Consider the following 72089-nt stretch of genomic DNA (forward strand, 5'->3'; position numbering starts at 1 on the left):
GTTAACCGTGGCGATATTCACACTGTTAGGAAGGGGGCCCCCGCCGGGAAAGACGGGGGAGGTCGCAATGGGAGGCATTGCAACGGGTGTTGGGACGAGACGTGGGGGCGAATCTACTCAAAGGAGAAGTAGATCCGCTGACCCACATGGTTAATGCGGGTTTTGGTGCGGAGGATGGTTTTTGACGCAGACTCGACGAGTTCTGCGACTTTGGAGCGTTGATGTGGGAAAAGGTGGTAAAGCATTTTGGTGACAAAGGTGATTGTCTGTCGCACAGAAATGCACTGAGGTTCGGGGTCTGCGAACTCAGGTGGGGGCAGCAAATTGAGGGTTGGGGCAACGGGAGTGTCGCAGGTGACGACTGCGTCTTTGCTTTTTGGACATTTTTGTGACCATGCGGGATGGTCTCCTTTGCAGAGGAGACAGGTTATTGTGTCGGAAGGACACTTGTTGGAGGGATGGCTTTCGGGGAATTTGGGGCAGGCCAACTTGTTGTGGCAGGAGGAGGCGGCGTGCCCAAGCTGGAAGCGCTTGGTGCACTGGAGAGGAGCGGGTTTTTGAGGGGCTTTCGAAGGCTCGCACTGATAGCGCTTACCAAAAAGGATGATTCCTTTCTTGAGGAGGAAGTCGACTGTGGAGGTGGAGGTTGTTAAAACCCGGAGGAGGTTGCAAAAGTTGCCCGTCTGTCTGGAACGGATGCGCCAGACATTCGAGCATTGAAGATGGAGGTCGCGGATGGCGTTTAGGACTTCATCGTTGTCGACGTCGTCTTGGATGTCTTTGATGACAATGGACATTTGGGGAGTTTTGGGGGCATTTGGGGGAACGGGTTGCGCTGAAGGCTTATGGTGCACTTGCACGATCGAAATGGTCGGGCAGGCGGTGGCAGTGCAAAGATGTGCTTGGAAGTTAGTAGGATGGGCTTTGGTGGTAACTAGAAGAGCTGTGCAGTTCCAGTTAACCACGAGTTTGGAAATGTCCTTGAGAAGCAAGGACGTAGTGAGAAGACCGTAGAATGATTTTTGAGAAGAGAAAGCCTGGGGGATGTTGCGGATTGTGTACCGTAAGGGGTACACATTTTGGGAGGTTGTCATTTTCACTGAGTTGTTAGAGGAAAATGAAAATGTTCTCTCACGAGGAGGAGAGCGAGGTGGAGTTGGGGTTTTGTTTTCAGTCAAAACAGACTTACCGGATGTCACAGTTGAATGCTCTGATGAGCTCGCACCACTGGCACTTGCACCGCTGGCACTTGCACCACTGGCACTAACACTCGAATTTGCACTCTTCACGGCGCGAGGGCGAAGGTTGTGAGTACTCATCGACGGAGCGCGATGTTGAGTACTCAGAGAACACTTCAAGAATGTATGACATGAGATGTGTGATCGACTAATTAGTTGTGTGGTTTACAGCGGACTGGTGGTTCGAGGGTGTCGAACCGCCCATGTCGTAAATTCTGGGCGAATCCAGGGCGAACGTAGGGAAGAGGGGAAATAAGTTCGAAGATCAAGATGCTCGTTTTTTTGCCATCTTGAATAACGTGCAGTGAGGTGTATTTAATATGACCATTCTTGATTGCTTTCATTAGATGGGGATAGTCATAAAAATGAACAACTTCTTTTCTATCGATTAAATATCCATGGTATCTATTTTTTCTCTGTTGCCGTAAACACTTGGCTTGAGTCTCTCTAAGAAGACACTTTATGGTTGCCATATTTGTTGCTTCCTGATCAGTGATCACAAACCGCAGCAGCCGTATGCAATTCAGTGTTCCGAACGTTTTGTACCATTTCTTTAATTATCCTCACCAAATCAGCATACGATGCACTATGGTTACTTCCATTTTTTGTATATACCTACGTTTTTTGTTTTGTCTACCAAAGTCAACAAACCCTCGAACACGATCTCTATGCTGATTATATTCTAAACCGGTGTCAAACGCAATTTCGTCAAACATTCATTGCTTGCTTTTTTGACACCACGGCGGACAAACGTTCAAAAATGTGAATATTTGTTTAACACGTTCAGTGCGGACATCAGCCAGGGCTGATGCATCTATATTTCGCCACGGCCGGACATCAGCCCGGGCTGATCGCGATTCGTTGCAAAAAGGGGCTATAACTCCATTTTTGTACAATTGAGTTAACTACAAAAAGTGCTGTTTTTCAGCGTATTTTACAATCACATTTTTTTCCTAATATTTATAATAATTTCCTTAAAAATCGGAAAAGCTCCAAAGTTGATTCCATTATCATTTTTGGGTCAACAACAATGGTTTATTGCAACTTCCTTCTTACTTTGTATACTATTTTTGTTGCCTTGTTTGATAAAAGGTATAGCATTTAGCATATGAACTTCCAAATAAATTCAAAAAATATTTGAATTTAACTGAAGGACATTTTTATAAAATATTTTTTTTTTAATTTTTGTAAGCTTTCTTAAAAAGTTGGCTCCTTCGTCCAGCGTATTTTTTAATTATATCGGATGCTCATCACGGACATGTCATCTCTAATTATCCTAAACTTTCAAAACCTCATTTTTAATGTTTTTTTGACCAAAATATAAAAAAATATTAGGCCGTTGATAATGATTAGTACAATACGACCGCACTGAACGTGTTAATAAAAGAAAAACCAAACCATTCTTCAAACGCCGTAAAGTTTTAGTGGATGATAAACTGAACAATCTTTGAAGAAGCCTAGAGCTTTTCCGACTCTGCTTCATTAATGACAAAGCCAAAATTTTATCATCAAGTGTAAATCTTGTGCCTTTAGACTTTAGTGGCTGATTTTTTGGATGCTTTATGAAAAAATGGAAAGTGATCTTAGCTAAATTTTTAAATGTACTTCACATTTATCGATTATTTTGTAACATTCTTATTTTTTTGACAAGCGACTTTTACTTTTAGGAGTCCGGGGGTGAGTTTCGCGGGTTGGTTTCGTATTTTTTGAGTCAACGAGACGATGACTTGGAGTCATAAGAACGGAGTGACGTGTGTGCAGCCACTTTGTTGAAATTATTCAGATCTGTATAACGTTTTTTGTATGTATTGTGCAATTAGTAGGTTTTTTTTCGATATTTATAATATAGAGAATTTTAGTTAATAGTTACGACATGAATTTTTTTCTCAAAGCCAACTGCGAATGGAAATGTAATGAATCACACAATACTAAACCACATTGATTGGTTTTTATTGGAATTTAAGAAGGTAGCACACCAAACACGGTTTTCATAAATCTATTAGTTTATTATGTAACATAAACTACTCTAAGGCACTTTAAAGATTTTTGTTAACACACGTTGGTTGTCACCATCTTCGTGCGTTGCTGTTGTTGTTCCACTCTCCAGCCACTTCCTATGGCAGCAGCGTAGCCAGAAAAGGCGCGCAGTTCAAAATGCTAAGCGATGGTTCCAACAGTTTTTCTATATGTATATCCTGTTCTTTTAATGGTAATCATTTCATCTTTGTATTTCGTGCTAAGCATTAGCACATCTCTTCGATCTTTCTATTTTTGTACAATAATTCCTAAATTGCATTCCGCTGCTACACTTTCTCCAGTTTTCAATTTTGTGTTTATAATATTCTTGAGATTAAATTTTCTGTTTGAACGTAATGTTCCAATCAAATGAGTCTGCCGTTCTAGCAACATATGTGCCAAACTTACGGATGTACAGTTTCCGCAGCCAAATAGTGATTTTATGACTTAATTGGAGTACTCACTACACAAAAGGACTAAACCACCGCATTAGCTGATTCTTAAATCTTGTTATTTATGACCGCCCTCGGTAAAATTGACCACCGGTTCATCCCCGTCTCACGGTAGTTTAAAGATTTGAAGAAACAATTGCGTGCAGCCTTGCTACCGAAACGCACGTCAACAATGGTTGAGTGGAAAAACAATACATTTTCAGCTTGCATTTTAAATTTTCAAACAATTTGGCTATTCTGCCTGGTTGCCTTTTAGAAAGCAATGGACCATTCTAGACAGGATAAAAATAACAAGTTCTATTAAAGACAACCTGGTAAATCAAAGTTTTCCAGAAATCTTCATAATGATGACAATTATCACGAAGAAATTAAAGAGAAAGGGGAAGAAAATTAACCTTCAAATAAGCCATGATCTAAAATGTGTACGTGTTTTCTTAACATTGCCCCTTCTCACTACCACCTTCAGGTAGTGACAAACCGGTGGTGAATTTTGCCGAGGCCGGTCATAAATAACAAGATTTAAGAATAAGCTAATGCGGTGGTTTAGACCTTTTGTGAAGTGAGTGCCCCAATTAAGTCATAAAATCACTATTTGGCTGCGGAAAGTATACGAGTATAATAGTTATCTGTACATAAAGTACGCCCTTTGTCTAGCAGATTACCCATAAAATTCATGACAACATTTGTTGAGACACTGGTTTCTTGGCTTTGTTTCTTACCACAATAAATTTTCAAATCATATGTATGGCCTCCTTCCAAACATAATTTGAATAGTTTTATACCAAAGTTATGACGTTTGTTGGCCATATATTGTTTAAATTTGAGCCGGCCTCTAAATAGAACTAACGTTTCATCTATGTAAAGAAACTCACCAGGAACCATGGGATCTTAAAACGATTGCTTCAGTAAGCCCAAAAGGGGTGTTAATTTTTGTAATCTATCGTCTGAAATTACTGTAACATGTCATTGCTAAAATGTAGAGTTCTCAACAGCAACTGAAAGCAGTTTCTGGACATAACATTCTTTATGGAATTTTCGTAAATTTCGTTGTTTGACCAGTCCACATAATTATGCCTAAGAACTTTTTTCCATTTCAATGTTGTTGGTGTCATGCCATGTTGTTAGACAAGACTTGGAAAAAATGTTTTTTTAATCAACTGATGAGCGTATCTATTTGTTTCTTCCACCATCAGATTATATACAGGGTGTTCCAAAAATGGCGGACTCACTACACAAAAGGACTAAACCACCGCATTAGCTGATTCTTAAATCTTGTTATTTATGACCGCCCTCGGTAAAATTGACCACCGGTTCATCCCCGTCTCACGGTAGTTTAAAGATTTGAAGAAACAATTGCGTGCAGCCTTGCTACCGAAACGCACGTCAACAATGGTTGAGTGGAAAAACAATACATTTTCAGCTTGCATTTTAAATTTTCAAACAATTTGGCTATTCTGCCTGGTTGCCTTTTAGAAAGCAATGGACCATTCTAGACAGGATAAAAATAACAAGTTCTATTAAAGACAACCTGGTAAATCAAAGTTTTCCAGAAATCTTCATAATGATGACAATTATCACGAAGAAATTAAAGAGAAAGGGGAAGAAAATTAACCTTCAAATAAGCCATGATCTAAAATGTGTACGTGTTTTCTTAACATTGCCCCTTCTCACTACCACCTTCAGGTAGTGACAAACCGGTGGTGAATTTTGCCGAGGCCGGTCATAAATAACAAGATTTAAGAATAAGCTAATGCGGTGGTTTAGACCTTTTGTGAAGTGAGTGCCCCAATTAAGTCATAAAATCACTATTTGGCTGCGAAAAGTATACGATTATAATAGTTATCTGTACATAAAGTACGCCCTTTGTCTAGCAGATTACCCATAAAATTCATGACAACATTTGTTGAGACACTGGTTTCTTGGCTTTGTTTCTTACCACAATAAATTTTCAAATCATATGTATGGCCTCCTTCCAAACATAATTTGAATAGTTTTATACCAAAGTTATGACGTTTGTTGGCCATATATTGTTTAAATTTGAGCCGGCCTCTAAATAGAACTAACGTTTCATCTATGTAAAGAAACTCACCAGGTACCATGGGATCTTAAAACGATTGCTTCAGTAAGCCCAAAAGGGGTGTTAATTTTTGTAATCTATCGTCTGAAATTACTGTAACATGTCATTGCTAAAATGTAGAGTTCTCAACAGCAACTGAAAGCAGTTTCTGGACATAACATTCTTTATGGAATTTTCGTAAATTTCGTTGTTTGACCAGTCCACATAATTATGCCTAAGAACTTTTTTCCATTTCAATGTTGTTGGTGTCATGCCATGTTGTTAGACAAGACTTGGAAAAAATGTTTTTTTAATCAACTGATGAGCGTATCTATTTGTTTCTTCCACCATCAGATTATATACAGGGTGTTCCAAAAATGGCGGACCAACTATTCACTACGTGAATCTTCAGATAATAACTAGTAGCTAAATTAAGTTTTTTCAATTATTGAGTGCTTCGTTGGAAATCTACAGCCACTTAATGGGGCGCTAATTATGGCACAAATTTTTCCTTATAATGAACTCAAGGTTTACAAAATTCTACTAGAGTTCAAGTTTTGGGTGATATTTACATATCTAAATGCCTTAAATGCCTTAAATGTTGATGCAAAACGTTATTTTGCACTTTTAAAATTAAGCTCAAAAGCGCAAAATTAATCTGGCAACATTTCTCTTCAAGAATTCAGTAATTAATTGTTGCCTAGTGCCTGACAATGACCATTTTTTTAGAAAAGTCAAACATTTTTTAGGTGTGACAAACTAGAGAAGTTTATTTCTCTAATGATGTATAACTGGCAAATTCCCTCCAAGAATACTTTTCAACGAGTTTATCAACAGGTACGTGAGACGGGCCGATTGGAACCAAATTTATCAGGATCATAGAGGACCTAGGACTATTCGCACACCAAGAAGAGAACAAATGGTTCTTGATCTGCTTTGTGACTTTTACTGGTCAGGTGTTATCAAAATTAATTGCAAACCATAGTAACCAATTACATGATTTATTAATAATTGTAACTACCAAAGTGTTGCTCTGGTCTCAAAATTATACTCCTAATAATTACCGAAAGAATTGAACACTGTTGCCGTTTTTTGCAATATATAAAGTTATTTTGCTCCCTTACAAAGCTTCAAATAAAAATTTTAAACAGCATTTCCAATTCACAGCGTCTTAGAGTTTGACGTTCTTATCAGTTGGTGCGCTATTTTTTGAACACCCTGTATATGGTCAGGTCAGGTCAGATTAATTATATGGTCATTTATAAACAACTTATAAAATTCATATGGTCCTTTGTCAAACATGTCTTCATGAACTTTATTCCGGAATCCTTCATCAGCTACTCTATAAAGGATTTGTCTTAGATGGTTTCCTCTCACTGGCTCCCAAAATATTTCATCTACAATGTCTCTTCGCACATCTGCTTCTTCGTCGCTAGAGTCAACATTTTCGGACATTTGTTGTATCACTTTTTCAATTGTCTCACTGATGGATGATGAAGCTGATTGAACATCCTGTTCATTTCTTTGTTGGGGTGGAAAATTTGTTGACGTTAAAGGCTCTATTTCGCGTAAAAAGGAAACAACAGATTTTCTGAGAAAGACATTAATCTTGCAGCATGAGGTGGACTTTTGGTGAGGAGGACTAAGAAAAGAGATTTTGAAGCTTCGCTGGTGATGGCCTCCCAAGCATTAACAAAAGACTACAATCGGCTAGTAATACTTGCATCGGAGGCCGCCACCTCTAATCTTTGAATCTCCGTGTCTGGTGGGTTGTTTGAACAACGTCCAATTTATTTTCAGATGACTTGTGAATAAATAGTATATTGTATAACAAGTGTTGAAAATAGTGAATTCACACGAATTTGCAGAATTGAGCCACGAGCCGGCTTAAGCAAGCGAGTGTGAAATCGAATTTTCAACACGTGTTGTTCACGATATTTTTCCGACGACCACAAAAATCGTAGAGTTAATATTTATTTTTTGAATTAAAGTTACCTTTGGTCAAGTTAAAACTTAAATTGTCATTCGACTGAGCACCTAGTCGCGGACAAAATAATTATCCCGTTGCGCCGAAAGTTAGATACCGATAATGACCGATCTGTGTCAACCTGTGTGCAATATAAAAACACACAGCTGTCGGACAATCAGAGATCTCAAATTTTTCATTGCACACGGGTATGCGCTTCGTTAGTCTTCGCGCTAAAATTGTTTGCAATTTTAAATTTTCACTACGAGAAAACTGTATGAAATGTGGCATATTTTATAGTGATCGTCGGAAAAGATTTTTTTAAGATTAGTGGAAATGTTTTATCTGTGGCATATCACAATGGTAACGTTAATGATCCCAATTTTAGTTAATAATGACTTTCATTACTCTAACACATAAATTTAATTCAGTATATGATATTGGTTGCTTTAAGAATTAAACAGTTTTTATCGTTTCCTGTAAATTTATTAAAATGGCACTAACAACGTTTTGGAATGGCAAGCCTCATGTGTATTTGGACGAAGTTTTTTAATAACTCTTGTAATGGATCTCTTTGCTCTTGCTTTCAGACGAGTTTTGGTGATCAGCTTTTTGTTTAAAAATCATGATTGTATTGTTTTTTTCATGTCTTGGACGTCTAAGACTGATGGAAAACATAATCATTGATTAATTTTAAATTTTACTATAAAAATAAAAATAAAATCGAAAAAACAGGTTTTTTCAAAAATCTCGCAAACCGTTTGGGTTAAAGAGCTAAAAATTGAGGTGAATTATTTTTATTCGACACCCAATCGATCCCTTAAGTGTGAGTCAAAAAAGCCACGGGGGCAGATTTCACGGATTGCACATTAATTCGGCTATGGCCTTTGCTCCCTTTTCACATGTTGATAAACATTGATGATAAACTTTTTTCCGTTTTTTTTTTACATAAATTTAATTCAGTTTATGATATTGGTTGCTTTAAGAATTAAACAGTATTTATCGTTTCCTGTCAATTTATTAAAATGGCACTAACTACGTTTTGGAATGGCAAGCTTCATGTGTATTTGGGCGAAGTTTTTCAATAATTCTTGTAATGGATCTCTTTGCTCTTGAGCCTCTTTGTCGCCCAGCATTTTTTAACGAATCCGAAAGAATCCCATAGGTGGTCAGTTCATTCTCGAGGCTGAAGCTTAAGGCTAAAAAATGGCACAGTATGGCGGTTAATTTCATTCAAAGTCGCCACAATAAGGCCATTAAGGAGTTTTATTTTATTTGAGTCTAATCTTAATGTGGCGGAGTAATCTCTGGTAAGGATTTTAGTACTGGCTGATAACGGTAACATCATTCCAATGATACCTATTTTCGGTGTATGACACACCGTTGCAGGCGCCGTTAGGTTGTATGGAGCCAAATACTACAAATGATGCCGATATGGTACCATTCGTGAGTACGTGTCCTACGTACTGGTGGGCTAGTTGATAGCTGCGGTACTGATGAATGTTGTTGCACTCTTCCGGCCGGACGCGTTGGATGTAAGTTAAAATTCCTTGACCCGTGATACTTGAGTGGCTGTGCATGCGACAACGAAACACAATTCGAGTTATTTCGATTAGACATGCACATATTTGAGTTGTACGATTTGCACATTTAGTCTGTCACTACCAAAGGTTGTTTTTTCCTGCACACACGATTTAACATCTTTTAGGGAAATCACAGTCGCGTTAACAGCCGGATCTTTATACTCGTACGCCACGAAGTCCAAGGCAAGCTTAGCGTCAGAGTTAATATTAGGCACAACATGGTGTTGGACAGGGCTATAAAAGATACATAGAACATACATAATTAAATCATGATTGGTCGATGTTTGTACGAAAGTTATAAAATTTAAAAGAATCAAACAAAATATGAAGCAAAAGTCGAGCAACCGTTCTTCGTCAAAACAAATAATAAAAGAAAATAAACTTATTACAACTAGACATAGATACACTTGCGTGCAAATGTATCGGGCCACTTAAAAAATTTAATTTCAAATGATTATGATTCAAAAACGACTTATTAGAATTTAGGAAAAATGGTACCATTTGAAAGATTCTACTTTGTTATATAAGAATTTCTTATTCATACCATCGTGCACTTATTATTTAATAAGTTTTCTGGATTTTTAGTAAAACTTAAACAAAAAGCAAACATGCAGCATTTAAGGACAATTGATTAACCAAAGAATTTTTTATTTTTAATAACAGGTGCTGCCACCATTAGCCCTAATAACCTCTTCCATACGGTTAGGCATGGGTCTGATCAATAAAATAACTTTTTCTTGAGGGAGACGGTTTGACTCTTCTTCGATGGCAACTTTTAAACCATACAGTGACTGTGCCGCAGGATTTCTGGTTCAAAACCCATTTCTTAAATGATCCCATATGTGTTCAGTCCGATTCATACTGGGACTCCGCGCCGGCCACTCCAGAACCAGAATTTCATTCCTATCAAAGTATTGTCTAACGATTACTCCTGTGTGTTATGTTGCATTGTTGTGCATATCCAGAAAACTGTCTCCGACAAATAAGCATAAGGCATTACAGGTTCTTGCAGAATATCCACTATGTATCTCTGGACTGTTAAACCTCTTTTGCGTTTGCCAATTCAAGAAGCAGTCACAAAAACATGATCTGTTTTTCCTTCACTTAAAAACCGCTCTAGATCATGTATGAAGCGCCACCATAACTCATCTGTTCATTTATGCAGCATTGTGCAAATCGCTCCCCAGGTCTTCTGTACACTTTTACTCTTCTGTTATTTTCGTGTAAGCACAGTTTGGTTCCATCTAACAACATAACTTTACTTCATTGCTCAAAAGTCCAGTCTAAATGATCTCTAGCAAATTGCAATCGAGATTTTCGGTGAGCTGCAGTTAATGTTGGACCAGCTGCAACTTTGTGAGATGTCAAATTCTTTTCCTTCAAACTTCACCCCACAGTTCATTCACTAACATCTACTCTTTGAACTTTATCTACCCGTTGTTTTATCTGCACAGCATTTAATCTCCAATCCTTTAATGACGTTGTGCCAAAAAATCGATCATTTCTTGGAGATGTTGCAACAAGTTTTCCAGTTTTTGGCCTACTTGTAAAGGCACTAGTTCCTAAGTACCTCTGCTGTAGTTTTTGAATTGTTGCAAGGCTTAAATTTAAGCGACCAGACACATCTCGCTGATGAGTCCCGTTTCAAGTAAAGCAACTGCTTGGGCTGCTTTTACAGCCGAAGTATACATTTTTTAGAACTTAAATTATTTTTTGCCTGTTTGATATGCCAAACGCGTCAAATAGAAGTTACCACAAAATGGTTTGCTGAGCATTTTCAGCCTAAAAAAAGCATGAAATCGGATTTCTAACACAGAGAAAATTGGACATTTTTACTTTAAAAGCTGGTAATGTGGTTATTAATAAAATTAACTTTGAACTTATTTGTCATCTTAAACAGAACGAAACAAGCTTTCAAATGATGCCCTTTTTGTTCAAAACTGACATATTTGTTTTAGAAAATTTTTCAGTTGAAGTGAAATTTTCAAGATGGCCCGATACATTTGCACGCAAGTGTATATCATATGCAACAAGCAAACAAATAATAAATCTAAATACTAAAGGGGAAAGTTGGCGTCGTTGGTGAATTTTTTCCACGACGTCGTTGGTGAATTTTTACCACCGCCCGAGCCTGGCCTTATCGTATTCTTCAGCTCCAGATAAGAGGGCCAAAGAATCTTCTAAATAGGATATACGCTGTGCTCATTAAATCAAATAATCGCTAAATTTGGAAAAATTAAAAATTGTTATTGGTCAGGTCAGGTCAGCCTATCTGGTATCGATACGGTCTATCCCATGCTTTTGTAAGCTTTTTACCGGCCTTATTCATACTTGAATCTAACAAGTAAACCAAATCTCCTAACTTTAAATTTTAGTCTTTTGAATTTTAATTGAAGTAGTCGTTTTCCGCAGATTGAGTCAAATTTTTCTTTACTTCCGCGACTGCTCGGTTTAAACGAGACATCATTTCTGATGTATAATTGATATCGGCATCGTACTTGACCATATTACAACGGAAAATGTCATCATAATGTAAAACAGGGTCTCTACCGCGGGTTAGGAAATAAAGACTATAGCCCGTAGAGCTATGGATAAGTGCCGATAAGCCATCAGAATGTAAGGAATCCAGTCCGTCATCTCAGTCTTTTTGACTGCGCGAAATAAAATGTGCGCGGGGCGTCCTTTCGATAACCTCGTTTCCTTGAGGTCGATAAGCGGTTGTTTGTAATTTATCAATATGTAACAATCTGCAAACCTCTTTGAATTATTTGGACAAAAAGTTAATACCTCTATCGGTTATTAATTGCTTAGGGATGCAATGCCGCGTAACGATATTTACCACGAACGCTTTAGTAATAGTTTCAGCAGTTTGATCTGGAATAGGTATAGCCTCAGGATACCGCGAAAAGTGATCTTGAAAGGTTAATAAATACTTATTGCCTTTATTTGTCGTTGTTAAAAGACCGACTATGTCCATGCTGCATCGTTCGAAAGGCATAGAAATATCAGGAAAAGTCTAAAGATGTGCCGGCTTTTGATGGGGTGAAGTTTAACGTTGATTGCAGGATGAACATTGTGAACAATATTCGATTACATTGGCTCGCATTTTTGGCCAGTAAACGCGGCTTTGAAAATACATATACAGGTACGGACACAAAATCTTAGACGTCATTTTTCTGACGTTTCAATTTGAATGTAGTCTGTGCATTACTGTCATTGACATTACTGACGTTTAAAACATCAAAATATTGACAAGTTGTCAGTTCAGAATTGTCATGACTGCAGTATTTCAAGCCGATAAAATTAGAATAGTCTCTTTAGTATAGTTCAGCCAACTTGGTCTGAGCTACCATAAAAGCATAAAAATTTGCGGGCTACCGCAACGGGACAGCTTCAAAAGATTCTCAAGTGCACATGAGGGTTTATTTGCTCAAGTTTGCACCTCGCGATAAAGGGCCCCACAAACCTCGTTCTTGCACGACGTGTTTGAACGACGGTTTCGACGGTTGGAACGAAACGGTCGGAAAAACCGAGGTCTGTGGGTAAAACTGTCGGTTCAACACGACGGTTTTGCCCACAACCGTCGAAACCGTCGTTCAAACACGTCGTGCAAGAGCGAGGTTTGTGGGGCTCTTAAGAACAGCATCCCTAAGCAGGCCAGATGTCTCGTCATAAATGACAAAATACCGCAAACTGTCCGGTTGCGGTTGCCGTCTAATTTTTATGATTTTATGGTGGCTCAAACCAACTTGGCTGAACTATATAGAGTGGTTTCATCTACACTCAGGTCCTTACAATATTGAAAACACCGAAAATTCTAACCATTTTGAAATAAAAAAATTAAAACTATCAAAATTGACAATGCAAAAAAGTAAGGTTACAAATTCTAAGTGGGGTTTTACACCATGTGACAATTATATGACATTGATGTCTAAGATTTTTTGTTCCCGGCTGTATATGTCTTTGCTTGTTCTGGATGACTAACAGTTGGTAAATCATGAAAATCGCTGAATGCTCGTTTTACAAATGTTTTAGAAATCACTAGTTGTTCTCTATCGCTCTTAGGTTCAATTCTGTATAACAGTTGGTCGTTATCTAAAAAGTGTTCTTGGTTTTCTACGGGATCAACATTAGCCAATTTAGTTATTATTCCAGTACAAAATATATCTTTTTCTTGTTGTTCACGAATCGCTTCACGATCCCATATGGGGAGAATTGATGGGGTTAAAGTCGCATTTACTTTATGTGCATCTAAACTTGGCAACTCATATATTACAATTTTAACGCTCGTTTAAAAAAAAACGCAGTTTATTAAACGCAAAACTGTTTCTCGGTCGATTTTCTAATACGCTGCTAATTTTTGGCATAGCTAATTTTTTGTCATTTAACTCGAAATAACGAAGTCAGAGGTCAATCAAAGATTGCCATAGCGATTCGACAGTAAGTTTCTGATAATAACGGTTCTTTGTTATCAAGTAGTAAATATTACGCTGGGGTGGTTGCAAAGACCTTTTTTTTTTCTACCAGAGGGAAAATGCCTTTACGCACCTCCCGTGCATGGTTCCACCCGCACGGGAGAGTGTGGGACTCGGTTACCCAACCAGGGACCCATACCCACTAAAACCCCTCCATTTAGCTCTTTCTCCGCACTGGAACTGTTTCCACATTGCTTCAGTGCGGGAGCTTGACCCGAATGGTCCACCTTGCTGGATCAGAGCTCAACGTTCCGGTTACCGCTCTGCTTCTGCCTTTCGTATTGATCCTTCTGTTTTAGGATGGATTCAGCCATGTTGGAGATTAACTCCCAGTTCTCCCGCTTCCTCAACATCAGCTCGATCATGTTTCGTGGGGAGAGTTCCTCTTCCAGTTTTTCTTGCGTCTTTTCACGCAGCTCCTTCCATTTCTCACACCTGAACAACGTGTGTTCAGGCGAGTCTGCCTCCCTGCAAAACCAGCACTTGTCGCTGTCCAACTTACCTATTCCCTCCAGGTAGTTGGAAAAACACCCATGTCCGGTGAGCGCTTGGGTTAGGTGGTAGTTCACTTCTCCCCAGTCTCTTCTCACCCACCTTATGACGTCAGGAATCAAAGTCTGCGTCCACGAACCTTTGCTTCCCTCCTTCCATCTCTCTTGCCATTTTTCCATGGTGACTTTCCTTGCGTGGCTTCTCGTCAGCCCATCCTTCTTGTCGCGGTAGGCGGCGCTCCTCTCCTCGGTCAGAAGGTCGATCGGAGGTACGCTTGCTACCACCGCGAGTGCCTCCGTCGATACTGTGCAGTACGCGCTACAGATCCGGAGCAACATCTTTCTCTGCGTCCTCTCTAGTCGCTCCTTGTACTTCTTTATCTGCCAGGCTCTCCCAGACAGGAACTGCGTAAAGGATAATTGAGTTTATCACCATCCCGATGGCCCTTCGCTTGCTCGATTTGGGTCCCTTCACATTCGGCATTAGTCTGCTCAGCGCGACGGCCGTCTTTTCGGCTTTCTCAGCCACGGCGACCGCGTGCTCTTTCCCCGTTCGGCTTCTGCCAACGTGGACTCCTAGGTAATTTACTGACTCCACGGGGAGTACTTCTCTTCCTTGTATCTTGAATCGTACGCCTTCTCTTGCCGATCAGGAGTACGCTCTCCGTTTTTTCAGGGGCAATTTCCAGGCCATTCTGGGCCATCCTTTCGCTCACCAGCTCGAGGGCTTTATTGGTTTTGCCCTCGAGCCCTTCTTTCGTTCTGGCCGTTGCCACCACTGCCAGATCGTCTGCGAATCCTATCAGAGTCACTCCCTTGGGCATCTTTGCCCTCAGGACTCTGTCGTAGTAAATGTCGTAGTAAATGTCGGTCCTAACACTGATCCTTGTGGAGCTCCACAGTTTATTCTTACGTCTGTCTCATCTTTGAGTATTAGGTATCTGTCCTTCAGGTAGTCTCGAATCATCCTGATAAGGTATGGCGAGATTTCCAACTTTGCTAGCTGTTCAAGTATCCCCTGCCAAGGGGCTGAGTTGAAAGCATTCTTCACGTCAATTTTCACGAGTGCGCAGTAGCTTCTCGTTCCCCACGTTCCACTGTTTGCTTTGTCAGCAATTTCTTGCACCTTCAAGACGGCATCCACTGTCGACCTGCCTTCACGGAATCCTTACTGGCATGGTGACAGTCCGTTCTTCTGTTCTATTTCGTCCTGCAGTCTTTGTAGGATCATCCTCTCAAGTAGCTTGCTTATTACATTTAGCATGCAAAGTGGCCTGTACTTGCTCTCCATTTGCCCGTCTTGTCCGGGTTTCCCGATCAACACCAGTCTCGCTTTTTTCCATTCGCGAGGAAAGGTTCCCTCTTCTAGGAGTCTGTTAAAGACCTTCGCCACATAGCCCGGGCATTTCTCAGCTAGGGCTCTCACAACTTCCGGGGGAGCGCCGTCGGGCCCTCCCGCTTTGCCTCTCTTAATTCGGCCGGCAGCTTTGGTGACCTCCTCCTCTCTGAAACTCGGGACGGTTTCCACAGTCACTTGTTGCCACGCCACCTCTTCGTGTCTGGGAAACAGCAGCTCTATTTGCTGTTCCATCTGTTCTATAGTCAGCTCGATTGGTGAGCTGGGCTTCAACTTACCTGTTACGATCTTGTAACCCTTTCCCCATAAGTCGTCATCCAGTTCTTGGCAGACTTGCTTCCATGCTTTGGCGTTTGACGCCGCAATCATCTTCCGAAGAGTCGCTCTTGCACTCTTGTACTTCCCGTTTTTTTCCTCGTTGAGAGGGTCTCTCGCCGCTCTCCTGTTGCTGCGCACTGCCTGTCGTTTTGCAGCCAAACATTCTTTCCTTGCCCTTGCGATTTCAGGCGTCCACCAATAGACTGCTTTCCTGCAGTCCTTGCCTCCGCCGCTTCTGCGGCACGCAGCCTCACACGCTTCTCGGATGATCCTGTCGCATCCCTCTGGTGTGCACGTGGTCTCGTCTTCTGTTTTACTTACCAACTCCTCCATTAGGCGTTCTCTGTTCGCCTCACTGTATCTCCAGTAGGGACTCCTCGAGGCCTTCTGGCTCCCCGGAGTCTCACTTCTGACCTCAAAAGTGATGTTTTGGTGGTCGCTCAGGTTTACGTCATCCGTGACCGCCCATCCTGTAACTCTGCTTACCAGTTCTTCGCTGCACATCGTGACGTCAATGTGCGACACCCCATTATGTCTGATGCACGTGGGTGCATCCCCTTGGTTGAGGATGCACAAGTTCATCGCCGCCGCCCATTCACTGAGGATCTTGCCTCTTTCATCTTCCACTGTGGACGCCCATTCCGGCGACTTCGCGTTGAAATCACCGCATATTACGACGCTCTTCCCTGCTACCTTTATGCTATGTCGCATAGCATTTAGTACCCTATTCAATTTATCAATGTGCACATTTGGCGAAACGTAGCACGCCTACATGACGCACATGTCTACGTCCACCCACACATATCCCTCCCCATCACCAGTGTACTTACCTTTGTACTTGTTGCTGGTGAACCTTATCGCTGCATCCCGGTTGGGTTCAGTCAGCCACCCTCCGTGGCCCGCCATCCTGATGTTCGGCTCGGCCACCATCACGACGTCTGCTTCCCTCTCAGACGCCGTCCTAAGCAGCAGCTCCTGCGCTGCTGCGCACCTGTTTAAATTGGCTTGGAGGACCCTCATGCGCGGGATGGGCCCCCCGTTGCCACCTTCTCTCTGGAGTTCTTCTTGGAGCTGCCTCTCTCCATTTCCCTCTTTTGAGCTTCTCGGTACTTGGGGCAAGCGCGAGTGTCGCTTCTGTGCCCCTGGACCTTGCAGCGGTTGCAGCTTGGCTCCTCCTTGCAAGCTTCGGCTTTGTGCCCCTCCTTTCCACACCTGTGGCAAGCTGTTTCCCTCCTTACCTCTTTGTAGTCGGCCGCTCTGTGGCCGAATTGCTGGCACTTGTAGCACCTGGTGGGTTTGGGGCGGTACCTGACTCGGCACCTGACTCGGCACGACGTCCATCCCACCTTCAGCCTCCCGATCCTTTCCGCCTTCCTGGCTACCTCCTTAGTCACACGAACTGTGGCTTGTTGGGTGGTCCTGAAACCAGCCCGTAATCGTACATCATTTGTACTCACCTTGTAGGCGGAAGCCTCGCCTACAGCCTTGGCCACTTCCTCGACTGTTGCCACTGCATCCAGGTCGAGGATTTGGATTTCCTCCTTGTGGTTGCCAGTTTTGACTTCCACCTTTTCGATCTTCTTTTCGATCGCCTCCTTCACGGCCTTGCTCGTGCCTTCTCTCCCGTCAAGGGTGATCAGCAGACCTTCGCCTTGCTTCCTGACCCCCTTGATTTCCGCCCCTGTGGCCTCCATGTTGACCTCGGTTCTCATCCTTTTCAGGAGTTCAGCATACTGAACCCCTGTGGCCTTCACCAAGATGGTCTCCCTTGGTCGCATGGAGGGCCTTGGCCTCTCCTTTTCCTCTGGCTTTCTCTGCACCTCACGTGTGGTGCAGACCGCCACCTCCAGTCCCGCGTTGCCAGCCAGAGCGCACTCTGCCAGCTTGCGGTAGGTTCGGGCGTCTAGCGCGGTCGATGTGGCCAGTGCTATTCGCTCTCTTCCCTTCTCCGTTGCGCTGTCGATGAGCTTCCTCACGGCGCGCACGTCTTCCACCCTGGGCTCTGCCCCCTCCTGGCATTGCGGCACTCCCGCAAGGAAGACGAATCGGTCTCTCCGATTCTCCCCTTCCGTGTCGCTTCCTACAACTGAGGTGAACTTGACGTACTTCAATTCACCTACCTTGATGGGTACGAGGTCCCTCAGCTCCGGGTACCTCTCGGCAACCTTTCTTCCTACTGACTTCTCCAGGTTGTCTTCTGGAGCAAGCATCAGCGCAATGTCCGTGTTGCTGGGGGCCATCACTGGGTGCCCCTGGACCATCTTGGTTTTTTGGAAGGCCTCCTCAGGCCATCCCCTCCCTGCGAGTTCGCAGATCGCTTCTTCCGAATCTGCCTCAGCCATCCTCTCTCGGATGTTCCTTGTTTCGAGGTCGAGTGCGATCTCTTCCTCGCTCACCGTTTGGGTTCCTTGATGCACCCATCTCTTGTTTGGGGCGTCCGTTTGGCAGCTCATCGCCCTTGTCGCACCTGGGAACCTTTTGGCCGCTTGCCTGGTCTCGCTAGCTGCGAAATCACCCATGCTCTTGGCGATTCCATTGGACTTCGCAATCGCCGCCTTGATCTCCTTCTAGGTATTCGGGTTTTCCCTCACCAATTTCTGGAGCTCCTCCAATGTGGCAGTCAGCGCTGCCATCTTCTTCTGCTGGTCTCCCATGAAAGACCAGCTGTCGTGAGGGCTGTCCCTCTTCCTTTTTAAACGGACGGTTCTCCATCGGGGGGTTTCCTGCCTCCCTCCGGATCCGGCCTCATCCGTCTCTTCTTCCGGAGAAGAGATGCTGATGGTGATGTTCCCAAACGCCTCCAGCTCGTCTCCCAGTTTTCCACCCTAGGTGTTTGGCTTTGGCGATCTTGCCAAGGCCCTCCCCTGAAACGGATTCTCACCTGCATCCGTTCCTGTCTCCTCTCCGGTGGCTCCTTCGTCCACCCTTTCCTCCTTAATTTGTTTAGTAGTAAAATCCATGGATGTTCCCACGAGTATGGGGGATTGAATTGTCGTCGCACGCGGTGCCCCCTGCACGTGCCAAAGGCTTCCTTCGACGGGGTTCGCCTTGTGCCCCGAAGTTGGCCGCTCGCGACTGGACCGCTCTCCAGCCACGCATCCCTTTGGCGCGTACCTCACCGTGGGATTGAGGGATTTTTTATAGTGGTAGCCCTCCACTTAGCCCAGGCGATTAAGCCAAGACCCCCGTGCCCCCTGCTAGCACGTACCCGGTTTCCCGGGGTCGTTGCACTAGCAGGCGGTTTACGGTATGATCCTTGAGCCATTTTTCGTTCGCCGCTGCTGCCTCCCACACTAAGTATGGGCTAGCTCACAGCTGACTATTGCCCCCTCACCACGACAAGGTAATGACTCTTGAGGGGGTAGTTGCAAAGACCTGACCTGACCTGACCTGCAAAGTTTAAAAAAATCACTTACCCTTAAACTTGCAATTTAAGATCCGACTGGTCCGAGTTTCTTTTTCTGGTTTCTCAAGTCAATTATACTACCAAATCTAGGTTTGAACAAGGAAATAGTCATCAGGCGCTTTAATGTTAATTATTAATTTAAATCGCTCTTCTACATTTATTGTTGCTAGTTTTATCGGTACGGTCTCCCGACTGGCCTTATTACCTCTAGCCACAATGGCATAAGCAAGTTCAATTTGAGTATTTTTTTCCGAGCTCCACTATATGGTCATTCAAAGGGCATAGCCGAATTAATATGTGAAATCTGGCTTTTTTGACTCACACTTAGGGGATCGATTGGGTGTTGAATAAAAATAATTCACCTCAATTTATAGCTCTTTAATCCAAACGGTTTGCGAGATTTTTCAAAAAAAAACTGTTTTTTTCGATTATATTTTTATAAATATATTATATTATATTATTTTTAGCAAAATTTAAAATTAATCAATGATGATTTTTTTTCCTAATTCTTAGACGTCCAATACATGAAAAAATAATATGATCATAATTTTTAAACGAAAAGCTGATTTTTGGCGGACGAAAGAAAATTAAAATCTATTTGTTTTTAGTCTTCTTGAAATGTCAGTCACCAAAACTCATCAGAAAATGTCTTTCATACTCCTCTACACTCAGGAATTTTTTCGAATTTTTTGAAGTGATGTAACAATATGAAAGAAATTAAAAACTATAACAACTAAACTCTGTTGAGTTTTAAATGTCTTTATTTACAAGGAATATAATTATTACAGTAAATTGCCCTTGGGGTCAGGACCGCTAGCCGGTGCTCTGTCTCCGCAGGAGTCTTTCTCGCTTGTTCTTTTGGGATTGGGACCGCTGCCGGTGCACCGCTCTCAAAGAAAAGTCTTATTGAAAGATCAAGAAACAAGTGCTCGTTGTTGGTGGCGGTGCATCTTATAGAGGGTTGCGGGTGACCGTTACAATACAGCGCTGAGCTGGACCAATGAATCGTGAGGGTGGTGGAGTGGGGTCTTTGGCCGTTATGTCCGAGAAGGCGACGGTGGTGCCTAGGCAGAGGGTGGGGCGGAGCGCATTGACACTATTTTCGTTACAAAACTCATTTTTTTTTATTTTCGCGTTTTAAGTTGGTAAAATTCGTAAAAAATATTTTTTTACCAAAAATACATCCTTGCTAGAAATTAACATAAAGATTATTATAGAAAAATTAAGATTTATTCCGCCTAAAGACACCTAAAGCTGACACTTTTTTATTTTTATACTATTAGAAATTATTTAAAATCCGATACAACAAAAATAAAAATTATAATAGAAAATTTAACTAGATTAGTCTTTATCACTATCTTCATTTACTGCGACACTAATTTTTTGATCAATGAACTGACGACTCAGTATCTCAGCAGGTCTTACAATTTTCTCGAAGTATCGAGCATAAGATAAATAATAGATGCTAGCAGCAATGTGTGAGCAACATCCAACAGTGCGTCAACCATATCCACAATCACAACAATATCGAGTTATTCCAGAAATATTGTTCTTATATGGCTGATATTACAATAAATATACAACAATGAAACAACGATATGTAGATAGAATAGTAGGTGTAATTTTTAAGTAATGGAGCGTGATTATTCCATTTTCATTCATCATCTCAGCTAAATATGAGACAACTTGAGGCATTTGATATGATTCTGTATAAAGAATTTTGAGTTCTTGCTCTGGTAATTCAGGAAAATCAGTTAATTGGTCTGAAGTTATTATCGCATAAGGAACTTTTCTTCTTGCCTAATGATTAGTTTCTACTTCTGAGGCTAAAGTATTATCTTGATCTTTTTTTGAATTCATGGTAGCAATAATTTTTTCTGAAAGATCAAGATCAGAATCAAGTCTGGTACCAAATTCATTGTGCAAAAAACACTAGCTTTTTGGAAGGAATTTATTGTGCAGTTTATGATCCAACAGCCTAAACTTCTGTTTAATAATGCCATGTACTGCTTCAACAACCCAATCAATTTTGGTAACGAAACGGGATTCATTTCATTCATTTGTGGTCATCTGATTGCGTTTTCCTTTGAGAGCAGACATCAGCACTTTGAACCCTAATTTTTCTACTCGTAAGTGTGCAATCACATCACGAAAGCCACGATCAACTACAATAATGTCATCTTTTTTCAGCAACTTAATCAAACCATCGGGGTCATTTAAGATGACTCTCATTATTTCAGCATCGTTCATGTTTGCTGTACATTTGTAGTGTATATCGTGAATGGTTTGCACAGAGGGACTTTCTTTTGACTAGAATATGATTTCCTTTGGTATTCATTTGTACTTTTTTGATGACGAATATACATATGTTCCATCGCAAATGAATATTAAGTGGTCATCTTCTATTTGATACAATTTTTTAGCAGGATTTGACGTTTTAGTGAGTAATGCCTTCCTACTGATAGAATCAGTTCTAAAGTACTGAGGCAAAATATCTTTTTCAAACGAAGATATTATTTCATTACAATAGTCGCATACCATTTGTTCCCGAGCTAAACCAAAAACAGAATATATTACCGCATTCGAATTTACGGTACGTAAATAAAAATAATAAAATAAAAATAAATAAACGTGAATAAAAACGAAAGGCAAAAAAGATGATATTATAATTTTTCTAAGATGTTTTTAACGATGTCATTAAAACAAGTTGACAAACATCGTTATTTTTTGAAATAATGGGTTTTATAATAAAAATGTATTTGTAAGAAGTCAATGGTTGTTTTCTTTTCTTTGCTAATTCTAATTAATAATTAATCTAATAATAAATCTAAAACTAATTCCTACTTTATCGTAATGCAATAATTATAAGTGTAAATAATACTAAATTGTCTGTAGTTTTTATAATGTATAAAAATAATTAAAAATGTAAAAGTGATCACCGGCGCATTCACCATTTTTTATAAGAAATAATACAATTTACCTCTCAAACAACACTATAGAAATTGTTTGTTATTAGACAACTTTGTCTCCAAAGCAATTTTTCAGGAATACACACATCACAATTTTTCAGCAGCTTGAGTAAAAAAGCGCGAAAAAAACTATGAAGTTAATAGTATATTACGCAACGTGTGGGGTAAGAAGCCAATTACCCAAGAGGGGAAAAATTGTGCGCGGGGCGAAGCCCAGCGCAATAATTCCACGAGAGGGTAATTGGCCTTATCCCCGAGTCGCGTACTATACTTTTTCTACGACTCCCTTTCCCGCAACCTTCTAATTTTTGTTTCGATAAATTACAACTAAAGTCGAATTTTACATGATTTTTATTAAATATTGGCAATTGAAATATTTATAATAAGTATCAACTAAAAAAAAACAAAGAACAATTTTCATAAATTATGAACAACCTTGGAAATTTTTATTTGTTAAAATTAATAGTAAAGTTAGAACAATTTTTGATTATAAATGGTGCAAGAGATTTGGTTAGCTGAGTATTCAACGCGAAACAATTTGTGGAAGTTTCTGCTTCATCCGTGGCAGTTTCTATTTCGCTGAAATTCACAGATGTAGTGCAAGTAGCCATGGATGTAGAAGGTAACCCGTCATGAACTTGCGCCAGTCCTACGGATTCCAGTATTTTTTTGGAAGTTGCTGTCTTATTTGCCATTGAATCATCGACGTATCCTTCTGCAACCGCAGAGGATTTCCATCCTCCGTGTCTTTTCAATGCAAACAAGTCACCTCCAGCGTCAACCAAAATTGTAGCAGTTCTTCTAAGGCAGTGGCCAGTATAGAGTTCAGGTGTTAGCAAACCTAAGTATTGGGCTATTTTCTTCGGGACATCAGCTAATTTATTTATTCCTGCCACTTGCCTAGTCATTTTTCCTTTTTGATAATTTAAGAAGAATTGAGAAATATTATGATCCTGTATTTGTTTCCGAAGATTTATATACTTCTTGCAAATGTGACAAAATTGTCCGGAAATCACAAACGATCGAGATATTTTAGTTTTGCTATCAGGTATTTTTACCATAAGGTTTGATTCTGAATCTTCTATATCTGCGAGTCTCATTTTTTCAGTTCTTGTGTCCTGCAAGCCCCAGTAATTCCAATAATCAGGACTGTTTTTGTAAACAGGTGTTCTAAATCAGGAGCATCCTTCAGAAAAGTATTAATTTCTTGAGCCGTTAGAATTTTTGATTTTTTACTCTTGAATCCATCTGATTGTCTCTTTAAGAAAGCCCGTAATTTCTGGTAGTTTGCAATATTTACGTCGTGTTTGATGCTTAACATGGTTCTTAACATTGAATAAAAAGCTCACAGGGACGAAGGTTTGAAATCTTGTTTCAACTTGCCAAAATACGCGAGTAAAATATTCTCGGAGAAAGATGCCACTCCGTTGTCCGCACGCCAGGCGATGAATTTGCTGTACACCGACTCGTACCGCTCTTTTGACTTTTTCGGAATCAGATCATCAGTTGCACTAACTGCTTGTGCTGCAATTTCGGGGGGCGTAGCTTGCAATTCACACTCGGAGTCACTGATCATGATGAAACACACCAATACAAATTGCAAATGTGAATTTTGACAAATTTTTATGACATCTACAGCAACTGCTATTCCTCTGCACTATTATGTAATTATATATATTACCCACTGGTCATTACATTGCAGTGTGTGTAACCATGGATTTACTTTGAAGGTCAACCGTTTGTAATTTGTAGATTACTATAACAGGAGTAGCAAAAAATATTTTTGAGACTTTTATGAATATTTAGTTTAGAGTTTTTCGTTTCGAGGTTCTACTATAATTTTAATTTTAACGTGAGGGAAATAAATCAAAATTTGTAAATTTGTGTTCACATTTTATTAACTCGAACAGAATAAACTCATAGTATAATTCAAAAATTACTTAATTAAGATACTCCTAATACATTTTACAATATTCAGTTTAAATGTTAAACACTGTCGCCCTTGAACGAAATTTCGAATCCAAGAGTAAGAAGAAGGATCGTCTAATCCGCCTGACTGGGCCTTCCAGAATTGGATCTCCAATGATGGACTCGAAACAAAAGAGAGCAACACGTGTTTTATCTGTGACAGTGAAGGAAAGAAATGTACACTCACTGGGGGTCTCCACCTCCTAGCTGTAGACGATAAGGGGCTCGAATTGTTGTCATCTGTTAACCTTTTGGAGATGTCTTTCAATTCACATCTTCTGGTCTGGTGGCCACGGGAACCCTAGATATCTGGAAAATAAGACACAAACACGAACAAAAGCAAATGCGAAAGAACAAAATGAACAAAAGTTATCCAGTGGATGCTAGAACTCAACATTTTCAAACCTGAAAGAGAAAAGAGTTAGAAACTTATCGCTTTTGTGGAAATATCTCGGGAACTTTCAACTCTAGGAACCGCCTGAGAGATACTCGAACTCCTGCAGTTTCTGCTCTGGAAATAATTTCTTTTGGTGAGACTGACCGGCCCTGGTGTAGTGGGCGCAAGCGCTCCACAAGTGACCAAGGGAACTTTGCAGAACTCTGCCATCTGAAACAAACAACACAACACAAAACAAAGTAAACATTTTAAAAAAGATGCAAACCGGTACTAGCACTCAACATTTTCAAACCTGAATGAGAAAAGGATTAGAAATTCAAACACCTGTCGTCGACATCTTCTACGCTGCCAGTCCGACCTGGTGGATTGTAAAATCTGAAACGTATTAAATCACATATTGGCGTTAGTCCCATTAGTTTCCCAGTTAAATATTTTAGTTGAATCTTGTTAAGAATCCAATGTTATTTATATTTACTTTTTATCCCGTTTTGTTACATGCATGCTGTGGCGAATCGGCCCTTATGGGGACGACTGGTTTGCGAGCGGTTAGGCTCAATGTCGCTGCCACTAGCACACTTTTATGGCGTCTGCAACCAAAAACGAAAGAACTAACAAAAAGACAAAGATCTTCGGAGAGGTTAATAAGTTGAAAATAGTCAATCGGATTAATATAAAATGTTTATTAATAATAAATCGGAATAAAAATAATGAAACAAATTAACTTAGGCAAAACACGGAAAATTAGACGAACATGGAGTTAAAACAAATAAAATTCAGAGGACTTACCAGATATCCAGACTCAAGGCAGTTGCAATCAGTTGGAGACACTCAATTTAAAAGTTAAGAATAATTATTAAATTAAAACAAAGGAAAAACACTTTAAAAATTTGGAATAAAATTCATGACTAACTGACTCTGCTTTACTCAAATGATTAATCAATTCTCTTCCTCTCCTGGTGGTGGTACCAATATTTATTGAAGTTACCACCTCCAGAGTGGGAATCGTAGGCCCTCAAGGATTCGTCATCTGTAGATGCAAACACAGCGGTCCCCACCGAGTATTTTGGCAACGGCAGCAGTTTTTAAGAGTTTCCAGTGATGCAATTCTTGAGTCAGGATGCTATAATCTTCCTCGATAATCACAGTCAATAAACAGTACATAACTAACATCTTAGTGGTAAATTAATGTGGCGTCGCCAATCCGGCATAATATTATTTTACAGTATAATGCTTATACTATAACTTATTCTAAAACTTTATTGCATAATTAGCTTTCTAAACTTATTTGCTAACTTAAACTAACTTATTACTAGGTACAGATGAGCTCTGAAATATAAAACAAAATACATTAATGACAAGAAAATTGTTGACGAAAACGAAGTTTCATGAAGCCGGTCCTGGAAGTTGAACTCCTGTCTTCCTTCTCGATGTTGGCTCCTCTCTGTAACATTCAGAACATTAAAAACTCCTAGACAAGCCCTGAAAAGGAATCTAGTATAAATAAAATGCAACTTGCTTGCTGACCAAAAAAAAAATAACCCAAAATTGCGAATTTTATTGAAGAAAGGCCAAAATTTTGTGTTGAATCCTCGCACTATTGATATACAGGGCTAGTCACGAGAAGATTACTTCTGAAAATGATTTTTTCGCAACCCAAAATACTAATTTCTTGAGTCACTTGATACAACCCGAATCAGAAATGAAATGCTGAATCTACGATTGCTTAGGCTTTGACAGTCTCACTTTGACAATTACGGAAAAGAAGGTTACGTGAGTGTCCATAGACAACCCAGTTCAGTTTCGATGTGGATTTCTTTACGATAAAGGTTTGTAGCAGTCATAGACAGCATTTTTGGCATTCTCCGTAGATGAAATGATTTCGTTTGGGTTAAAGAGCTAAAATTTGGGGTGATTAATTTTTATTCGACAACCAATCAATCCGATAAGTGTGAGTCAAAAAAGCCACGGGGGCAGATTTCACATATTAATCCGGCTGTGCCCGTTGCTTAATTTTCACTTCTTTCTAAACATTAAGGATAAACTTTTTTCCGATTTTCTTCTGCGGGAATGGTTTTAAAAAACATTACACTAACACGTACCATCGGTGCCCTTTAAAAACTGGTACGAATTGACAAGTGATTAGTGTCAAAAATTGAAAATTTGTATCGTGTTAACCTGGGTTTTGTGAGAATTATTAAATTAGGTTATAACTGCCATGACGTTAGATGACAACTTGTCAAATTGTTTTTCTGAATAAATAATTGTAAAACACAGAGTAATTCGAAAAATAACAAATTAAGCATTTATGAGTATTTAAAGGAACTGAACTAATATTTGGTCATAGCGCCGTTGCTGTCTATTACACTCTGGAGACGGCGGGGCATAGAAGAAACTAGGTGCGCTGTAAATTGGGGAGTAATGCTTTCCCAAGACTGAACAATACTCTGACGAAGTTCGTCTGCATTTCTTGGACGAAAATCGTTGGTATAAATGACCTTTCTCATACGTGCCCAAACATTTTCGATAACGTTCAGATCAGGGCTTTTGGCCGCCCAAGGTAAAACATTTACGCCTTGTTCTTCTAAATATTCATTTACTATCCGAGCTTTGTGGACCGGACAGTTGTCCTACAATAACACATTGAAAAAATATATTTTAAAATAGTAAATCAACACCAACGTGCTGGAATATAAAATTTTCAACATTATCAAATACTGGTAGCACCGATGGGAGCATTACATCTCGCAAAATGTTTCGGTAAACAGCCGCATTAAGTCGTTCTTCTATTATTAGGCAGACTCCAGGACCCATGCCACTAATCCAACCCCATACGTTAACGGAAAATCGACCTGATTTACTGTAGTCGTGCACATATCTCTCATTATATCTCATCCCGTCAGGTCTATAAACCCTGATGTGTCCATTATTACACGATTGAAAAGTTTTTTCATCAGAAAATATTACTCTGTCCCACATGTCTTGCGGTTCATTAACATATTGTTGAGCAAACAGTATTCTTTGTGCTTTATTTTCTTCCGTTAAAAATATTTTGTTTGCCGCACATCGATTCCGTAGTTCAGTTTCACGCACTCGTTTACGGGCGGTTTTCAAAGATGCCGGAAAAAGAGTTGCTTGTCTAGCAGATATGACGCTTTCAAAAGAATTTTCTCTTAGATAATTCGTTAGCTGCAGATCGTCCTGGGGAGTGGTAACTCGCGGTCTTGCGGAACCTGCTTTTCTGACGCTGCTCCCGTACTCATTAATTTTTTTTTTTGCAAGCAAAACAGTACTCTTACTCACACCTAATTCATTGCTAATTTGACGAATTGAAACCCCATCCCCTAAACGCACTGCGATTGTCTCTTTTTGAATGTTATTTAGTCTCGGCATGCTGACATTTACTGGATCTGACAAATCAACCGACGCTGACAAATAAATTGACAATAATTGTAAAGCAACATTTACAGCAAACAAATTTTTGCTGTACCAGTTTTTAAAGGGCACCGATGGTACATTTAATTCAGTTTATGATATTGGTTTCTTTAAGAATTAAATAGTTTTTATCGTTTCCTGTAAATTTATTAAAATGGCACTAACAAAGTTTTGGAATGGCAAGCTTCATGTGTATTTGGACGAAGTTTTTCAATAATTGCTGTAATGGATTTTTTTGCTCTTTAGCCCTTTTGTCGCCCAGCATTTTTTAACGAATCCGAAAGAATTCTATAGATGGTCAGTTCTTTCTCGAAGGTGAAGCTTCAGGTTTAAAATGCGCGGTTTCGCGGGAACGTAGTTACGCCACTGGTTAAATGGCACAGTATGGCGGTTTATTTCATTAAAAGTCGACACAATAAGTCAATTCAAAAATATCTAATATCAGTAAAACTCAAGACAACAAAATGTAACACAGAACAAAGGGAAATTAAATATTTAGCGAGAAACATCTAGTTTTAAAAGGTTCTTTTTTGATTTTGTATTGGTGGCCACGTAACTTTGTATCTGTGCTAAACTCAACAAATTCTCCGGCTAGTTCAGGTAGCAAGTTGTGCGTAATCCTGAACATTTGGATTAGGTCTCCACGATTTTGTCGGAATTCTAGGGAATGTATACCGAGCTTGTCAAGACGAAGGTTATAAGGCAAAGCGGAGAATCCTAGCGGCCATCTGGTGAGGGCGTGCTGAACACGTTCTAATAAATGTTGGTCTTAAGCAAAATGAGGTCTCCTTATTGGCGCTGCGTAAAGTATGCAACATCGCAAAAGATTTCCTAGCTGCACTTGTACACTGAACACTCCATGACAGTCTGTTATCGACAAGAATTCCCACATCAAGCTTACGTGGAAATGCGTGAATGTGTTTTGAAGGCCACTATTTATTGTCTTGCACAATTTCCTTCAAAAGACAGAAAGCAGAATTCCATCAACGGCACGAACCAATTGTGCCACTGGCTTTACTGATTCGATTTACCAACAAATCAAGACGGTTGTTTTTGAGCATTCGAGACACCTTAGCCAACTATTTTGTATCAGAAGCTGGAGCAATCCTGGCAATTGCAGTATGTTCTACGAGGTGCAGTGCCACCAACGTTTGATGACACCGGTTAAAATGTATAAAATTAATAAACCCTTTATAAAACTAATTACTTATTAAAAAAAATATATAAAATTCAGTCTTCGTCCACAAACAATTTCATGATTCGCTTACGCATCACCATTTGCCTGTCTTTCGGCATCTTTTCTAGAAGCAATGCGATGGTTCCACCAAATGAAAAGTTGACTCTGTCAATTTCCTCTTCTTGAGGAGCCGGGGTTTGCAACCAAGTGCCCAGTTGTCCAAAGGTCTCTTTGATTGAGCATGCCAAATTAGTGGCCACTCCCTGTACCTTTTCGCCTTTTTTCGCCTTTGTAACTTGCTGGTGCAGGTCTTGGAAGCTGGCGCGCTTTGCCGCAATCTCGTCCTCCATCGACGTAGACGGTCCAGGGTTGTTCAGAACCTCTTGGCTCGTCTCTAGTTCTTCTATCCCAGTACGGACTGTTGGGTATGGTCTGAAGGTGGCGGCGGCGAACAAATTTCGGACATTGAGTCCCAGACCGTACTTGAAGAGGACGAGTCCTGAGGAGACATTAGGAGGGGGTCCTCCCTGGTGGTCTTCCGTAGAATATTACCAGCAGTTCTGAAATGCGTTCTTTAACGTGTGACGCAATCTCAGGCCTAGCGCGCGTTTTGGGTACCGGCTCGGCCAACCCTGACGGGAGGCGGGGGTTCAAGAACCAAAAAAAATACCAGAAGGGCGCCACGGGTTTTCGGTACCAAAACTCAGCGCCACTAGGCTCGTTAAAAACCCGAAAACTTACCTTATTAGTGTATAGGGGGTTGAGAGGAGGGACAACAGTAAACAAACAGTTTCAACAAAAATCTATATAATGTCTAACGAGGTTAAAGTGACAAAAGAACAAATATGAATAGTTACAGCCTAAACAAAATACTATAAAAACAATGAATCATGAACAAAAATACAAAATATTCAAATCAACGCAGTTTGACCGGTCAGCGCTACGCGAACAATTTCGCGCTTTGATTGCTCGGCGCAATCACCCACCGTCTAGGCAATCAAAAAAGCGAAAATCGCAGCTGCAAATTTCGGCCTCCGCTCGCGCCCGCGACAAACAAGTGACAAACCGGCATGGCAATCAATCGATCTTAACTACTCCAAATCTGAATATTTGTAAGATATTACTGTCTGAAGGACAAAGAAAAATTAAACTTGATGTCTGAAGGACTTAACACAAAAAAAAGAAGATTAAAACTAACGCGTCTGAAGGACGTAATTAAATAGGATGTTCAAAAATTGGCCTTATCTCAAATCTCGCTTGGACGTCTTTTGGCGGATGCGTCCGGCTGGTTCTACTCCTTGCCCTTCTGCAATGACTGCACCCACGGACCACTCCTGGAATCGGTGAAGCCGAGATGGAAAATATTCAACGATGTTGCCCAGATAACACGGAGATGAGAGAGATATGAGATACAAGGGTGAGAGAGGCCTGTAATTACAGAACTTACTTCTGGGTCCACAAAAAAAACACGACCATAACCCCATCACCGATCAGAACACGTGGACTCGAAGGAAAAGCCAAAATCGGCACAAAAATATAGAATTACGAAGAGTTTTAGGTGGACGATCACGGAGTGCTTACAATGGGGATGATTTTTACCTTTGGATGGTGGGCGGCCTCAAAGATTTACTGTCTTGGGGTGGTTCCGGAACGCTCAAAATCCGACTGAAGTCGAGGGCACTTCCCTGGCCCAAACTAGGGTATTCTGCTGTTAAATCCGACTTAGCGTCGTTTGCCACAAAAGGTCTTTACCAACACAAAATTACCACTTTTGAGGCTTTTCTACAGCGTTTCCCCGGATACGTTTCTTTCAGTACGACCACCAAAACGGAAAAGAAAGAAGACCAAGGTGAAACTTCCCACTCACGATACTCCAGAAAAAGTATTGACAATGGTCACAAAAACTCTCCACCTTCGCGCCGTTGGATGCGCGTTATATTGGTTGCCTAAAAATTTTCCTTCTGTTCTTCCTCCTAAATTTTACTGTTACAAACGCTTTGAAAACTAGTTATGGGATTCCCAGTGGAATAAGGTTATATGGCCTCCATAAGCCTGTTTAACTTCGTTTAAGAGGTAGCCACCCACCATAATTTGTACCATTGTTAAAATGATGGGGACGTAGAACATACGTCAGTGTTAGTGCTCAAACAACTGTACTGATTATGGTTTATTAGGACACACGGACAAATTTTTTGTATAAACAATTTTGGAACGATTTTTAAACAGTTTTATACATGACACATGGATAATACAAAAATAATAATAACTATTTTCAATAATTAAAAGTAACAAATATTCCTCATCACTACTGTCGTCTATTACTTCTTCATCACTCTTGTCATTTAAATTAATTATCAAGTCGTTGACCATTGGAATTGACGAACGATATGAATTTTCGGTGTCCGTCACGTGTTTGACACAATTATTTCAAGTTTCGGCGCGAATATTATATAACTTGAGCTCTAATTGTGTTGACAACACTTCCACTCAAACGAGCAGTTATTCCGGCGAGCCTTCGTTTTAAGATCAGTTCTATTGGATTCAGTATACAATAATATGGAGGCAATCTCAAAACATTATGACCGTTTTCCTCGGCTATCTTATCGATTTTATATTCAGGCGAAACATCTAAATCCTTAACTATGGGAAGTAATTGATCCCTTTTTGTTTTTTCTGGTCTTTCAATCTTATTTTGGTCCAGGTAATTAATTATATCCTGCTTCTTTAATTAATAAACAAGATAGATCTTTAAGGGACATCTGAAGGCACATGTAATTATCCGAGATTTGTGACTCTTTCTTAATCATTTGAACCATTTAAGAGTGCTTCCCGAGACACCGTATGCTGCTAACTTTTTTAATAGCAAATTACGATTAAGTCTATCAAAAGCCTTACTAAAGTCTGTATATACTGTATGTACTTCTAAACCCTCACTAATAACTGAAATGACTACATTCGTAAAAATTAATAGATTAGTAATTGTCGTGCGCTTGCCAAAAATCCGTGTTGATTTATGGAAATAATGTTTTTAAATTTAGAAAAGATATACTTAGAAACAATAGATTTCAAAACTTTAGAAGGTGTTGACAGGATAGACACAGGACGATAGTTTTCAACATTGCGTTTGGACTCAGATTTAAACACAGGAACTATGTAAGCTTGTTTTCATAAAGATGGAAAGTGACCAGCGGATAAAAATTTTATACCCATTAATAAATTTACTCCAATAAAAATTTTCATTTTTGCTCAATTGTCGGAGTAAAGTTTTTATTATACCTGCATCATGATTCTAAATTAAAACACGCAAAAGCGTGCAAAAAGGGGTCTTTAAAACACTAAAGCTTTAAAGTTGCCTAGGTAACAAGAAATAGTGAAATGTCAGGACCAATTTTTATTTATAATATAGATAAACATGAAAATTACAATTACCATTGTTTGAAATTTCAAAACCCGCCGCTTTAAGCCGGTTATTGTTGTTTGTTGCTTCTAATTCATAACTAGTAGAAGCTTTTTCATTTTCATTCTTCTGTTGGACGTCCATAGCTCTTGATGAAGTTGATTTAGCAACCGGTGTGTTCAGAAGACCAGCAATGCGTTTGGAATCAACTATTTTGTTTGAAGTTGATTCTTAAATATAGCCACTAGCCACACTCGAAGATTTCTACCCCACCTGACGTTTCAACTCATCGATGCTCATACCACTGTTTGCCATAATCGTGTGAAGTTTGTGGGAAAGCATGACCAGTATATTTCTCAGCGTCGGGTAGATTCTGAATTAATCGCAGTTCTGCATGTTCTGCTAGCCTTTTAATATCTTCACTCATTTTCTGAACGGATTTGTACAAACGTGAAAAAATGTAAACAAACAATTGCTAACCATTTCTACGAAAACGATTCACAAACAACCTTTGATAATTTTATTGTGTAAATTCACATTTTTTCAATGCTCCTAAAGGATTGTCTCGTCGTGCGTGTTTTAAAGGATTGCTTATAAACTTGTATTATAATATATAGGGCTATTCACATAACTGTACGACCTGTAATGTCAAAAAATGCAACCTATTATACATTTTCAAAGCAACCTTCGCTTTTAGTAAACTGAAAATAAACTCGATCAACGATGCCTGCATTGCTGATGCTTGACATTTAAAAAAATCATCACACTGATATTTATTGTTCAACGATTTATTAAGATAACAAAACTGGAAGCCAAATTTATGTAACAGTAACAAATTTAACAAAAATTCGAAACAAATCATCCTAAGTGTTGATAATGCTGCCCATTATTTGCTTCGCAACAAGCTATTCTGCTCATAATGGGTCGCCGCATGCGTTCCAAAATTTCTGGTGTTACCAATCTACCGGCTGCCGTAATCTTTGCTTTTAAATCTTCCAGGTTTCGTACAGCTCTTAAAACTACATGATATGGTATAGATGAAATTTGTTAGCAGAAATAATTCTTGAAACTGGAGACAGACTGGTTCCAACTTGACGTGCTAAAAAATTTTGACTGACGTGTGGATTTTGTGTAACATCTTGCCGAAACGTAATTTCATTCGCCATACCTGTGGCTGTTCTACTTTTAACTCGTTTCTGTTGGGGCCAGTTTTCTCTTAAGGTCAGGATATCTTTGTCCATATAAATCTGCAGCCGCTACAGCATCATCATGTCACTTTTCTCGTCGTTAGAATACATTTTCGCGAAGACAATGATAACTATCAGTATTAAGTTTAGTTTGCAAAAATTGACAAATCTTTATGACACCACTGGTTGATATAAAGCATCTCTGATTGTATTTTTGAAATTTTAGTTTAAAAAACCTAAGTCAACACTGGAAATGTATTGTTGGTTGCATTTTTTGAAATTTTAGGTCGTACAGTTAAGTGAATTGCCCTGTACATAGTCAGGACATAAGTTTTGCCCCAAGATTAAAGAAACGCCATATAAAGCAAATGCAATTAAGAAACGAAGTTTTATTTGAATATGATGTCTGATAGAACTATAAATACGTTACATTATATCTTATTCAAAATGGGCACCACGTGCTCGTACACAGGCCTTTAACCTCCGGAGCCAGTCACCTATAGCAGAATGTACGATATTTATGTCAATATTAGCTACAAAATGTTTTCATCCGAAATAGTTATTAACGACATAAGGCCGATATTAAGCATTTAACAGGCAAGGAGATGTTTGTAAAGCCAAGGCGTCAGCCGCGGCGTATAAAATCTCCGCGCCTGTTAAATGCAATATCGGCCGAATGTTGTTCAACGTTTTTCGTAATAGGTGTCCTAAGAAAAACATTTTAAAAGTGAAATTTTTGACAACGTAAATCAGCGTAAATAAAAATTCATTAAATCAAGTCATTACGTTCGGACTTCATGGTAACAGAATTTGTTATTTTCAAACAACGTGCCAATTTTCATCAAAAAAGTTTTCTGTGGCATAAAAATGCAAAGAAATTGATCTACGGTAAGCATTCCAGACGAAATTCTTGCACAAGCTTTAACAGCGAGTCAAGCTTTGTTACCAGCGAAGACTAGTCTTAGATACCAAAAGGAATATGAAGAATTTGTCTCATGGCGGAAAAGCAAGAAAGTAGAGGGCACAAACGAAGAAGTTGTATTGGCGTATAACTCAAATGTGTCTACTAAATTTTTTCCAAACAGTTTGTGGTCAAAATTCTCGATGCTCAAAACTTGTTTGAAAGTAAACGAAAATCTTGATATTTCCGGGTAAGGATCAAAGTGAAAACAAACGCATCACTATTTTTAGTGTTTTTGTCTAGGTATGGAAGTTATTTACTTTGCTCAAAAGAAACTCTGAAGGCTACAAACCAAAAAAAGCTGCAGTTTTGGATGCAGAGCAAGCAACAAAATTTCTACTGGAAGCTCCAGACAAAGTGTTTCTATTGGAAAAAGTTAGAATTAGAAATTGTGCAAGAAATAGTTCAGTTATTTAAGTTTCTATGTAATTTAATTTCCAATAAAATTTGATAATTTGCTGTTTTTGACACTATTTAACAGGTCCTTGGCCTGATAAATGAATTTAACGGCCGTGGCTGTTTAAACTAAATTTAACGGCCGTGGCTGTTAAAGCTAACTTAACAAGATAGAAAACAGTACTGATAAATCGATTTAACATACACCTATTACGAAAAAAGAATTTCTCGATGCTTGTCATCTGCGTACCGACGTAAAAGCAGTTTTGCTCTTTCTTGTCTAATTCTTTTTAAACGTGCTGTAAGAAGATGCTCTTTTTTTCTAGTATAAGCATGAAGCTTAAGGTCTTCATTGATAATTCGCTTCAAGGATACCTTTGACAAATTCATCTGCATGGCCAGCAACTTCTGCTTTCGTTTTGGATTTCGGCGAATACGAGCTTCAACAGTTTTTATGACTGCTGGTGTTCGAATAGTTCGGCCCAAGCGTGGCTAGTCAGCAGTAGAAAAGACTTCATTGTAACGCTTGATGGTGCGATAAACAAATTTCTGGGTGGTTTTCAAATTTTTCAGTAATTTGAAAATCGCTGGTGCAGAGTTCCCACACCTGTGTAATGCAATGACGGCAAGACGATCTTCTTTTTTATCCCAATTCATCTTTATGCAACAATCATCAGAGAACTATTGACACTTACGTATTTAACAATGACAGGAAATTAAATGACATAACTCCATTTGTTTTCAACGCTTACTTAGATGTTAAAAAAAATAAATAAAATGTTGGGACAAAACTTATGACCAGGCTAGGTACTATTTTTGCTGTGTGACATACGAGTTTGTTTGTTCTGTGACCAGACAAATAGCATTGCTAAAGAGAAGTAAGAAGAAATGTATAGGCTTTGTGGCATTAGGTGATATTTCAGAGCTGGAACCAGTTAGTTGTTGAAAATGATTGAGTTTCGGAGCAATTTCATGTTTTTTCCAGTTTGTAAAGTGGATAAGTGGTATATTGTCTTCTGGATCATCTGAATCGTCATCGTCATCGCTCCCAAATTCTAAATCATCGTCACTCAAAATAGTTTCCTGAGCAATCGCTTCGGTAGTTTCATTATTTTCAACGATGATGTCTTCCAGTATTTCTTCCTCGTTTTCTGTGATCTGCATGTATTGTGTAAAGGGCTTGGTGATTTTGGGCATGGGATGTTGAGAACCCTAAGATTTACCGGAAGGAGTTTTAAAATAAAGCCTGTTGAGACAATTAGCGACATACTTTTTAACGAAAGGTTGACAATGTCTGGTATGAATAAAGTCGAAGTAAATGCTAATGCTTCAAGCATTCGCTGAAAGTGTAGGTAATACTACACCCGCGAAGAATATGCTTGACGATGAAGTATGTACTACCGGAACTTACTTTTCGTCTAGCATCTACTACGCATTGCTTTAGTATTTACTTTTTGACGAAGTAGGAGTATCTACTACACTTACGGCCGATAAATGAAGCAATCTCTGAAGTTGGTAAGCAAGCAACTTCGAGGCAAATGCTACAACATTTTCTATGTATATAATATGCTAAAAAGAATATATGACTATTAGAATGTATTGGTCTAAACAAATGGAATCGAAATTTCAAATGCCATTTTTTTCTCAACTGTTTAGTTTTTACAAAAAAGCGTTTTGAAAATAGTTTTAGTACAGCATGCATTGCATTTGACATTCTTTGCGTCTTGATAATTAACAGACAGCTTAAAAAATCCAAAATTAGTGATCATCTTTGGTTTTTTAAACTTTCAGCTTTGCCAGATATCTGTAACAAGTTTTTAATTCAAATTCCAATTATATTTTTCGGTTTTCTTAAAAATATTATTAGGATTTTTTGTTTCATTTATGGGGCAGAAGCTGCATATACATATACTTTTTACATATCCCCTAACACTCTGTACATACAATGCATACTACTTTACGCACCCTGAATAAGCAAATTTGTTTGTATTTCTTGTTAAAAAAGAATCTATAGTTCCTTTTTTTACTTTTTAAATGCGAAACGAAAGAAGGTTAAGAAAAATAAGAGAAAAAGAAGTGAGATTTAATTGTCTAATAACTTAAAATTATTATTAAACCAGAATCCAATGTATGTATGTAGTATTCACAAAATTTTGCTATTTAGTATTTTTTACCCTTTATTTTCGATAATGTAGGTAGCCCCCTAACATACTCCAATATTCCGTTAATTCGTATTTAATGCTCAAACTAGTGAAACTGAATTAATGATATTCTATTCTAATACATTTTTTATTGGTAATTTGAAAAAGTATATACTTCATGGAGAAGCAGATGCTTGGTCCGTTTAGCATCTTGCTTCAGTCGAAGTATGGGCTACCGGAACTAAGTTTATACTTCAATTCGCCAAGTATATACTACATACTTGAAGCATTAGCATTTACTTCGACTTTATTCATACGAGCCAATGACTCGAAGGTTTTCTCAGCAGCAAAATGCCCTGAATCGTGATGTGTCATTTTTAATAACTGCAGCAGACAAAGTCAGAAATAACCGACCTAGACGCAAAAACTGTGAGTTTAAAAATGTGTTTTTTCTATAGTAGCTTTTAAAGTGTGCTTTATTTCTAAAAAAATGCAAGGCTAACTTGCGTTTTAACATCAAGAGTAGATAAAGTGCTACTTTAACATCAAGGGTAGATAAAGTGTTTTAAATTTTGTTTATTTAATTTTTACATTAATTTAAAGTAATGGTAACGTTAATGGTACAATTCTCGTTTCCTCAGACGTTTAATATTTTTGAAATAGAACTTGCATTCATGATTTCGTCGTGGGTTATCTCTACAGATGACGAAGTGGTGTCTGAATTTGTGACTAAATCTTTGCAAAGAATCTGATTCGAAACTGCAATTTTTCTGAATACGGACTCTTCTATGTAGTTTTCTGCTACCGAGGATGATTTCCATCCGCCTATTCTTTTACCGGTGATGAGATCATCACCCTTGTTGGCTAACATCATAGCGGCCGAGCGGCGAAATGCTTCAGGGTCTGACAGCTTTAGAAAATTAGCAATTATCTTCGAAATCTTGTATAATGTATTGGCTGAACGATACACTTTTTCTGTCTGTAGTTGACGAAGAATTTGTGAGGAACGTTTTTAGGACGCAAGCTTGCATATTTTCGTACCATTTCCAAAAAACTAACTCCACATTCTTTAGCAGTTACACAAAACGACCGATCTTTCTTGGTTTTAGTGTCATAAGTGAAATAATAATTACTGACTGTCGATCCTCAATGTTGGAAACTTGTAACTTGTACAATTCATCTGATCTGCAAGCCCCGTGCAAAGCCATTACAGCATCAACCTGTAAGTTAAAACCCAATTTTACATTTTATCCTATCCAATAAATCTACTACCTTTGCTAATAAATAGTCATCATCTGACGCATCTACCAAGAATTTAATATTCTCATTTGGCTCAAAGATCTTGGATTTCTTGGGCTTTTAGCCTTCACTTTGCTTCTTTAGTAGTGAAATTAGTTTTCAATATCTGAAAGTTATTATGACATTACGTTGACACTATTTTAAAAACATCTTACCTTGAAATGTCGCAGTTTTCATTTACCAACAATGTGCTTTTTAGCATTGAGTAATAACACCATAAACTTGAAGGTTTGAATTTTAAAGACTTTTGAGAAAAATGTGCAAGGAGCACTTTCTCGCTAACACCACTAATACTGTTTTCACTTCTCCATCTTTGAAAAGTGTTGTATTCTTTTTCGTATATTAGGCGAGATTTTTCGGGCAACAGCTTAATTACAGCAGTTGCAGTTTCTTCCTCTACGTCCGCAGGGAGTTCTAATTCAATCTCGCACATGGGGTGCAATTCTTGAAACCATGGGAATAATTTCCAATGGGAATTTCCAAAAAATTCCCACAAAAAATTGAAAATCGTATTCTTGAAATTCGTATGGGAATGTTTTCCCACGAATTTTGTGGGAAAATTTTCACATGCTATTTGCCCATGTGAAATTAGATTCCAATGACATTTTGACATAAATGTGCAAAAATGGACGAGTTTATGCACCTTCAAATTGTGCGTGCAGCAGTGGAAAGACCCCCACGAACTGTTTTAAAAGCAGCAAATCCATTTGAAGAGTTAAGTAATAAACTTTTTATAAAATTATTTAGATTAACAAAAAATATGGTGCGGGAGCTCACCCTTATGCTCGATCAGTACCTGACAGGTCCTACAAGAGCTTCTAGCTTGTCGAAAGAAACCAAAGTATGTTATATACTAATTGATACGCTTGTTAATAAATTATTTTATTAGGTTTTAGTAGCCCTTCGATTTTTTGCGTCTGGTAGTTATCAGATAGATGTAGGCTATAATTTCTTCGTTGGGGTCAGTCAAGCTTCCGTCTCTAGATGCATTGAGGAAGTAACAAATGCATTAAATGAAGAATATATGCAAAACCAGTGGATAAAATTTCCAAGGACAATAGAAGAATTAACTCATAAGAGACGAGAGTAAATAATAAATGAGCAATGATTAATTAATATACAATTTCATGTTCTCTTAAGGTTTTATAGAAGATATGATTTTCCGGGGGTCATAGGTTGCATAGATTGTACACATGTTGCAATATTTCCTCCACCGGTAAACCATGAGCACTTTCCAGGTCATATATATGTAAATCGTAAGAACTACCATTCTTTAAATGTTCAGTTGGTAAGTATCAGTATTTTTATACTTCTTGATTCATTTCAAGCAGGTACCTAATTGATTATGTTTAAATTGTAAGTGTGAAATGCTAATATAAAAAAAAATTTGTTAACAGATTTGTGATGCTGATTTACGAATTTTAAATGCAAACGCTAGATTCCCGGGAAGTACTCATGATGCATATATTTGGAGTCAATCGAACGTTCAAAATGCAATGCGTGTTTTAAATCAGACTCATCCTGATTATTTCTTGTTAGGTAAAAATTACAAATAATTAAAATTTAACTTACACTAAATATAAATTTAAATTAATTAATTTTTTAAGGGGATTCTGGGTATCCATTAAGAAAATGGTTGCTTACTCCTGTTAGAGATGCTCTGCCAGGATCACCAGAAGAGAGGTATAATACAACTTTTACCAGAACCAGATGCACAATTGAAAGGTGTAATGCAGTGTTAAAGACACGATTTAGATGTCTTCTAAAGCATCGTGTTTTGCATTATACGCCAACAAAATGCTCAAAAATTATTAATGCATGTTGTGTTCTTCACAACATGTGTGTGGCTAATAATCTACCAGTTCCTGATCCAGAAGATAGAGACGATGAATTGGATTTTGGAATGCTAATAAATGAACATGAAATTTACGAAGAAGAAAATGATAGAATACAAAACGTGGAATTAAATGATGGAAGAAGACTGCAACGAAAAATCATTAGAAATTATTTTGCTCGTTAATTAAAGAGGTTTTTTGAAGCAATTTTATTTTTAAAACACATTTTAACAATATTTACAACATTGAAATGCCTCTGAAAAATTCATATCAACCCAAGAAGATCTAAATTAACTTACTTCTTATCTACTAAAAAACATTTTATTTCTTTTAAACTATTTGAGATCTCTTCTTGAGTTGATATAAATTTTTCAAAAAGAACCAATTTTTTCGAATAGTAATCTTTTTTTAATTCTAATTTCTGCTTTGCAATATCAGTAAATGACTGCTCAGTTTCCATTAGTTTTTGTTTTTTCCTGCTTCGACTGATTTCTTTTACATCCTTTAAAAGTTCTGTGTTTACACTGCCCTCGGTTATTAAATCCACTTTTTGATTACTTTTTTCCGAATTGTTCTCTTCTTGATTACTTTCTTGATTTTGATCAAGCAGTATTTCATCGAAATTCTAAAAAAATCTAGATTAATTTAGAAATTTTTGTCCTCAAAACAATTGCTTACAAAGCTTATTCCCTGGTCTTTGATTTGAGGGTCTCCTGTTATAGAATGTTCTGAAAGTAATCCCAGCACAAGTTCTTCCTCTTTGTTGAAGACAATTGGACATAACGGACCGCCTCCAGTTCCAGTGGAATGTCTTTTACAGTCTCCCTGTTTTTTTTTAACATTTTTTTTAATGTCTTGCCAGGACTACAAGTTTATAAAATTTATAAGAGTATTAGTTTCAAGCTAACATTGTACTTACACGTTTCCAATGTTTCCAATCTTTCTGTGCTCCCGGAATTTCGTTTAGCTTTCTTGCAATTTCAGTCCATTTTAATTGAGCTTGTTTAGCAGTAAATTGCACATTGATCATACCCTTATAGAGCTCGGGTTCATTGAGCATTTGCTCAATTAAAAATTGCTTTTGTTTGGCTGAAATGTGGCCGTTGCGCATTTCAGACATGATGATTTCACCTTTTGCTAGTTTCACTCTCACTATTTTACGCAGTTTACGGTGTACAAAGTTTGAAAAACGCGAGCGTTGCTATAGTAACAAACAAATTTTGCATTTCCAATGGGAAAGTGATTCCCATGCCGTCAAGAATACCAAAGTGTGCAATATACAAATCCCATGGGAATTTGAGGTGGGGAAATTTTTCCAATGGGAACTATTTCCCATAATTTCAAGAATTGACTCCATGGTAGTTTTCGGGATTTTTCAAAATGAAAAATTTGTTTACAGCAACAGTTCCGTAACAACCAACATTGGGTATTACGATATATTTTTTTAATTAATAAATTTAAATTAGTTTTTCTTTAAAAGCTGCTATAGAAAAAAATAGTGTATTATACACGACGATAAAGGATCTTTAACCATCTCGTGAAGTTAATCCACTCGTGGCTGCGCCACTCGTGTATTAACTATCTTCACTTGATGGTTAAAGTGGTCCTTTATCGTCTTGTATAATAAATAACTATTATTTCCATCAAAATCACCAGATTCTAGAATCGTTTTAATATCCTGAATCTTGTAGTCCTGTTGTTAAACAGCCAACAACCAAGCTTTAAATACACCTTTCGTCTCATCAGTTATTGCATTTCAACTTAGAGCATCAACATGTTGCATTTGTTGTCCAGCTTTATGTACAATTGAATATTGATATTTGTTAAGTGCCAGTATGCAACGACCAATACGAGGTTTTACGTCACTTTTTGAAAAGGTATTTTTAACTGCTGCGCAATCGGTTATGATGGTAAAAGGGCGACCTAACAAGTACTGACGGAAGCGTTTAACAGAAGAGATAATCGCAAGTGCTTCTAATTCAAACGAACGAAATTTTTGTTCATCTTTCGTTGTCTGTCGCTACAACTTTTTCCCCGGTAACATGTATGAACCTGAACCAAAATACCAGTAAGACCCTACCGACTAGCATCGGTGTATTTGGTGATAACCAGAAAATAAATAAAAACTAATACAGTACTTGGCTCTTGACAAACGTCTTAACGGCTCCTCTATTAAGAGGTAATGGATATTTATCTTGAATTCGGGTCTTTGCCCTTAAAATTTCCCTTAAATAATTTTTTATTAATATTATTAATATTTATTAATTAATAAATAAAATTTTCTCTTAAAATGATTTTTATCACCACAATTAAAACATTTTCCAAACTGACTGGTACTCGGCTGAGACCAGGAAGATTTTGGTTGGAACCACGATGATTTAAATTGCTTTATTGGTGTCACCGTAGGCGTTGCACAGCCGCTACTGTTTCCTGCAGTTCCGGTTCTTGCACTTGCAGCATTCGCACTTTCCAGCGTTTTTAAATGACTCGCTATAAGATGTGGATCCTTGATTCCGGCAGTTTCAATGGGAAACTTGACATTCTCATTTTTAATATCTCCGACTATTAAATTTACTTTGTCTTCATCGGGAATGGTCAATTTAAGTTTATTAATGAGCGGTAATTTGCAAAAAGCGTATTCGTACAAACTTTAAACCATCATGTCTTTTAACAATTTGTGCAGGTTACGCTTTGGGCGGAAATTTGCCTTTCAAGTGCGGCCAGGAGAAGCACGGGACGGCAAAGCTTGGTACCAAATCTCAGCAGGGCCTCGCAACTTACTTAACGCTAAATTGGACGGGGTTTTATCGTCCCAGCGATAAATGGTGGCATATACGTCCACTGAACCCAACCAGTCGTCGATGCTGTCTTGCATCGGGTTGAATGCCGCAACCATCGTCCCCACATAGCACTTACCTTCTGCGCTCCCACTCTTACCACCAGGTTCTCGGTCAGCTTACTCATCCCGTCTACAATGGCTTTACCCAGACGGGACATGGCCTCGCTGACGCTGTCGCGACGCCAGACTTCGGCTACGATGTTCCTTCTTGCGTCGTGGTGTGTCAGACTCCGGACTCCGGGTACGATTTCTTTTGCGTCGAGCATTTTCTCCCGTTTTTGGCATTGTTCTTTGGTTTTTCACTTAACGTAACTTAGAAACTAGCAAAACTAAATTAACTGGCACTCGGCTCTATTTCCACTGGCAGTCGGGACTTTTATCCCACTTTTGATGTTAGAAGAAAATAATTAAGACTTAATAAAACCTAAAGGCCAAACTTCAAAATAAGCTTTAACGCTTCGCTGGTACACTCTGGGGGTAATTAACAAGTAGCGTTCGATGGTACAGACGAAGTGCCTCCGGTCATGGGTCCCCGTACTCCCGTAGTCCTGTGGCGGTACTCCCTGACCTAATTCGTGACCCGATGAGTCCCGAATCTTTGTGGCCAACAGGAACGGACTAGGATTAAAAGGGGCCCGGTCAAACGGATGCTATTACTTCTGGAAAGACACATTATTTTATTTTCTTTGTGCAACGTAATAAAATTATAATTATTATTTATTATTATTTTTATAGTCGGTTGTGCTGTTTTCCCATAAAGTTAGGAAAGCTTTTACCAATTCTATTAATTGGGCGTCACTAAATTTTCCGTCAATGTTTTGATATTTATTAAACTCACAAGTTTACAACACAGACGAACAACACGTGGTCGTGCCGGGTTTGTGTCGAGATTGCGGATTTTGGACGAAATATTTAATATAAAGTACTTTCAAGGTTAGCACTTAACACTACGGCTAACACTAAATCTTTATAAACGAGAGCATTCGTACATTTGAATGCTTAACTTTTGTTTAACATTTCTGTGATTAAGGCAAAAACTAACACTAAAACTAACTAACTCTCCTGTATAAACCCACCATTAGACAGATAAAGTCCTCTATTATTCTCTAGAAGCCATAAATTGTTATTTATGTATTAAAGGCATATTGTGGATGTTTATGTTCGAGGGCAACAAGATTTCAAGGTCGAGGGCGTTCGGCCCGAGACTTTGTAAGTTGCCCGAGATACATAAACATCAAGTTATGCCCGTGGTACATAGAACGTTTTAAGTCTTACCGTTTAATTATTGGCTCTTTATGGCTCGGATTTGCGGTACGTTACAGGTACAATTACGCCCTAGGGCATTAAGGTGTCATAGCAACCTCACAACAAACAGCGACTGGCTACGAATCGACTTGCTTTCTTTGCCCGTCATATTCAAATTGCATTTAAACTTAGTTATCATCAAACAGTCAAATTCAAAAGGTAACTGAATAAATAAACTGGTTGTCATGTTTTTTTTCTCCGTTTTGAGGCTGTAACACATTCATGCTTTGCAGGTCGCTGCGTTGCATAGCCATGCTCTACTGTGCGCGCGCGTTTTTTTGAGGTTATGTCAGATGGGTTATGTTATGTTGGAGATGTTTGTTCTGAAAATAAAGAAACATACAATGTTAAACATAATTTGATTGTGTTTTCACTTTTTCGTCAAACATTACAATATAGGAGCAACATTTATTGTCTTTCATTTGTAACAAATGTGCAGTTGTTGAATGTTCCTGTGAAAGTTATACTTGCCGATGTTAAAGTTGTTCCAATGTTTGCATTCGTTTTTACATCGGAATTAGTAACGCAAACATCATAGTTCTTCAGTCTTATGAATGTAGAACATTGTGATGATGGGATTTGGGTACCAAAAATAACTGAAGCCAAGTTCACGGGGAAGTTCTGTTGACACTTTCTTTTACACACATTTCGGCATTAACAATACATTAATTGTGAGGACGATGACTCTAACTATCTATACATTTTACAGCAACTATTTATACAAACAAATTGAGTACTATCAGCAGATTCACCTGCAATAACCATTACCATATAAGGAAGTATTTCGCTAAAAGTAATGGATATTGAACTTATTACTCAATTGCGTTCTCAGCAATTGGTAGAGGTAACTGTCCGCTTTGTTGGACTTTACACTATTAGCAAATTTAATATACTTTACCATTACAACATTCTCCGACTTCAGAAACAGGTGTGGAAGCAACACCAGCCAGCATTTTTGAAATTTTATTTTTACAGCACATACTATCCTCCAAGTATCCCTCTACAACGGCTCTGCTTCTTCACCCTCCATGGCGTTTTAGGGTTGTCATACTTGCACCAGCATCCGCCAACAACGTGGCCGAAATTCGACGCAAGCAATGCCCTGTATACTTATCAGCACCTTTTAATCCTAGATATTTTTTGGACGTAAAGAGACGTATTTTCTAATTAGATTAAAACCTGGGGTCGACAATCAGGACAGTCGCGGATTGTGACATTCGGCCGTTGACACCTGAAACAATAGATCTCTCGTGGGCGAAGACAATCGCGAGCTAAATGACCCGTTGCCTGACACCTGAAACATCGTCGTCTATTATCTATCCTGCCACGCGAGTTTCTAAGATCATCATTCCATCATTCCGCACAGCGGCTACTTCGGCTCCTAGTGCCGGTTCCACTAAGTCCCTAGAGCGTCGTGGTGGTGATCGGTATTTCACGACTTCCAGGCGCAGGCATTCCCTCTCCAGCTCTTCGTTTGAATGAACCGTGGGTAATTGTTGCATATAAAACGGGAAGAGGTTCCTAGTAATAATACTAAGCCGAACATCTCGCGGAATCGCACCGTGATGGTTAAGCATCGTAGTCACGGTGGCAATAAAATCAACTATCTTCTCGTCTTCCCCTTGTCTTCGAGACAAGATCTCCTAAAAAAGTCGATGGCGATAATCAGGCGGAAGATGATGATATTGCAACAGCTCTCGAAGCTCCTTCCAGGACTTGATTCTGGATTCAACCGACCGGTATCAACGAAGACCGATCCCCTCAAACAAGTCTGCCGCCTGCGTCATCAAATCCTCCTCCGAAACGTGCTTTGCTACTCGGAGCTTCTCTACCCTATCTATAAAATCCAGAACGGAGAGCCCAGACGAACTGCCAGCGAATTTTATTCTCCACTTATGGACGGGCACGCCTTTGCAATCCACGTTAGCACCACTCGCAGTTCTCGTCGAGTTGAGCTTTGGCGAAGCCAGTGGAGACTCGGGCTGAGACCCATCGTCTGAAGTTTTGGCCTTATGGACGGGTGCAGAATCCTGCTGAAAGGTCCAAAACTGGTGCTTGAAAAGCGTTTGATTAAGGGGTATGACGACGGGTTTCAGAACAGTCTCCTGATACACTTTGGTCGAAATTTTAATCCCTTTTTTACAAAAGTGCTAGCGAGTCACTCCATCATAAGACACACCCCACCATACCATTACTGACACTGGGTGGTGGCCTTTTTCCACCCTCGGGACTAGCTTGGAAGCTTCACGAGATGACCTCGCATAGATTATGTTATTTTGCTTATTGAATTTTTCCTGAATCGTAAAGATTTTCTCATCAGTAAGCAGGATTTTTCTGTATCCACCTTTCGCGTACTTCGTCAGCAATCTTTTTGATTTTTCTACGCTGTTTTTCTTCAGGGCAAGAGTGAGTAATTGTCCAGTACAGCGTTTAAAGGCCCCAAGTCCGATCCTTTTTAATAATCCGACTGATTTATTTCGGTGTGATATTCATCCCTCGGGTCATAATTTTTTGTTTTCAGAGTGGATTTCTTCGGATTCGGGCTTGAACAGCTTTGATCATCTGTGGTGTTCGTACCGTGCGAGGACGCCATGTGCGCTGGCGGTCTTTTATTCCTCAAACAATTTTAATACACCGGTATACAAACATACTGCTGATACCAAGAGGTTGGAGCTTCTAGAAAATATCTCCTTCAGTCATTTTACACCTATGCAGTGCCAAAACGGCGATACGGTTTTCTTCATTAGACGAGTTCATCGTAAAAGAGTACGTAACTTGAAAGTTTTTTTGCACACAAATACCTTAAGGTTTGGTTGTAACAAATGTACTGTCAAAATTATAAAATATCAAAGGGTTTAAGGGTTTAAAATTGTAATAGTATTTATGTCCCTATTAGGTACAATAATACAGGTAGAAATCAATTAGACTCTCGTAGTCTAAGAAATTGTGATGGCCTTTTACTCCACCTCTAGAATAAGCTGTCGGGATTGGTTGTTAATTTTTTATTCTTTCTCGAATACTATTAAACTTAATCAATATTTGTTTAAAAACTTACCACAAGTATTGCTGTCGGCACCTTCCCTTGCTCTTGCTCATGAGTTCTGGGACACTCTGCATAACTACATATTTTTTATAAGAACTTATAACTCAAGATAAGCAGTGAAGTAATTTTTAGTAAACATCTAACAATAGGTACATATCAATTATTTATATTTTAAAACAGCAGGAATAATAATAATTAATAACGAAATTTCTAATTATGACTTGTTGACATGGTTATTAATTACAACTGAACAATTATAAAGATTTATGGACACGTTTATATTCTCTTTATTTACACTTAGAATTTCAGGGTGGCTAAGTTCATAATTTCCATAATCAACCTCTATCGCGCGTTTTGAAGTTGTTCCAGCACTATTTTTGTCTGGATTATTTCTGGCGCCATAGAAGTTATTCAAAATCTTTTCAGCAGTCGACAATTTATTAGACAATGAATCTTCGATATAATTTTCAACAACTGTTGAAGGCCGCCATTCTCCATCACGTTTTAGAGTCAGGATATCAGCTCCTGCATCAGCCAAGAAAGACGCTGACGTTCTCCTAAAGCAGTGTCTGGTATAGCTGCTTGCATTTGGAAGTTTGAAGTATTTACCAGTACCAAATGGTATGAATCCTAACAACTTGAAGATTACATTTCCGGTATTGAATAAAATACTTTGCGGTATATCGAATAAAAAACGTTGTATGATTTACGTATGTACGTCTTAGATTTGTGCGGTATATACGTAAGACACTGGCTGGTATGAATAAAGTCGAAGTAAATGCTAATGCTTCAAGCATTCGCTGAAAGTGTAGGTAATACTACACCCGCGAAGAATATGCTTGACGATGAAGTATGTACTACCGGAATTTACTTTTCGTCTAGCATCTACTACGCATTGCTTCAGTATTTACTTTTTGACGAAGTAGGAGAATCTACTACACTTTCGGCCGATAAATGAAGCATTCTCTGAAGTTGGTAAGCAAGCAACTTCGAGGCAAATGCTACAACATTTTCTATGTATATAATATGCTAAAAAAAATATATGACTATCAGAATGTATTGGTTTTAACAAATGGAATCGAAATTTCAAATGCCATTTTTTTCTCAACTGCTTAGTTTTTACAAAAAAGCGTTTTGAAAATAGTTTTAGTACAGCATTCATTGCATTTGACATTCTTTGCGTCTTGATAATTAACATTAAAATTAGTGACCATCTTTGGTTTTTTAAACTTTCGGCTTTGCCAGATATCTGTAACAAGTTTTTAATTCAAATTCCAATTATATTTTTCGGTTTTGTTAAAAATATTATTAGGATTTTTTGTTTCATTTATGGGGCAGAAGCTGCATATACATATACTACTTTACGCACCCTGAATAAGCAAATTTGTTTGTATTTCTTGTTAAAAAAGAATCTATAGTTCCTTTTTTTACTTACTTAAACGAAAGAAGGTTAAGAGAAATAAGAGAAAAAGAAGTGAGATTTAATTGTCTAATAACTTAAAATTATTATTAAAGCAGAATCCAATGTATGTTTGTAGTATTCACAAAATTTTGCTATTTAGTATTTTTTTACCTTTTATTTTCGATAATGTAGGTAGCCCCCTAACACATTCCAATATTCCGTTAATTCGTATTTAAGGCTCAATCTAGTGAAACTGAATTAACGATATTCTATTCTAATACATTTTTTATTGGTAATTTTAAAAAGTATATACTTCATGGAGAAGCAGATGCTTGGTCCGTTTAGCATCTTGCTTCAGTCGAAGTATGGGCTTGTAGTAGATTCTGCCGAAACTAAGTTTATACTTCAATTCGCCAAGTCTATACTACATACTTGGAGCATTAGCATTTTCTTTGATTTTATTCATACGAGCCACTTACTCCATCGCAAATTTCATCCGTGACTGTAAATGTTCTTGGTTTCCTGTTTTTGAATCAGGTATTTTAATTATAAAAATGTCGTTTCGATCATCAATGTCTTCCGTGGTAATGTACCGCAATTCTTGACACTGGCGCGCTCCAGCTATCCCAATTATTAAACAAACCTACAATAATACAGGTAGAAGTCAAATCAGATGAATTTTGTGGGAATAAACTAACCTTATGCATTAAGTGTATATCATCAGGTGCTTTAGATAAAATAGTATATTATTATATGAGCAATTATGGTAGTCATTATACACGAGGATGACGTTTGTGAAACGAGCCCTAGGCGAATGAAGTAAATCATCCGAGTGAATAATGACCATAATTACGAATATAATACTATACTTTTTCTACGACCAAGTAGTGAAATTAAATTTTTACAAATGAACATTTTAACTTTAATTCATTTTAATCTTAACCCTGTTTATTTTTGGATATTTATTGTAAAATTCGAACAGTTTGCAATACTTAGAGATGGTGCGGTGATGTCCATCGTTAAATTCTCCTTTGATGTCTTGATAATGGAGTTATTTTGTATCGACTGAACAATTTTTTCTGCCGTATCCAATTTGTTTTGCATTGTGTCATCGATATAGCCTTCAGCGACTGTATTGGACCTCCACCCTCCGTGTCTCTTCAAGGCTGTGATGTCGCCACCTGCGTCCACAAGTGAAGTTGAGGAAGATCTCCTAAATGAATGTCCAATATACAATTCAGGTTTAGAAAGCTCCAAAAATGTGGCAACTTGTCTCCCCATCGAAGCAAACTTGTTAATTCCAATTCTTTGACCTGTGCAACGAGGATTTTGATAATTGAGAAAAAAAGAACGGCATGCAACATTAGGACGGCGTAGAGCAATGTATTTCTTGATTATTTCATAAAAATCACCTGTGATTGTAAATTTGCGAACTATCTTGTTTTTTGTGTTCGGAAGGGTCACTAGCATTGCAGACGTTAAATCCTGAATATCCTGAATATTTATTTCTTTCATCTCATTGCACCGGCAGGCTCTCATGGCACCCATACTTAATGCCACCTAAGTAAAAAAAACATTAGTAACGTTTTTAATCACGCAGGTTTTACAAACTGTACCTTGGCATTCTTGATGGAATTGTGTATCTCTTTTGAAGTGAATGTTTTAGCTTTTTTTGGTTTGTATCCGTCCGATTTGCGTTTAAGAAATGCTCTTAGTTTTCCGTAATTTTTCAATTTTATATTATGATGAATTTCAAGAGTGCTTCTTAACATGAAATATTGAGTCCACAGTGTTGAAGATTTATACTTATCAGCCAAAACTACAGACTCCGAGAACGAATTTGCTTTTTGGTCCATACGCCAATCCATGAAAGATTTGTATGTAGTCTTATGAAGTTTCACCGATTTAGGTGGCAGTAAAGCAGCCGTTGTTGCTTTTGCTGCTGTAGTTATCTCGGGAGGAGCACAATTTTCCAAATCACTATCATCACTATCTATTTTTTACTATAAAACCCTCTGTAGTTCACTGCAATTATTATATTTAGAGCGTGAAATTGTAAACAGCATCAGATCACGAGAATCGACAACTGTCACCATGGTAACGCTGCTTCTTTTCTGTGATAGGCATAAGCGCGGACGATTTGAAATAATGAAATTGTCATGGCAACGACTCAAGGCTTTTTTATTGGTTTAGTGCATCAGTGAATTATAAAAATTCCCACCTATGAAGCTGAAGGTCGTGAACTATGAACTTATTATTCACATGCTTGAAATATAGGTAACATTATCAATCGAAAAAGTTGAAATAATGGAAACATTAACACGTTGACTGCTGTGTGTATTAATTTGTATACACGTTAGGTGGGGCTGGTGCGCCGTGTGTATGATTTCTTATACACACTCAATAATTCAGTTTCCGTTTAGTGTATGAGAATAGAGCACAGTTTATGCACATTTTAAAGTCCACGTTAGTTGACCTAGCTTAGAACTACCAGTTTGGCAGCATAACCAAACTTTTTAAGAAAATGTAAAGTAGTGGTGAAAAATTTTATAATAAAAATATTAAAAGGAGGATTTTACTTTTTTTCAAATGAAACAACCTAAAAAGTAGTTCTTAGACAAGTAAAAAAATTGAAAACAGTCAAAGTTTATTTTTTAGATGTTACATGGTGGGTTTTAAATAAACATTCCAAACAAAGCAAAGGTGTTTCAAGGCATCCTGGACATCCTGACAAAACTTGCTTTGTTTTATTTATCTTTTCGTTTTTTTTAAGTGTCCCCACCAGGTGAGTTTTTCTGTGTTTTAATTTTTCGGCCAACTCTAAACTCGTGTACCAGTTTTCAGTGTAGACTGTAACACCCTTGTCAAGATTTTCCTCCATCAGTTCTAGAACTACTTTGGTACCAACATTCATTCCTTCTACTTTCTCTTTGCCACAGTATATTTTTGCATGATACAAGTATCCTTCAGAAATACATAGTTTGAACAGTTTGATGCCAAATTTGTGTCGTTTGCCTTTCATATATTGACGAAATTTTAGGCGTTCCCGAAAGGGTACCATAGTTTCATCGATACAAATGTGTTCGCCGGGCAAAACACATTTTTTAAATCTAACATTTAGTAAATCTAAAAGTTTTTGTATCTTGTGCAGTCTTCACCTTCAGTGCACAATTGATTGTCTGAAAAATGCGACATTCGCAACAAAATTTCAAATCGGTTGCGTGACATAGCTACTTTGGATAAATAAAGGTCTGATTTTCGTCAATAATCAGAAAATGATGGTTGTTTATCTAAACCCATCCACATCAGTAGCCCAAAAAACTTATTCATTTCGTTTCTATTCGTGGGAAGTCATTTATTTACCCGTGATGCTTTGCTTATACTTTCTTCAGCTATACCTTGTACAATAAATTGTTCCGCATAAAGATTTGTTTCAGCAACAATGGTATCTTCAACTTGCTCGTCCATGAATTAAATTCCGAAAATTCACCAACTGTTCCCCACTGTTTTTTGTCATCCCTCAGATCTTCCGTTTCTTTATCAAAATTATCATCTTGACATTTTGAGTCACACTAAATTTTCTTTGTCTTTTTTTTGTTTTCAGACACTCCACAAGAACTACTTTCAAACGGATTTTTTTTTCTTTTACGTACTATATCTAAAAATAAATGGAATTATTCTTGATTGTATGACGAAATAGATTACATACCGAGGTGGGAAGTTCATGATTCCTCTCGAGAGAAAAAGTTTGTCACCGAGGCGTCAGCCGAGGTGGACAATTTCTCGAGAGATAGGAATCGAACTTCTACCGAGGTTTGTATACTATTTTATTTACAATCATTTAAAACAAATAATAAAGAAAGTTAAAAGTCCAATATTGTTAAACGTTTATTTGCTTCCAAAAACTGTTACCAAATTACTTCCGCCCATGCTCTAGATTGGAAATGACTCATCTGGAGTGGATATATCTAGACAACCACTTTTTCACACGCGCACGCATTAAGAGAATAAGTAGTTCAATTTGGTTCAACCTCCTACCAAAGTCGCTACAGTCAACTCATGAAGTTTTAGGTTAGGAATTTTTGATTTCAATACAACTTTATTATTATAAATATCTTGAATAGTAAGATGAACAATATATTTAACCAACGAAACTTAAAACTAATAAGTTAAATTGTATTAGAGGGAACACCGTTAATGTTGAATGTGAACGATGAGTGATCATAGCCTGCAACATACAGTGTCAGACCTTGTTTCCGTTGTTCACTTGAAAAGTTAAAACTCCTGCAGTCAGACGAGACGCGGTTGTTTCTCCTCTTAAAATGTTCACATTCCTCTCATTTTTTATAAAATTCACCGGAAAATGTACTAGTTTTAAACGGTTTAGAAGCTTCAGCATCCATTTCGCACACTTTTTGAAACCAACTTCGACGCGAAATGACAAGATAGAAATGTCAAATTCAGTAACGCGGCCTGCTTCATTTATAAAAATCTAGATATCTGGCATTTGGAGGTCGGGAAATGGTCACTTCCCAGCGAGTTGGGAAGTGAATTACCGTAGTAACAGCTCACTTTTCACCTTACGAAAAGTTAGAAAATGAACAATTGTTGACTGATTGTGAATATAATTGGGCTTACTTTGGTTTACACCCATCTGTCAGCATCTTGTGTCACAAATGACATCGATCCTTTGGCTCGCTTTAGATTGTAACAAAAGTCTTACTTGGTGAAATTGTCGCTTTGTCGATGTTAATTAACGATTTCTGGGGTGCGATTTTGTTTCTGAACGATACGTGACGAAGTGATAAGTGACAAGGACAAAAATACAAATTTTAAATACAAAAGACAAAGATAACTATATTTTATCACTGCCGATATTTATCGTTTTGAGAAACAAAATCGCACCCCTGGTGTCCATAAAGTGCAACATGCCCGTGTTAATCAAAATTAACCTTTATAAGAGAGAATGAAGTGACTTGTGAAATTTTGGTGTAGAAGTAGTTTGCCCCTGCGCTGTCATAATTTTGAAAACTAACTTGATAAACCAACGTTTTTTTCGCAAATTTTAAACACAATTGGCATTAGATTTAAAATAAAAACTCAGATACTTGTATCGCAGTTATGTTGAAAAAAAATTGAATTCGCGAATATTTCCGCAAAAACTTAACAATGGCTAAAAATTATACTTCTTAGGCGTCGCGACGCCAACCAAACCGTGATAAAAAACAAATTTTTGCGTCAGCTTCTAGAGCTTTGTCAACTATGAGCGTATGCAAATTTTCAAAATTGTAACTTTAAAATTAAAGACGATTTTGGGGGTGGACACAAGTGTTGCCGGACCCTGTAGAGCATGTTATGAGACCTCTTATTTACCAGGTTGAGTTTGCAACACGAGCGAGCTTGCGAATAAGGACATGCGAGTGTAATACTATGCTTTATCTACAATCACAAAAAATAGACACAAATCTTGGATTTTTTCGGCAAGAGATTTAAGGTTTCGGCTTTGCAATGTCTTGCAAAGTACTCAATAATTCGTCAGAACCGCTGCACTACTATCATTCAAGGTGAAACACTGTTTTCTTCTTCAAAATACACAAATTTTAATGACTTTTGTGAATTTTCAGTTCTCAAAATAAAATCGGACAGTTGTTTTCATTGAGTACTAGGATAAATTAATGATATAACTAAATGACTTTTAGCCAATCAAAGCCCGCGATGAGTTTATTACTACACGGGTTCCAGTTATGGCTATCATAACTTGTTTAAAGCGAACTGCGTTATGAACAAATAACTAAATGGTCGTAGATACAAATTGCTTGACACCATCACCAAGCCACAAGATGTCGCTAATGTCATTAAAAGGTCAAGATCAGATTTTGGAGCGAAAAGAATGCATTCAACTCTTGAGAGACGACTAAAGCGACAGCAATACTTACGATTATTTATTTTTAACGTTTCTAATAATGCCTGTTTATAAATAATAATCCAAAAATCATGCCAAAGGTTTTCATCGGGCACTCGTTTTGATCAAAGTTATTATTGAAACGGATTGAATTTTCGTACGTTTAAATTTCATATTCACGATGAAACAAATTCACACAATTGAAAACTGTAGACTCAATTCAAACAAAATAGGCGAGTTTGGGACAGTATTCTGATTTTTTTTTCCAAAAATTCTAAAAAACATAGGATATAATGAAACATTTGATAATCTGTACTGAACAACAAAAACAAGTTAATTATTGATACTTCTTCAAAAAAATTTCTAGAGGAAAAATGAGGTTTAGACATATTTCAATTTTTGCACGTTTGCAAACAAAAAGATTTAGTGTCTTTTACTGTCTTGGCAACATTTTAAACGACTGTCAACATTTCACTATGGCTTCAAACAGAGCGCCTGCGCCGGTAACAATTTACTCAAATAGCTTCTACCGGTATTGGCTCCTTGGACACTTCCACATTTCTTGATGTTCCCGCGTTTGTTGGTGACAGTTGTGAGGTTATGGTTGCTTGTTCGCTTTTCGTGACGCGCTCGGTGAATTTTTGTTTAATTAACGCCAGAACAATCTAGGGTACACCTAAATTAGTTGTGTATGGTGTGTAGTGCTAATGCAAGTCCCTGGTAGGTTGCAACTAATTCGGTAAGTGAACATATTCTGTTTACGATTAATATTTCGGTTAACCAATATTTCGTTAATAACTCTTTGTGGGCAGTTTTTAAGAAAATCGAATGGGGCAAAACCCCTCGGATTACCCGTTTATTCGACGCTTTTGGGATTGAATTTAACCACTGCTTCTCAAAGACTGCAAAAACCGTTCGAACAAAAAACGTTTACGCTAAATCTGGGAACATCGAGTAAAAAAAAACGATGTTGAACTCAATTTCAACAAGAGCACAATTACATCGATCTCTAATACATCCGAGAAAACATCGATTTTGAAAAATAGTAAATAAAAAACTCAATATAGCAATTATTGTGAAAAACAAAAATAAATAAAATTCTTAATAAAGCAACAAAATAATAAGCAAATACGAAAAAAACAAAAATAAATAAAAACCTTAAGTAACAAACAAAATAATAAATGTAAATAAATTATAAAAAGAATAACAAATTCGAGATTGATAAGAGTAAACAAAATTCTAAAATATGACTCCCTTTAATTAAATTTCTGTCTTCTTTATAAATATCACCAAAATCAAGAGTGTAAAATAAAATACATACATTCAAACCACAATTATCGATTTTTAATGATCCATCGAGAATAAAAATATATGTATTAAAAATCGATATTAATAAAAAATCAATGTAAAAGTCCTAGATTTAGTTTACGCTCGCTCTTATCGGATATGTTTAAATTTCACTTAATTACAGATTTTAAAGGCAGTACACATTTCAAAAACTAAGTAATTTCGAAAAATTAATGTGTTTAAAATAAGTGGGACTCTCAAAAGTGCCAATCTTTATCTTGATTGGTTCATAGGGAGACTTTTTCTGACTTGCTTTGTAGACCAAAACTGAAATTTTAATTAGAAGCGAAATAATCAAAAAGTTACCTGAAATTATTAAGAAAAATGCTCAAATGCCCTCCAGTGGACAATCCACGATAATCATGCGCAATCGGAACCTGACATGGGCGCATGCGCCCGCGTACTGCGATCGAGCACGAAGCTATTGGCAAAAACGGATCTCACCAGATGGCGCGCAATCGATATGTCAACTAGAGTTACTGGATTTAGAGAGTACCGCAATGGACGCCATTTTCACTCCAAAAAAGTGCGCCAAATTTAAAAGTAGAATTAACTTAAACTGTAAAAAATAAATAAAATGTAAATGTAAAATATAAAATATGGGTGATTCTACGTAAATTGGGTAACTTCTAGGGATATTTTGTTTACTGTAGTTTTTATGTTAATTTTATACAAATTCGGGTTTATAAGATAGGTAATCTAATGACTATATTGTTGCAAATCGGGCCAGTCACTTTTTAGTGTAGTTTCTGAAATATTTAGATTTTTCAGAATTTGACTGCCAGAGGACTGACGAAGGTGACACAGTACTGATAAAAGACACAAATTCATAAGAAATATATGACATTTATTAAATCTCTTACGAACTAATAATGGCACATTAATTATTTTTAAGTATTAGATGCTTAGTAAGTTAAAAATTAAAAATTATATTGTAAAACTGTGAGAAAGAAACTATCACAACTTTCATAACAGTCTTAACATTTTTAATAACATTATTTTACTTTTAGGCACTTTTACTTAACATTATATTTTATAAATAATCAACAAACAATAGAAATTAAGGTATGAGTATCTTTGTCTTAGTCTTTAAGATGAAATAATAATTACTGTGTAATACTATGAGAACGAAGTAGATCAGTCTTAAGACATTTTTAATAATAATATAGGTGACCACTCATCCTACTTTAAGTAGGTTTAGGTACTTAAGAATTATATATATATATTATATTATAACATCAATCTTTTCTTTAAACTGGTAAAATATTCTATTCCCTTTGGTAATGAGGTTTGGTACTGGTAATTTTTTTATTATTTTATCTGAGACGTCCTTTCATCCAATTTAAACAGAGTGCCGGTTTGGTCATAAATTTTAAGAACAGTCACTCTCAATGTCAGTGCTTTGTTTTGTATTCTCCATAATTTGTACTTATCTACTACCTTTCCAGATATAACTTGTTTAAACTTTGTTTTTTCTTCATGCCTTTTTATGTTACTGTAATTTTCTTCTAATTGAATTTTAATAACTTCTCCGAAAAGAGCTTTCTTCACTAATTCCTTCTTTTTAGTTATATCTTCACTCATTTCTTCAATTCTGTTTTTTGGCGTTTTTTCAACAGACTTTATAACTTTCTTCAATCGCGTTTTGAGCCGTTTATATTTTTGACGCTGAGTATTTAATTTAATTCTGAGTTTTAAAACTGTAGCTTCCATCTTTTTTAATTGCTTATTTCTGAGCTTTATCTGTCTTTCGCTTCTCTTTTTTGCTTCTTGTGCTCTTCGGTCTTCGTTAACAACAGGTGTTTCAGGAACAATTTGTTGCATTTCATCGTCAGTAGTTGGAGTATTTTGGCTTATAAAATTATGAGTGGTTTGTTTCAATAGTTGTTTCTTTTGCCTATAGTTTGATGAATATTTTTTCCATTTTTTTCTAGTTAACCGTTGTTCTCGAGGTGTCATTTCTTTAACATTTTTTCTTCGCCCTTTCTCCTTTTTTTTATGTATTGCAATCTCTGTTTTTCTTTGTATTCAGCTAATTTGATGGGGTCGCTTTTAATTCTCGCCAAGCGAGCTTTTTCAGCTTCTCTTTTCTTTTTTAATATGTCTTCCCTGGTCAAATTTGTTTTTTTTTGTAGGCGTCATGGTGTTTTATACTGAAATAAATAAAAAAAATGCTTAACACACTGTAACTGTTGAGATAAAAATGATCTAAACAAAAAAAACATCAGTACCCTGGAAACACGTCAGTCCTTTGGCGCGATATCCGGCAAAAGACTGACGCCAACGGACTGATGAAAAAGACATGAATTTGAAGTTATAATTAAAGCTAATGTTTCTTTTCGTATTTTCGTATATCAATAAGTTGCATTTTAACAAATCATAGTAAACTATATAAAAATAAAAATAAAATTAGATTTATAAGGAAATAACGACTTACCCGCAGTACTGAATTTTTGACTGGATCGGCACAAGAGTACGTCATAACCGACGCGCTAGCACTGACACTGTAATGGCGGCCAGGTAATGCCGCCGTTCGAAGCTAACAATACTACCAACATAAACAAATTAACGGGTATTTGCCCTCGCATCCGTGTTATTTGGCGAAAATTTCAAATTTGAAAAATACACAGAGGACTGACCAATGAAACTAAACACAAAGTTTCTTCTTTTTTTAAAAATAATGTAGGGATTATTGCATTATGAAAAACGTAATATATACATTATTACGTACATTATAGATTGTAATTAAATATTAAGTTTCCTTAAATTAATGGTACAATTTAATGTACAGTCGCTTGATTGAGTATTTTTAGGCTTGTGACAAGCGAAAGGACTGACGTTTTGAGCATATTTTTTTTTTTTATAAAATTGCTATTTAAAGTAGATATCTGAAATTGAGTGACCAATTAAAAGAGATTTCATAATTTTAAAATAGAATAAAAAATCTGTAAAATGCAATATTATTTAATAGTTACCGACTGATGACATTGATTTACCCAATTTATGTAGAATCACCCATATCTCAACGATGTAACGTAAGTGCAGGAAAAATAATACTAAATAACTAACTATATCTAAATACGTTTATTTCAACTGTTTCAGTACACTTCTCATAGCAATGCTTCGTGATGATCTACACGATTCTGTCGGATCTGTAGTATGTTTGCTACTTTTTCTATTTGCAGCACGCAACGCCAAGAAAAATCGCGTCCGCATGAACAAATTAACAATTGTTTTAATGATACTATGGCAGTCTATGTGTATAAAAGTATTATTATTGAGGAACAATGCAGCAGCACCTAGGACAGTAATTTCATTGTTCAGCATTTGATGCTGCACTGTTTTGAAAAAGATTTCGGCTTTTTTAATAAATTCAAATAATTCAAAGCTAGGATACGTTAATAAATTTTCTTTATAATCTTTGAGCTTAGTAACAAGTAGTATATCATTATGTTCATGCTCTTGAGGATTGCATAACAATGGCTGGTAGCAATTAGTGCAAGTCTTTGGCTGGATTTTGTGGAGAATGTTGCCAAGTAAATAATATAAACCTGGGGCACTGCTGTTTATCTCTTCATAGTCGTGAAAATCAACAATGGGTATCAAGTCTACATAATTTTCCTCAGTGACTGGTGCGTCAGGTTGTAATTCTTTGCAGTATTTTATAAGAGCTCCAGTATTTTCAAACCAGTAATTACCTCTTGTCTCAGCTTCATACTGCGACAACAAAATCAATCGTAATGCTGTCTTAAAATCATGTTGTTCTAACTCGAACCATAGAAAATAAATTCTCAAGGGCGTCTTGGGTCAAACGCCCCAACATTAAGTATTTAAAATTTTCTCTTTCAAGATATTCTTCTTGTAAATCAAGAGCAGTCTGGGTTGCCAGTAACATACCACTCTGGAAAGGCTGCCTGGCATCACGAATTTTCATTCCTCTGATAATGTCCATAAAATTCTGGAAAAATGATATTATTTCGTCATAGGCTGTTCTATTGTTATAAGATATCCCCATTTTTTGATGTCGAGCGGACATCAAACTGAACCAGTGAAATAATGTTTTGCAGAACCACGATGTTGTTTGGTAATGTGAATTCAACTTATTAATGCTAATATAATACGTTATGGCAGCTGCTGTATCATTATTAAACATTGCGAAAGCTAAGTTGACGTTCATTTTGTCGAAGTGTGTTGGATTAAACATAAACTCTTTCAATCTAGGAGCTACTTTTAATTCTAGGTTCTCTTCTAAATGAAAAACGTTTTCAATTGCTTCCAGGTTAATGGTGTTGGAAGGCAAATTGTATTTGTGAACAATCTGTTCATCCACATAAAACACTTTGTGCTTCAGCAATGCAGTTGCCACATTCTTAAATATATGAATGACATCTGGCATTATATATAATCGTTTTTCTTCAGCAACAAAGTGAGGACACCAATAGACAATTTTTCCATGTCGGTGAGCTGTGATATGCAACAGTCGCCAAACAGCTCGGTTTTGCGGCCCCATATCTGAAATCAGCGTCCTAACAGTCAATCCTATTGTAGTTGCTTTGTGAATAATTTCTTGAATTTTCTTCAAAGCCTCTTCAGGGCTATATGAATTGCCTGTAAATTCATAGGCTACTGTTTGTTTCCACCGACTCGATAAACCTGCCACCATAAATACAAGAGCATGCGTCGCAAGTTCAGAGCTAGATGCATTTCCTGATGAAGACATTGTTGGTTTGCCGATGACTTTATTGGTACTATTATCATATTGAAGTCGAGGCTGGATTGCCATCTCATCCATTAATAACGAGGCATGCTTTTCCTCAGCAAGAAAGGTTGATGTCTGCAGATAAACAAAAAAAATATGTTGTATTAGCTGTTGTGTATTTATAATTACTTTTATTTCTAACAGGTCAAACACCTCGGTCAACACACCTGCTTCAAACTTCAAGTTCTTAATACGGTGTTGCAAGGTCCTAATACTGGGATATGGCAGCTTTTGTCTGTGAACTTCCTCGTAGCCTTTTGCCCCGCAAGCCATATACAATTTGAGGCCTTTATTAATACTATCATCCGACCACTCCACACCTCTGTGGTTTCCGTTTGTTAAAAAATTAATTTGATCTGGATTAAACAATTTCTTGTATGTCTCTTCCATCTTTTTTACGCGCCTTTGTAACATTTGATATGCGCGCTGCGTGTTTTTTAATTTGGTTTTTAAATTCTGGTACTGTACATGATCACACCACTCTTTACTCATCTCATCAGTAGAAACCACAGTTGTTGGGTCATTATTCCCCTCTGCAAGAACGTTACTTGTATTCACATTATAAATATATGACAAGTCCTAAATACATACCATAACAATTTTCAGTATTTTCACCAACAGTTTGTTGTAACAAGTCTACTGTTGTGGTCTTCTCTAATTCTGTGTAAGAAATAAACAGCTTAGCTAGGTGTGTCACCAATTAGTAAACTCATACCAGTGCGTCCTTTCTTTGCGGAAGGGCCTTGTAATTCTAACACTGGGATGGTGGGCACAGCATTCCATTTTAAAAGTTTTCGGCCATCTCGTCTGATGGGTTCAAATTCAGTACTTTCAAAGTGTGCCTGCAATTTTCACATTATATAATATATGCTTATCTTAACCATAATTGTTGTATTTTACTTCACAAATATGAGCTCTTGACAGTATTTCAGTCCTATTAATAAACTGCACCCACACTTGTTTTCTCTGTTTGCTATTGGCACCTTGTGGTAATTGAAATAAACCGAAATCATTCTCCGTACGATTTTTGCACGATGGCACGCTACATCCTGGCATTTTTTATCACACCTCACGACTTTAATACAATTACACAATTACAATCAGGATTGCGTACTTTATTACGTACAGCTATTCTGTCATATATCTTATAGGTTATGACCATAGGTTATGACCACAGAACACTGTTGTGACACTTGTCTGGTTACGTCCGGTTGTGTTTCTAGTTACAAAACCGCCATTTTCACTCCAAAACAGTGGCGATACCAATTGCGGTACTCTCTAAATCCAGTAACTCTAATGTCAACGAAAGAGGGAAAACGAAGTCACATGATTTTGTGATATGATTACACAGCTCAACAAAGAAATTTTTTTTTTGTTGCCTTAAATATTTGTGTGGATTTCTATGTATTCAAGACCACAATTTTCGAATATATTCTTGAAAGTACTTAATTGGTTCTGGTTTTTATGATTTTGGCGTATTTTATATTTTTAATAATTCAGATTTTGAGTTGGCTCTTCAGAACACAAATTATAATAAAGTGTTTATTATCATGTTAAAATTCGCTTTTCGCACGACACGTGACCAAAAAAAGTTGGAATGCTTCAAAATTTTCAGTGAATATGGGCATAAAGTTGCTCTAGTCATCTAGATAGATTTCCTGAGAATCTAGGAAATTATAGTGAAGAGAGAGAAAGAGCTTCCCCCATTCTAAAACTGATGAAAGAATGGTATCAGGGTAGATAAGATCGTCACTTAATGGCAGACTACTGCTGATCTTTAAAAAGAGATTGTTTCCAAAAAAATACAAAAAATGCGCTAATAAAATGCGTTTTATTAAAGTTTAACATAAGTTTTATATTTTTTTTTTCTTTTTCAACATCTATGTACACTAATTAACCAGTCAAACGAAACAATTTTTAACAATTTCCTAAAAAAAAAAGATATTTAAGATTATACTTGTTATTTCTGTCTCAATTTTACCAATTTTTAGTAAAATATGAAAATCAAGATTGGAAAAAAAATCAGAGCCAATCTTGCAAAACCATCTATACAGTCGAACTCGGCTATAACGAACCACCAAGGGATCACATAATCGGTTCGTTATATATGAGAGTTCGCCATAGCAAATTGTCAATGGTTGTAAATAAAAACTTTATTTTAAACGCCGGAATGTAGTTTAATAAAAATAAATTATTACATATTATAAATTAAACAGTTTGAACAAAAAAATCAGTAATTTTTTTCTGGACGGATCTATGTTGCAGCATTTCTTTGGTAATTCTAGTTTTTAATACTTCTGCAGCATTAAAAAGGCGTTCATCGTCATTGTGGGTTAACTGAACATAGCGTGAAACAACTTCCAATGCAGCAAGGGTTTCTTTCGTGGTTGGTAAAGAAGTTTCGTCGTTGTCCAAATCTTCTCCATATTCTCTGTCACTCTGTGTTTCCTCAACCTCTTCTATATCAGACCGCATAATTTTATTATCTGTAGGATATTCGGCAATTTCGAGATCTTCGTCAATACGATCGTAATCATTTAAGTCCATCTGGTTAAAGTCGACCAGTAAATTGTTTGCTGCCCATTGGGCTAGACCTACGTCGTCGTCGTCGATTTCTTCAGGTAATAAAATCCACTGAGCAAGGGGCATGTCGTCTTCCTCATTGAACCCTATGTCGACATTAAATCTTGCGTGCCGAAAGCAATTAGAAATTGTCTTCTCTGTAACACATTTCCAAGCTGCATTTAACATAAAAATTGCATCGAATACCGAAATTTTAAATTCGACATTATTATCGTATTCAATGAGTTTTAGAAGTAACCGCCTTCGATAGTAATATTTTAAACATTTAATTACACCTTGATGCATGGGCTGCAAGATGGAAGTAACATTTGGCGGCAGGAAAATCAATTCAATCCATTTTAAATGAACCAGTTTAGGAAGAGCAGGACAATTATCAATCACTAATAGGATTTTTCTATTTTCTCGCGAAAGCTCTTCATTCCACGTTGTTAAAAGTCGGGCAAAAATATCCGATTTCATCCACGCTTTTTTGTTTGATTCATAAGTAACTGGCAGAGTTTGAGATTTTTTGAAACACCTAGGTGATTTTGATTTACCTATGACCAGCAATTTCTTTTTTTCTGACCCATCCATATTTGCACAAATCCATGCTGTTAGCCGATCCTTTGAATGCTTTCCCCCGGTGCATTTTTCGCCCTTAAATTTGAGAGTTTTATCTGGTGTCATTTTATAGAACAGGCCCGTTTCATCCCCGTTAAAATTATCCTTGTCAGCATATCGTCTACGTATACCTACAGTTAAGATACACTAAGTTTATACATCACCTGGCCATACTGTTGTAAGCCAATTTGTGGTTAATTCTGGTGATACAGCTCCAGCTTCACCATGAATTTTTCCGCTGTTTATGTTGTGCCTTTTTTTGAAACGATCGACCCAGCCGCTTGAGCAGTTAAAATCTTCTGTCCCGCCTATTTTGATTTCCGCTAGATTAGCAAATTGGTCGGCTTTTATTTGTAAAATTGGTCCCATAATAGGAACATTTTGACTCCATTTCAGTGTAAACCATTTCAATAAAGCTTGATCAACATCAGTAAGTTCTCTTTGGTTGGCGAATTTTTTTCCTAGAAGGATTTGTGCAAGTTTCTGCACCCAAGTATTTACCTCTCTTGGCCCAAATTGTAGAGACCGTGGACTTGGATAACTTATAGTCACGACAAATTTGTGCGTTTGCACATCCATCTTCTAATTTTCTTATTATTTCCAACTTCGTGGATAATGTTATAGATTTTCTTGTAGGAGCACTTGCCATTCTGTAGAAGAACAGCGCACAACACGTCACAAAGTAAATCCCCGCTTTGTATGTAAAGGTTATGTTCTTTAATGTACGATCGGGAATGTTCGATCGTAAAGTTACTTACTCGTCAGTTCGCTATAGCCGAGGTAATTTGCCTCATCGGATGAAATATTGCGATCTTTATATTCGTGTGTTCGTTATAACCGGGTTCGTTATATCCAGACAAAATTACATGTGTTTAATAAGAAATTTTGGCGGGAATTTTTAATTCGTTCGTTACAACCGAGAGTTCGTTATATACCGTGTTTGTTATAGCCGAGTTCGACTGTAGTTTCGTGAATTGTTGGCATATAAGTATTCGAAACCACTCTTACATCAAGGGCAACAAAATCATTGTTGACCAGTGTTATAGGTTATGGTTGTGTTTCGATTTACTATCGCGGAATCAAAATTTCGAACATCACTTTTTGACATGGCAATGTAAATCAAGCTTTATTGTCATTGTGACTGACATACAAAGTAAATTTCTGACACTTGCTGAGTCTTTTATAAATTTTAAGGTTATAAAGACAAAGGACAGTTTACAATTTTTAAACATCAATCAATTTGATGTTCGAAATTTTGTTTCTGCGATAGTAATTGCCTTTGTGGAGTTATTTTGAATTAAAGACTTTCTTTTCTATTTTATTTTAACGTGTTGGAGCTGTATGTTTTGTTTTTGTAATTTTAGGCTGATTATTTTAATTTACTATTTTGTTTTTGTGGTAATAAGAACTTGTGTTATGTGGCATATATGCTATTGTTTTTTAATAGGTACTTTTTTTTCTCAGTTTTCCTTCAATAAAGTCAATCATGCATATGTTGAAATATCAATAACAAACATTATTGATTATTTAGATGGTAGAGGCAGACTCTCAAAAGAATGTGATGCTTTGTTTTTAAAGCTAGAGGAAGAACGTTTTTATCTAGTCCTAAAATAAATAAAGTGAATTTTGGCATCTTATTAATTGTAGCAAGTAACAACAAAGAAAAGTGTAATTCGCAGAATCTAATAATAAAACATACTACATAATTTTTACATGGTTTTAAGTTGGAAAATTGAATTATTTTATTGGTTGATTGTATTTATTCTCCAACTTAGTCATCACGCAAATAGTGTTCGCTAACACTGACATAAATTTGGTCACAGACTTTGCAAATTTTTAAAGCTGTTCACTTTTTTCCCACCAATTTGTCTTGAGGGAAGTGGTGAATCGTTATACAGTCTCACTGTTGTAATTATTACATTGCGACACGGAGCAATATTGTTTTGGTTTGCTCGACATCTTTTATATTGTCGTTAATAAATCAAATACTAAATGGTACCCAAAATCTCTGTTTTTACTGCAAATTTTATTAAAACTTTAACACGGGGATATACGAAGCCACCAATGTTTTCCCTGATTCGGTAGTTCATAAATTTGATTACAGATGTTAACACCCTTTGCCGTTTTCGCCAATAGCTTTGTTGCCAAGTTGTACTATGCGTCATAGTGGCTTGTATAATCTCAGGCAGAACGTGATATCACAAATTGTAGAGGAAAAGGACCAAATATGGAATACTTAAATAAATTCTTAAGAAATTCGGTACCAAAGTTTTATTTTATTCGGTCTTATGGGTTACAACTAATTGCAATCATAATCACTATTGAAAACTAATAATTAAATGAACAAATAACAAACACGTTTTGTAATACTATTAATTAAAATAAAATAACTAAAAGTACGCATCTCAAAAATGTGACCCTATTATGGAATACCGTATTCCATAATAGGACCACGTCTTGTTAATCAAAACAAAATATTAAAATTAACCCTGCAAGCAAAAATCACAAATAAAATCTTCATATTCTGCTCCGGAACACACAACATGACACCATTGTTTACAGGCGATGCAAAGAATCCACTCTTCTCCCTTTTTGCCTTCACTAAAAAGACCAGAGCAATACATGCATTCAGCGTCAGGTCAGGATTTGGATCGTTACTTTGAAGAGCAGAGGGTTTATCGTCAGTACAATGACTATATAAAGATGTGGGGTCTTATCAGAAGATGATTCAGGCTCCAACACTGGTTTCTTCTTTCGCATGTTGATGGCTGTGGCTCGGGAACACTTTGTTTTTTCTGCTTATTTTGTTTTGACGACAAGCTAACTTCTAATTGAGCTTTATAGGGAGATCCAGTAATTTTGCAAGCTTTGCCAGCTTTTCTGCCACGGTTAGACTGTTTTTTTTTAATTGAGGATAAGGTGAAATGGCTTCAGGAGTAATTAGCATTTTTTGGGAAATATTTTCCTTCTTGGTGGGTGTGGTTAAACGCTGGTTGTTGGGTGACACATTTTTAATGGCAAGAGTTGGCTCTTGTGGTGTAGATATCTCGTTAACTTCACATTCATCCTCTTCAGTTATAAAATCGGCATCTGTGAAAATGTTCCTGTTGAAGGGATAAATGCCTGTTGTCTTAAACCCGTTTACAGCCAACTCTGCATTTTGATGCAGATAACTCCACAGGTCTTTTTTGGCCACTTGCTTGATCCTTTCCCCCGCCACTCTGAAGGAGGGACGGGTGATCAACTTGACCTTGTGGTCGTGGCCCGAAGCTACCAAGGAAACGGCTTGACACTTGAAGGGGTTCAGTCGTAGTCTAGCCTGCTCTAGCCTTTCGGCGAGCCGGTCAAAGTTGGTCTGGAGCCCGAACGCTGTGGATGATAGGAGAACGATATCATCAGAAAAAGCGAGCACACGCACGACAGCCCCACCCATCCGAAAACCAACATCGGGAGACAGTACCCTTATGGCCCAGTCCAGGACCAGGTTGAAGAGCATTGGCGACAAAGGGTCCCCCTGCTTCACTCCTCGCTTTACCCTGATAGGCACTCCCTCACCACCAACCTCCAAAACCGTCGAGGCCTCCCCATAAATTCGCCGGACGTACTCCACGAATGGAGCCGGTAGTCCGGCGTCCTCGCAGGCCTCCACAATGGCAAAGTGAGAGACAGTGTCGAACGCTTTCGACACGTCTAACGTGGCCATGTGAAGGGTCCTGTACTCTCTTCGTGCAGTCGCCAGGATCGTATCTAGCACAAACTGATTCTCTGCCGTGCCGTCCACTCCCCTAACGAAAGCCCGCTGAGAGTCTGTGAGGATGTCGGGGATCCCCCGAGGAAGTGCTGACCGATGACCGACCCGATGGAAATGGGCCGGTAGTAGTAGTAGTAAAAGTTTTTGGTGGTTAGGATTAATTAAACTGCGACACTGGTAACAAACTATACAGGGTGTCCCAGAACTCGCGCCCCAGAGAGAAAGGGCTTATGGAGGCAACAATTCTGAACCAAAATTTTGAAACCATAATTTTTTAACTCAAAAAATAACCGTGATAAGACAAAAAAACTGTAGCCAATCCCGAAGCTGATCAGAATTTGAAAATTGGTAACTATGGACACATACTACCATCCATTCGTCAGTTAAATATTAGAGTCTCGTTGCCTAGGAAATTGGGATGGCCATTTACTCCACTTCTCAAATAAGCTTTCGGGATTGGTTGTTAACTTTTTATCAGTTCTCGAATACTATTAAACTTAGTCAAATTTTGTTTTGAAATTTACCATCTGTATTTCTGTCGGCACCCTCCCTTGCTCTCTGGGGCGCGAGTTTTGGGACACCCTGTATTATAAAAGAAAACGTTATAATTGGTAATCATGTACAATCGGAATCTGACAGAATTGTGACATCTGAGGGATGTTTTAAGTCTCCTGTGGAATCTCTCTACCATACCATTTGCTTGCGGATGGAATGCTGTAGTTCTAAGTCTGCTGATGCCCATCAGGTTTCGTAGCTGTGTAAGTAGAGCGGACTCAAATTGGGTTCCTCTGTCGGTAATAATTTGTACTGGTACACCAAACCTTGAAATCCAATTTGTTACCAATGTCTTGGCACAGGTTTCTGCCGTAATGTTCTTGATCGGAATGGCTTCAGGCCATCTTGAAAATCTATCGATTATCGTCAAAAGGTACTGAAAATCGTTGGATAGTGATAGTGGTCCAACGATATTAATGTGTATGTGCGTGAATCGTGCATCAGGAGTATTAAATGTTCCGATTGGTGTTCTTGTGTGTTTGTTGATTTTCGCTTTTTGACATTGAAGGCAAGTTTTTGTCCAATTTGCAGCGTCTTTCTTCATATTTGGCGAGAAAAACTTCTTCTTAACCAAGTTGACTGTGTTTTTTACACCTGGATGCGCGTTGTTGTGAGTGAGATTGAACACATTTCTTCTGCAACTCTTTGGTATATACAGTCTTCTGCCGTTAGTTATCTCATATGTTAAAATATCTTCCTGATCTGTGGTAGTTTCTTCGAAGTTGAATTTGCTATTTAGTTTGAGTTCCTCGAGTTCTGTGTCGTTCTGTTGTGCTGTAGCTAAATGTTTCGTGTTGAAGTCAGTGGTGTTGATGCACTCAATTCGGGATAAGTAATCAGCGGGACAGTTTTCTTCGCCTTTAATGTGTTGTATGTCTGTTGAGAATTGTGAGATGTAATCGAGTTGTCTGCTTTGTCTTGGTGTGCATTTATCTGGATTTTTTTTAAACGCGAAAATTAAAGGCTTATGATCTGAAAAAATTGTGAATGTTCTGCCTTCGAGGAGATGACGGAAATGAACTATCGTTTGGTGAATTGCTAGTAGTTCTCTATCATATGTACTGTATTTTCTCTCTGATGCTGACAATTTTCTCGAGTAAAAAGCAATTGGTTTGTATGCATTTTCTTCTGTTTGTTGAAGAACTCCTCCAATGCTGTTATCAGAGGCGTCGGTTGCAGTGTGGTTTTGGGTACGAAAGGTTTGCTGCGTTGGCAAGATCTTCTTTACATTTCTGAAATGCTGTTATGGCATCTTCACGCGGTGTGATTTTCACGTTTTTCCTGGTGCATCCATTTAACAGACTGTTCAAGGGCTTCTGTGTCTCTGCAGCTTTCGGTAACCACTTTCTATAATAATTTACCATACCTAAAAAACGTTGTAACTGCTTGGAGGTTTGAGGAAAAGGTGTTTCTCTGATGATCTTCACTTTTTCTGGTAACGGTTCAATACCCGTTGCGGAAACCTTTACTCCAAGAAATTGAATCTCTGGCGTGCCGAAAATATACTTATTTGGATTTAGTATTATGCCGTGTTCATTGAAACGTTGCAAAACCGTTCTGATATGCTGGTCATGTTGCTCTGTTGATTTGGAGGCAATTAGTACGTCGTCGATGTAAGTATAGACAAAATCTAGCCCTTGTAAAACTTGGTCCATAAATCTTTGGAAAGATTGCGCTGCGTTGCGAAGACCAAATGGAGTTCTCAGGAATTCGAATGAACTAAATGGGGTGGTGATTGCAGTTTTGGGTATATCGTCTTGATAAACTGGAATTTGATAATATGCTTTAACAAGGTCCAAAGATGAAAATATTATTGTTCCTCTGAGCGTATGGCTGAAGTCTTGAATATGTGGGATCGGATATCTATCTGGAATTGTCTGTGCGTTCAGAGCGCGGAAATCACCGCAGGGTCGCCACGAGCCGCTTTTCTTCGGCACTAAGTGAAGTGGACTTGCCCAAGGTGATGACGATGGTCGAATTATACCATTTTTTAACATTTCTTGGAACTCTTGTTTAGCGATTTTTAGTTTGCCTGAGTAATTGAGATGGCTTTCTGCCCAGTTCCAGTCCGGACAAAAGTTGTTTCAGTTTTTGAGTTTCCGACAATGAGGTCCTGTTTATTATTGTTTCTTTTAAATTTGTGTATGGTCTTGTCGGGTCAGGGGTTTTAATGACATCAAACACTTCTTGCGCGATCTCTTGCGGGAGAACTTTTAACAGGTGTTGGAATTTCGTGTCTTCTCTCGTAATTTTAGGGTTCGCTAAGTCGAAATTTGCCTCGGCTAAGTGGAAGCAGATCTCGGGGGTATTTCCCCAAAATGGAGGTAGTGCGATAGCTGCAACTGTCGTCGTTTGTTGATTTGAACTGCGACATTGGTAACAAACCATATTATAAAAGAAAACGTTATAATTGGTAATCATGTACATACAATCGGAATCTGAGAAAGGACAACTGACATTTTTGACAACGTTCGGGTCAAGACCACCTACCCTAGAGGTCGCCACAAGTTTTTATTCAACAGAAGTACCATCAGAATTTACAATATGTGACTAAGATGTTAATTACATTCTGTTGAAATCGCCGCTCTAGGCTTATGCCTCTTCAGCGAAGTTGACGTTTAGGTTGGTAAAATGGGCCGGTAGTCCGGCGGTGTTTGCAGATTTTTACCCTTTGGTATGAAAACCGTTCGCGAGCGCAGGAGCTCCGCAGGAATCTTCCCTGTCACCAAGAAGACATTAAACAGAAGGGCGGCCACCTCATGCGGAACCGAGTTCCACTGAGCGACCGACATACGATCGGGTCCAGGAGCCGACCCGCTTTTGACCTTCGAGGATGATATCTCCTCGGGGCTGATAGCTACCCAAAGGTTGCTGCCCTCCTCCCCAACATTCCTACGGAAGCGCCCGGAACCACCATTCCTTATGGACTCCCCTCCGAAGATGTTCGTCCAAAAGTCGATGAATTCCGAATCCCTTGCATCCACTTCTCTTCATCTCCGCCCAGGCTTATCGCGAACGGGTAAGAAAGCCCGCAACCAAGCCAGTATTGCTTGCAAACAATCCTCCCTGTTTAACGCCGTCTCAGCAATTGCTGCAAGGCGCGTTCGCATTTCCCCGTAGCGATGCCAGTCCGTCGCTCCGACAACGGCGGATACATCGCTACGGAGACCCTCCAGATCGAAAGGAGGTGGTTCAAGCCCAAGAGCGGCTTTTCCGGGAGTGGGATTCACTTCCTTATCGATCTCATCCAAAGAATCGGAAGACGAAGAAGAGGAGCCTCGATCATGCAGTCCCTCGCGTCGCAGCTCCAGAACCAATGCACGGTAATCAGCAAAGCGCCTCTTACCCTTTATTGCCTTCAGAGTACGACTAGGCAACCGTTCCAGCAGGTGCTGGTTCATGAATGAGACTCCACCCCTGGCCATCATCCGAGTTTCCTCCTCTGACCATCTAGCTTTTACTCGCTCAAGATTGATGACTTCGTTG

This window comes from Gnatocerus cornutus, chromosome 4 (genome assembly GCF_029298725.1).
Source record: "Gnatocerus cornutus isolate USDA-ARS CGAHR chromosome 4, icGnaCorn1.1, whole genome shotgun sequence".
Lineage (NCBI taxonomy): Eukaryota > Metazoa > Arthropoda > Insecta > Coleoptera > Tenebrionidae > Gnatocerus > Gnatocerus cornutus.